The sequence below is a fragment of the Eretmochelys imbricata genome, chromosome 11, assembly GCF_965152235.1.
Source record: "Eretmochelys imbricata isolate rEreImb1 chromosome 11, rEreImb1.hap1, whole genome shotgun sequence".
NCBI classification, from domain to species: Eukaryota; Metazoa; Chordata; order Testudines; family Cheloniidae; genus Eretmochelys; species Eretmochelys imbricata.
Genome location: NC_135582.1, coordinates 4,142,493 through 4,205,761, shown reverse-complemented (window position 1 = coordinate 4,205,761; position 63,269 = coordinate 4,142,493). Strand labels below are relative to the sequence as shown.

Here is a 63,269-nt window from a genome sequence, read left to right as displayed (position 1 = left end):
TCCTGCTGTGTGGGGAGGGCAGGCCCTGCAGGGGCGCCCGCTGGGCCTGCTCGCTGCTGTGCAATGCTACCTTGGGACTAGTGTCCATGGGCCTTGGGACTAGTGTCCATGGGCCTGGGCGTGCGGCCCAGTTACAGCGCCACACCACCACCCCCCGGTGGCAGAGATTCAGTACTGCAGCCTCCCATCCCCATCGCGGAGGGGAAACGAACAACTCGGGCTGCTGTTTCTTCTTTGTGTCTGGCCATGTCTTGTTCTTGTCTGGCCACGCGTGGCTGCTGGAAGGGCTGCATTCTGCGGCCGCCGCGGCGACGCCCTTACAGCGAGCACACAGCACGAACAGGTGGCGCGGTTTGACCCCCCCCAGGGGCAATCCAGCCCGCGGGCCATAAATATGGTTTGCAGCCCACACCACCCCCAAAAGCTGTGTAAAGACCAGACTGTCACAGCAACCGCGTCCTTGGAAAGGCGTGATTATTCCCTGGATGTGTGCAGTGTGACGTAGTCTGTTTGAAATGGCACTTTCAGTAAGGACTCACCCTTTTGGATCTTTAGAATATGCTCTTGCTTGGGCGTCCTCCCTGAGCCGGGCTGCAGCTGCAAACCATGGGAGGAGGGGCTGGTCCTTTAGCCTGCACATATAGTCAGGGCATCGGGCTGGGGCTGCGGGGTGTGTGTGGGACGTCACAAAACTCTGCCTAACTCCGTGAGGCAAGGCTTTGCCTTATCTAAGCGGTCTGGCGGCAGTGCACAAGGACTTTAGTCCCTTCCGTGTGTGACCAGACACACTGACCTTCGGTGACACTGGCCTGATCCGATGCCATGTTTTTCATCCTGTTAGGATAAGGTGTCTCTCCTCTCAGCCTCATCACTGGAGTACGTTAAAACTGGCCTGGCCCAAGCACTGGAGCGGAGTACGATCCTGCACTCCCCTCAGTTCCCTTGGACTCGGCCACAGGCCCAGAACTCCTGGGATCTAAGCCCTGACACAGACTTTGGCTAGCTCCATTAGCCAGGCTGTGCCTGAGTTTCTCCTTTGGTAAACTGGGGCGCGTGATTCTGCCCATCCTCGCCAGAGGATTTGGTCGTTGCAGTTTGTGAAGGGCTGTGGAGACATAAAGGCTCAGGGGGCCTTATCAGGATGAGCAGAGATTGTTACGAGGAGCTGCCTAAGGGCCCAACGAATGCAAAGCCCCTCCCCACCCCTCCATGACGGAAGGTCAATATTCCCTGCCTACTTTACAAATGGGGAAGGCAGGGCACAGAGCCACCAAAGGTCAAATTGGCTGCTTAAAGTTAGGCAGCGGCCGACTTTCCACTTGGATGCCTCCCATGAGGACCCTAAGTTGGAACATTTTGGCCTGTGGGAGGCATCCAGCAAGCCGGTGGGAGAGTCAGGAATCGTGCACTGGTCACATGTGGGGTATCCAAACTAATCAGGGATCAGCATTGTGAGAGCTTTTAGCAACGTCCAGCGGTGTCGTAGGAATTGCCAGCATGGAGCAGACCCGAGGTACCCCGTGTCCTGTCTTTGACAGAAGCCACTAACAAAAGCTTCAGAGCAAGACACAGAAAACCTTGCAACTATGGAAGGAAGGGCCTGGCCTAACCCCTTAAATAGTTAGAATGGCTAAAGCCGGAAGCATGAAGCTTTTTAAGCTCCTCTCATCCTTTACCATAGTGACGCTGCTTCCAAAACATTGTCGCGAGCTCTGTTCATGCTCAGCCCCCCTCTCACATGCAGACATCCACCAGGGCGCAGACCCGCGCTAACTGAATGCATAACTTTATTAAATAAATGCTTTGCCATGAGAAAAGACAAAGATCAAAGAGTAACATAAATTATAAGTTGAATAAATAGCATACAGCAATCTTCACTTTTTAATAAAACGTGAGATTTGTTTTTAAAAGTACAAAACAGAGCATTAAGCTCCTCATCCGTTGTCAGTTTTTCACAAACTGCTTTTTTTTTCTTTTTTCCCCACCAGTACGATTATGTATATTTCTTCTTTACTGGAAAAACAATAACACACACACGAAAAAAAAAAAAAAACAAAAACAAACAACAAAACAAAACAGAGCTACTGTATGTATGTAAAGCTATAAAAAGCTACCGTAAAATGTGTAGTGAGTATTGCTTAAAGATTAAAAACCAGGCAGGGATCTCGGAATCTGGTGTGTTAACAGCGCTAGTACAATGGTAGATAACTGCACTGTGGACAGGCCGCACCGAGGCCGGCGGGGCGGGGGGTGGGGCAAAAGGCAGTGCCGTGCACTGGACTAGAAGCCAAGGGGCTCATCCGGGGAGGGCTGGACTCAAGGTGAACTGTTGCTTGTTGAAATCGACACACTCCGTTCGGGGAAAAAACAACCGTGCGAGAGAAGAGAGTGGAGAAATAGTGCAAAATGCTCTTGTACTAGTGGTTTTAAAATAAGACTGCCTGCCGCAGCACAGACACGGAATAACCCCGCCGGAGAGGAGCTATTTGCTCACCACCACGCCCTGGCCTTGCTTTCAATCTGAACCCCATTAGATCCTCCTTTGCCCCCCCACCCCCCGCCCCGCTTGTTTCATTGCCACAGACTCAGGCGAGAAGGACACCGAGAGGTGAAATGTGCCTCAGAGATCACCGGCACCTCCCCGGGGATTAAACCGTTACTGGAGGGAGTCTTCCCGTCTGGGTTTGCTGGATCCACCATTATAAAAATCCAAACCACTCCCCCAAAACAAACTCCTGTCCTGGGGCAAGGTGGGAGGGTCACATAGTCCTGGTGAGCCACTTCCCGGGACATGGCTCAATCCTGCTTAGCGAATCTTAGTGCAGTTTTCAAACAGTCACGGCCCTAGGGAGTATTGACAGCCCTTCTGTGCAGCCGGGCATCCGCCTCTCTCCGGGCTCAGCCCCGGGCTCCTCCGAAGGGGACCGTGCAGGGAGCAATGACGGCAGAGACCCACAGCTCTGTGTGGGCGAGGCACCTAAGGGGCTGTGTCTCCACTGGGTTCCCTTTCCCTGGGCTGGCCCACTCAGTCTCTCGTTGTCGGGCAAGGGACCCCTATGCTGATCCACAGGGGGGGAGGGGGGGAATGCACAGCCCCGCACCCCAATCACTGCGTGCTTGCTGGGGTCCCAGGAAGCAGAAGGCCTTGGGACAGCCTGAATCTGCACCAACCGCCGTCCCCTTTCCAGGCCTTCCATGAGTGACGGCAGGCCGATGGGCGGCTTTAATGCTTCAAGGGGGGGGGGGGGGGGATCCCACTGGCAGCCGTAACACGGGGCCACGGCTGGCTGTGCCTCCCCCCTGGGCTGAGCTCACAGGCACACAGGAGATCACTTCAGCAGGGGGGGAAACTGAGGCAGAAGAGCATTAGCTTTCGGCCGGCTGTAGCACCATCAGCTAGCGCCAACCTCTAGAGCCACTCAGGCTGGAGAAAAGAGGCCCACGGCAGCACGGGGTTGTTCCTCCCGGCAGAACTGCCTTGGCCACCCAGTACAAAGGGGGGGGGGGCGTCATTCGGGGTTGGGGCAGCAGCCAGTGAGATGGGGGCGACGCTCAGCTCTTTAACGTGGAGAGTCAGGGCTTTTTCTAGGCTGCTGACCCAGGCCCAGCATTTGTCTAGTGCCCCCCCCCCCCCCGCCCCGCGCCCCTGGTGTGTACCGTGCGGGGGATCCCACTGGAGCCACAGAGCCAGTCCTTTTCTCTCCCACTCCCCCCCATAAAAACCTCTGAGAGCAGAGAAGCGAGGACTAAGTTCTCCCCCCAGTAAAAGCAATGGGAGCCGTGCTACTGACCGCAATGGCTTGGGGCTTGACCCTGGGGTAGCCAAGAGTCAAATTTAGACTCATCTTTGCCCCATCAACTTTTCAATAAAAGGGCTCAGGGTGCAAGCTATAAGACACAGCTTGGAAGTGACCCTTCCCCCCACAGCCAGTAGTTGCCATCCCTAGCTGAGTGCAGACACGGTGAGACCCCAGCCCGGCCCCGGGGCACATCACCTGCCCAGCCAGGCTTTCGCAGCTTTCAAGTTTCGGGGACTAAAGCAACAGCAAAACAAATGAACAAGCAAGGGCGAAAAAGCACGAGAAGGGAAGACGATGGGTACTGGCCTAAAAGAATCAGGACTCGGGGTCACTTGGGGAGGGAGCGCGGCACAGGGACTGGCCAAGCCAGGCGGATGGGGGCACTGCCTCCCCAGGCGAGAGCTTTGCTAGCGCAGTCCGTCCCCCTTTGGGGTGTACATGGCCCCCGTGCTCTCTTCTCTGCCACCTACCCGATCTTCAAGGCTGTGGCTCCCCTATAATGCACCCAGTGACCTCCGAAGCCAGGTGGGATCACCCCGGGTCTGTCCCCTGGGAGCGGGGAGCAGAGCCGGACCAGGATATAGCTGTGACTTTGGCAAACGTCCCCTCTTCTTTCCATTTCCGGTGGACTGACCCAGCCCACCAACGTCAAACGTCTTTGAACTGTGCGGGCTCCCCGGCCGCAGCAGCGTGTGCTCACCTCTCCCTTCAAGTAGCCCAGAGCTTCCAGGACAAGTTGGAGAGATGCCCAGGGCTGCAGGGTGGCCCATTTTTCATGGTTCACGGGGTTAGAGTGGGCCGGGGGGGGGGGGGCAGGTCCCAATGGATGTGCTATCTGTGGACATGCATAGAATAAATGCCTCCTGTAACTCCACTGAGTACCTGGGGGTGACCCTGCGTCCCCCACACGCATTTGGCTGGCAGCCTGGAAGACGCGAGCGGGGCGAGGGAAAAGCGTCGCGAGCTTTCTGCACCTCCCTGCACCAAAGCTCGGGCTGGGTGTTTGTGTGTGGGCGGGGCGGGGTCCCTGGACCGGGGACACATCGCATATGGCGAGGCCCAGGGACCTGCACGGCCAGCCTTGCCCTGGGAAATGGCGCCACCTGGTGATGGGAGAAGGGCATTTGGGGCAGCTTCCCCTCTCAAATCACTGCCCGTCTCTGAGCCTAGGTCTCCGCTTCCCTCTCCAGGGCCTGTTCTGTGGGCCTGGTTCCCGGTTACACTGCGGCCCCTCTGCACAACGCTAGGCTCTGCGTCTCCGGCTGGCCGTGGGAGGAAGGGTGGCCAGAGCGCACTGCACTGGGGCCAGAGGGCAAGCCAGAGCAGCCCTGAGGCTGCCCTACTGACGCTGGGGGCTGCCCAGCCCTAGACTACAAGACGCCCTCTGCCCTGAGCAGGGGCCTGGGGAACGGAGAATCAGGCTCCGTGAGCACAGCACGCTCTGGTATTGGGAGGACAGCGTCATAGCACTGACAGGGGCTGCTGGCACACACAGACTCCCTACCCATCTCCCACGGGGCAAAACCCCCTGCTCCGCTCAGCAAAACCAGCGGGGCGACCACTCCCCCCCTGGCTGCCCAAAGCCCGGCGGGGGAGGGAGGCACTGCCCAGCCCCCGCAATGCCAGACCCATGCTCCTCTGGGAAGGTCGAGGAAGAAACCCCACAAGTCCCGGTCATGCAGTAGCCAGTCTAGCTTGGGGAGATTCCTTGGTTCCCTTTGATCTGCACTAGTGTGTTGCGGGTGTCGCTCTGGCTTTCCTGAGGATCAGCCCGCAGCAGGGCCCGTCCTGGCTGGTACGGGGAAGAAACCAGCACGCTCTTCGTGTCTCTAATTGGCACGCTGCCTGGGCGTGCTTGCAACGAGCTGCGCCAGTCGGAGCCTCTGCCAGGATGCGGGTGGGGGCTAGTTCTTTCGGTGGGCACGCCCGCACACTCAGCGACAAAGCAATGGACAGCAACAGCTTGAGCGCCGTTAGCTGGCCAAAGCAGGGAGTCAGCCAAACGCCCCGTCCTCTTTGCTGCGGAGTCTCGTTGGAAGCGACCTTAACAAAGACCCTTGTCGTGGTGAAAGTAGGGGGGAAAAAAACGGTCCCAAGAGTTAAAAAATACACAAGTCCAAAGGCTGCAGCGATCTGGCCACACCTGAAGATGCCGCTTGAGTTGGTCAGATCAGTGGCTTCCGTGTGTCAGTCACAACAGCCGACAAGCTGGCCAAACGGTCCTGGCCAAATTAGGGCACCGATCCCACAATAAGCTCTGCCAGGCCTAAGTGTCTATGGAGCTCATTGCAGGGGGAGAGACTTGACCATTGCAACAGAAGAAGAGAGAGGTTTGCATTTGTGGGTGGGTGTGTGCACACACCCCGGGCAAACGATTCTTATGATGGGCAAGGACAATATCATTCGTTTTCCCATCATGGCAGAGGGTGGTAAAGATTTTGGAGCCCGATCCCACAGCCATTTAAGCAAAGCTGTCTGTGGGACTGCACCCGTGAGTAAAGTTATACACATGCTAAATTGTTTGCAGGATTGTGTGTGTGTGTGTGTGTGGGGGGGGTCCTTCTGCCTGAATTTGGGCGCTGATTTTCCAAACACTTGACCTAGTGCAGGATTTTAAGCATGGGAAAAGGCCCGTTAATGTCTACAGGACACAAGAGCGGCCAGACTGGGTCAGACCAAAGGTCCATCTAGCCCAATATCCTGTCTGCCGTACAGAACATAAATTGCCACACACCGATGGCCAACAACATTTAAAATAATCTCACGCGACAGGAAATCAGATTCCTGACGCTGCTCACGGACAACGATCCCCGATGGAACTGAAAGGTGATTGGTTATCTTTTGGCTGGTTTGTGGTTTTTTTTAAAGGAACCATAACCATTTTTTGCTGGCAGGGGCTGGTATCCCCGGCCTCGTTTCCTAACGAAATGCAATCCCATTTACAACAATGTTCTAGACGCCGATTGCCCCGAAAGCTGTGCCCTATCTCCACAGAGATATCAATCAAAGGACTTTTGGTGCCAGTGGAGGGCACTGTTAGCTCTGGCAGAGCCAAGCAAGCCACTCAAACGCAAGGGCTGAGCGGTGGACGTGTACCCCGTCGCAGGGCTTTGTCTGGTTTCGCTGGAGACCGTTTAGAAAGTTGCTGGCTAGTCTAAAAACCAAAACAAACAAAAAAAGACACCCCCCTCCCATATCAACAAACCAAACCAAACCCACAATAGAAAAGCCCCCAAGTCGATTCCTACGTTGGCGCTGGCTGCGTCCCTGCATGGGGAGTCGAGAGCAGTTTGGGGGCATCTTGGGGGGGGTCTGTACTGGGAAGGCGGCGCCGGTTTGACTTCTGCTTTCCTCTTCTCCTTTAGTCGCCGTCGCCGAGCAGGCGAGGACGGGCTGCAGATTCCGAGGTCCTCAGTTTCTTCCGTTTTTCGAAATGAGATGAAAGGGTTCGGAGTCCCGGGGCGTGGGGAGGCGTGGGGGCGGGGGGCAGGGGACGGGGCAGGCCCTTCACTCGGTGACGCCGCTGTCGAAGCTGTGACATTGCAGGTCGCCGGCCACGTAATTGGTCCCCGGCAGCTTCAGTCCGTACTTGTCCACGCACCAGCACAGCCCGCGTTTCCGCCCCCGGGACGGCTTGCACTGGGGAAGCGAGGAGAGACGCAAAGGGAGCTCAGCGGCGGGCGCGTCACGGGGAAGTAACGGTGCCTGGAGCAGAGCCCAGGTCGCAGTGCCGCGTGGCTCCGAGCCGGGGACGAGACGCGGCCGCCAGGTCTAATGGGGCGCAACCTGGCACCAGCCCTCGACCTCGCCAAAGGCTAGCCCCAGGGCTCAGGTGCTGTGCAGGACTCAGGAGAGAACCGGGCTCAGTTCCTGGCTCCGTGCGACCTTGGACAAGTCAGCTCAACCTTCTGGGCCTCAGTTCCCACTCTGTGAAATGGGGTCAGTAATCCTCCCTTTCTCCCACCCTGTGCCCGGCTTCTCCAGGTGGACCGTGAGCTCCGTCTCTTGCTCCCGGTGTGCAGCATGCCTAGCACAGTGGACCCCAGGCCCCCGATTCCCAAGGCCAGGGCCTCCGGGTGCTTCTGCTCATAAATGATTCAGGGAAGATGCAGCTTCCTGCTAGCTGCTGCATGGGGTGCCTCATGCCACTTGACTTGGTCAACCCCCCAGGAGGGTGGGTAATAAGACCGCCCGCCACTAAGACGACCAGAGGAACCCTGCAGGGCATGTCTAGGGCAGAGCACTGTGGGAGAGAACCGGCGAACCGACGGCATGGTTTGCGCACACGACTGGTGAGCCCTGGAACCCACGCCCTGACTCGTGCCACTCCTGGTCGCAGTTTTACATCTCAGCTGAAAGAGGGCAGCCCCAGTGGCTTGACAGCAGTGTTGCCTAGCGGCTACCGGGGCTCTAGGTCAGTTTCTGTTCCTGGCTCTGTCGGTGAGCGTGGGCAGGTCGCGTCACTGCTCTACCCTCGTTTTACAGATGGGGAAACCGGGGCGCGATGCTTGGTGAAGCGCTTTGAGAGTTAAGGACAGGAAGTGCTGTGTAAGAGCTAGGGGTCATCATTAACGTCCCCTTGCACCATATTGGTTCAACACAGAGCTACGGGGGAGAGCGGCCCTGACAGAATCAGACCCTTGCCGTGGGGAGGGGCCATGCTGGTTTCCCGTGGGGGAGCTCACCTGTTTCCTCTTGTAGAATCCCTTCCGGTCGCAGTTGGGAAGGTGAACGGCTCGGGGAGTCATTCGTTCGCTGGTTTTGATCTCCTGCAGCGAAGCCTCCATCTGCCTGCGGCAAGGGCCCTGCCAGAGGAGCGAGAGGATCAGTGAGAGGCGCCGCGAGGAGGTGGTGCCCAGCAAGCCCTGGCCCCATCACCAACCGAGAGCCGGGAATCCCGCACACCCCACAAGTCAGTGACCCGCTGGGCTCCTGGAAGGGATGGATTTCCCCAGCGCGGGGCCAGGAGAGAGCAGGGCAAAGCCTCATCTCCTGCGTGGCAATATGGCCCCCCCGGGCAACCATGCCCATCTCTCTCAGCACCTGCTGCTGGGGGCACTAGGGGGCAGGCGGGAGAAAAGGGGCAGGCGAGGGGAACCCAGCACTCACCAGCTCGAACTCCTGCCTCAGCTCGGGGACGGCGACCCGGGGATGCGCCGTGTTCTCCGCCCCGCCGACGAACTTGGACAAGGTCAGCTTCTTCCTGCGATCCTTCTTCAGGGCCTCGGCCTTGAGCTCGGAGAGGCGTCCATGCTTGGGCCGGTACACCTTGGGCGAGTAGGTCTCCTCCGCCATCTCCGAGGTGGTCGGCTCCTCGTGCTCGCGGGATTCCCGCTCTGGAGGAGGAAGGGACAAAGCAGAGTGACTTCTCCGTGAGCAACCCGTGTAACCTGCGGGGCCAGCCCTATGTACGCCTCTTTCTGACTGCCTGGCACCTCTCCAGCAGGCATGGAGGAAGGGAGGGAGGGCTGAATAACCTAATGAGAGCCATGCCAAGTATCGCAGTGCCTTGGGCACCATCTCCCCATAAAGGAGAGACCTTTCCTTCCAGTGCCATTCCCCACGAGGGCACCCCTCTGCGACTCTCACAAGACTAAGTCGCACTGGGCCAAGGAGTGGCCCCCACAGACACAGACCACTGTGTATCGTTACATGGAGCCAAGAGAGGCGCAGGTATGTTACTGAATGCGCACACTTGGTCACACGCACGCCCAGATCGACGCTGGGACGCGCACGAGACCGGGTGTCTGTAGGGCAACGCCATGCCACGAACGGTTTCTGCACAGCGCCTCAATCGGCTCAGGCTGGGTGGAAAAACCGTCATCTCTTTGGGGTGTGGGGCTCAGAGGGCCAATCCCACTGCGGAGGAGATGGTGGTGGGGTGGCCTTCTTCTCTCCTGCTGGTTTTCATTTGCCCCCAGGGCAAAATCACCTCAGGGTTTGGCAGGCTTAGCTTGAGAGAGACCATGTCCCTGCAGGTCATGTCTGGGGGCAGCTGGCAGGGATATACAGGGCTCAGGAGGGGAATAGCAGGAGATGCTTTGCATCAGGATTTGGGAGCTTTGGCAGAGCTGCAAGGTTCCTTTTCGGTAGCTGAACGCAGGGTCCACATTAAAACCTCATGTGTCGCATTGCTGTGTCTCATTGCAAGAATGGGTGTCCCAGTCCACCAGGAGGGGAATGCATGTTTGTGGTGGCTAAGTCATCCCTGTACAGTATGTATCTAGTCTCTGCAGTGCTGGGGGGATCCTTCTGGATGAGTTATTATTGGTATGATCAGCCTCAAGCTCTGTGTGTGTCTGTGCCTAAGTCATCTGCTGTTTCATCCATTGTAGTTACCCCCATATATGCTGGGAGACCTTTTGAACACTTTGCTCCCAGCCAATATGATTTTAACAGCTGGGATGTCAGCAGGGCTCCCGAGTGCTTATATATAGGAGTGAGCCGGTGACAGCCTATACTTAGCTGACTTGTGACCTTTAATACAGCCACTGGCGTGAAAGAGGGTTATTTTCGGTTCTAGATGTGAATATAGCTCTCCCCTCCAGAGACAGTGGAGCCCTGGGCCATATTCCTACCAGGCCTCGTCTATTGTAGGGGCCCCTCTGGCAGAAGCAACAGAAAGAGATGGCAAATGCACAACACTGGGGAGGAGGAGAACAGGGGGAAGAGTGGAACGGAATCAGGAATACAAATACATCCACCTACTTATCCCCCCCCACGCCATCATGAGAGCACCTGACTCGAATTTGGTCACAATGAACCCAACATGTGCAAAGGATGATCCTCGGGCAAGGAATAAGCCTGCAGATGATCTTGGGGGAGATGGGACACCAGCCCCACAGAAGACGATTCTGTGACAAGCAGAGACATCCATCAATGTAAAGAAAATTATTTTCTGACCTAGCCCAGGTGTAGGCTAGGAAAAGGCCAACAAGGGATTTTCACCAGGACCTAATGCAGCCATCTCTGGGGTGGAACATTGTGTTTAACAGCACACGGAAACACTGCAACAGCATGTAGGATAGGAGGGGAAGTTTTACAGGAGGCAGAATTTAATGGAAGTTGTTATATTATCTTTTAGAGTGTCATTCACAGGCCCCCAGGAATGTGTCAAGCCAGACAGCTAAATAACAGTCCTGCAATCGCTGCCCCTGGGTACTTGCACTTACAGAAAGAAAGCATTTCACCTGTGGATCAGCAGGTGGCAGCACATGCCTTTAGTTCCCACTTAACACCAGGCAAAACACTGCGAAATCATCACAGGGGGTTTCATAAGGGCGGGAGGGTCTCAGAATTGGTGTGCTGGAGGGTGGAAGCTCAGGCCCTGTGGTCCCTACAGCTGTCAGTCCAGCCCCCCTCACCCAACCCCAATTCACAATTTCAATCAACGCCAAGTCGAACTTTTCCTCTCCCAGCCCTGAGAAAACCCAAATACGCTACTTGCCAAAGTCAAGTGTCCCAGCCTAGCAGCTACTCACGTGTATTATCCAAAGCCATGCAGTGAACCTGATCACTGCTAAACAAATCCTACTACAGCCTCTCAGGATCTTACTCAAACCCACTGGGTTCAACAGAGCCTGATGTACCTCACATCCTCACAACCTTTAAAGTATTTATTCTCACAACACCCAGGAGGCAGGACAGTGCTGTTACGCCCATTGTACAGATGGGGGAACTGAGGCACAGAAATCTACCCATGCTCAGACAGGAAGTCTCTGGCAGAACAGGGGATTGATGCAAAGTCTTCCAAGTCCCAGATTTGCACCCTAACCACTGAACCATCCTCCCTTTCTCTCATCTCATGAGGCCCCAGGCTTATCTGTGCACTCGGGTTTTCTCAGGTGCTGACGATGTGTGTTTTAGGGCTTTCTTTGTTTGCTGGAGGAAACAAATGTATTCATTAAATAAAACAGGAAAAGATCAGGCCTGGAAGAATGAACCAGTTGGGAATCAGGAGCCGGTCAGTCGCATGGTGTGTGTCTTGTCAGTTACAATGAGCAGCCAGCAGCCACCAGTCACTAGTGCAGGCCTTGGTGTTTGGAAGTGGCGCGGTTTTACCCTGAAATCTTCTCATTCACCAGATCGTTGAAATGAATCCCCTATTCTGCCAAGCTGTATTAACCAAACCTACACCCTGGGCATAAATGAGTGATGCCCCTTTTATATAAAGTGAACCCCTCGCCAGGCCAACTGAAAAGCCGGGCAGAAAAGCAGCATGTACCCCAGCATAACTCTCCCGTCTTCAACCTCACGCCACCCCCACTGACTGCATTAGGCGCTGGATCGGGCCCATAGACCACAGAACATCAGCCTTGGAAGGCAGGTAAGAAGCGAGGCGGTACAATGCCAGATCCACTTGGTGCAGCATCCTATCTCCGGCAGTGCCCAAGCCCTGATACTCCAGAGGACAGAAGGAAACCCCCACAATGCCCCTGGCTGAAGAGCATTATTGCCGTCACTGTTCTTGCTCTTCCAGCATCGTCAGCTTTAAAAACTTGGTTTGGACACTGGGCCCAGGCACTGGTGCTCAGCTCCTGCTGGAATAATGAGAGAGTGCCAAGATCCCATGCCCACTGAATCCTCAGCTCTAACAGTAAGGGGACAAGCTCTACGGGCGGAAGAGCCAGCTGAGCACTAACATCTCTCTCCTGGTCTAGCGGCTGGTTTTAGAATGAATAGTTTAGATTGAATTTTTCCTTTAAAAACATATAACCCTAATAAATAACCCTACAATAACAAACCAGGATGTGCAGCCCACTGCTCTTGTGTAACCCTACAATAACAAACAAGGGTATGCAGCCTGGCATTCCTGTGCGACCCTGCAATAGCAAACGAGAGCATGCAGCCTGGCATTCCTGTGCAACCCTACAATAACAAACCAGGATGTGCAGCCCAGCACTCAGGCCAGCCTCCCCTATTGTCTGTACAGTGTCGGCTACAGAGATTATCATGAACTGGAAGCCTGGGTCCTGGATCTTCTCAAACTCTGCTGTGTGTATTTTGTTTTTTGGGGGTCTGCTGGGCACTCAAGAAAATGGCCTGGTCCAGCTTGAATGCAGCAGTTCCTCTTTTCTGAAGGGGCCACCAGCGGCACAGGTATGGCCAGGGAGAAGGCATATAATAAGGATGCAAACAGAGCTCTTTGTTCCCGCTTGCTGTCATTTGTAATTTTGCAAACCTGGAATTTATCTGCGAGCCAGAATCATGAGTAGCGAGTGGATGGCCCAGTTCCGATCCCTTTCGGGAGGTAGGAGAGACAGAAAATGTGTGAGCAGACGCCCTGTAAAGTGAATGGATTTGAGGGGTGCGTGGCTAGGGGGCTGGTATTTCCCAAACTGATTTACACCTGTCTAGCTCCCGCTACCCCTAGAGTTGTTATTCCGTATTCGCCAGAGCATTATCTTGCTCCGATCAACACCCTGGCGCGTCCTCTGATCGCCACTGCACCCGAAGCTGGGTCTGAAGCGGTCACAGTGACAACAGCCTACTCCTCCATCGGCCTCGCCTTCCTATCCCCGCATCCTCCCACCATGTGAAATGAGGGATCAGGGGAAAACCGGACATGGTTTAGTTTGTGCAAAACCACAGCCCAGCTGACGAAGCTTTTACAAAAGACACCAGGTCTCACTTTAGCTGAGTCCTTGTCTGCCAGAGGGAGAGGGAGGGGGCTGGATGGGGAGAGCTGGTTGTGTTTTCAATCCACTGATCCACCTCTCAGGGCCTACGGCAGGGGGCTCCCCAGCTCCAGAAATCCAACCATGGTTCCCTTGCTCCTGCTTTCCTAGAGTTACTCATGAGGCTGGCGTCCCAGTTGGGAAGGGAGGGCCAAGCGGTGCCCAGGGTTGGGGGAGGGTGGCAAGGATAGCTGCCAGACCCCCCTCTCCTCTCCTCCCCAAACAGCAGCTCAGTGGGATCCTGCCAGGGATCATGTATTCCTTGGCTGGAACATTAGGGAGCAACTTGTATCCGGCGGCGTGCACACTCCCGGCCCAGGCCGCGTCACCGATACAGCCTCTCGCTGTCACCCAATCCCCCTCCTCGCTCCGGCAGAGAGAACCTGAGCCGGGCTTTGCAATCGGGTAAGACGCCCACGTCAGCGACACATTAACGCCTGCCGAAAGCCTCCGCCCCCCAAACCTGCTCCGTTAACCCCCAGACAGGCCAGGTCGGGGCTGCTGGGGCTGAACAAGACCCAGGGGGTTTGCAGAATACAGATGGGGGCGGGGGGGAACCTCCCGGGTCAGCATCTGCAGCTGGGCATGCAGGGCCCTAGTGGCTCAGGAAGGAGACTGAAGTTTGCCTCCTACTCCATCAGGATCCGCCCCACTCGCAGTGCAGCAGCCCGGGCGAACCTCTAAGCAGTTACAGTCGGATTGCCTTTCGCAGAAGTAGGAACCGCTAACCCTTTCCACCGTTTTACCCTTCGAGAAAGCCGTCGGGACCCAGGGGAGGAAGTCGCTGCTGGGGGCAAGGACTGGCCTCTTCGCTCCTCGTTGGGGCTCCTTGAGAGGTTGCCAGTGCAGGGTGGCAGCTTAATTAAACACAAACATTGTGGACTACTGCGGAGAGAGCCAACTCTTCTGAAATGTGGGCGGAGCTTGGGATGGTGGGTGGAGTTTGAGCAGGGCATCACCTACTATGCCCCATCTCCACTGGGCCCCTAATGCGCTCAGTGGGCCCCAGTCTTAGTTACTCCTTGGGGCAGGAAAGGTGGGGGGCAAAAGTTGCTTTAAGCAACCTTTGTGCAGCTTGAATTCTGGGGCTGTGTGGTGACTGACACAAGTTAGAACAGCCTCAGGGCTGCTCTAAACTGTGCTCTGCTTCCCTTAATCTCCCATGGGCCCTGGTAAGCAGAGAATAACCATGCGCCAGCCGTGCGCCAGCCTGCCCCCTATGCAGCGGGCTGAGAGCAGGACCAGTTTAACAACAGTAATAATCCCTAGCTCTCCTATAGTGCTTTGCATCAGTAGGTCTCAAAGCACTTTACAAAGGAGGTCAGCATCATTGTCCCCATTTTCCAGATGGGGAAACTGAGGCATGGGACGGGAAGTGACTTGCCCAAAATCACCGAGTAGGGCCGGAGGCAGTGCTGGGAATAGAACATGGTGTTGGGTGGGATCTCTTCATAAGAGAGTTTCTCGGGGGGGCCTTTTCCACACACCCCCCCACACGACCAATGTAAAGGAGCCTTGGAGTAGCTAAGAATCAAACCCAGTTTCTGGGGAGAAACAAATCATGCAAGTGAAAGTTACAGCAACCCTAACAAGATCTGCTGCCCTCTATAGCACCTACCACTACACATGCATCTTCCTAAGCACAGGGCAAAGCTCTCTTTTCATTGCTTCTGGGCAACTACAGCGATGCTGATTTTTGGGATGTGCATCAGGCCCCTACTGGAGTGTACTAGCTTCTGATAGTCTCCCTGCACTGGCCATCGTGAGTTTATTCCTGATCACGAGGCAGTTCTTTAACTTCTCTGACGGTCTCTTGCTTTCTGCTGGCTGGAGGCCAGGAAATAGGGGCTATAACATGCGACTGCATTGTTGTCGAGCCATAGAAACTCACTGTTTATGGTGTTTTGGAAAACTCAACAAGCCCTTTGCACCTAAAAAGTTGGATAAGACACAGTTCAGCTTGCGTAAACAGTAACACGTGCAATCCTCTCGTAAGTACTAACTAATAAGAATAAGGAATCCTTTGAGCTTCTCAGGTGAAAGGTGCTGGAGGAGGACAGACTGGTTTACTTGATTCAGCCTCCCAACCAGCTGGTCAGGCAGGGAAAAAGGTAAGGATCACCTTACCCAGCACTGAAAGGCAGCCACCTCTGGCGTGGAACATGGCAGCTGTTTACCAGCACACAGCAATCAGACATTACATTTTAGGGCTGGCAATGAAGTAGACTCATGTATCAAGCTGAAACCGATGTAGGAATTTTAAGGCAGGAACACGCAGTTTATTGTAACTGCATTGGTCCAGGACTGACTCAAAGGGATGAGCGCCACCTACTGGTTTCCAGCACCATTCCCTGCCGCCCCTTCAAAGCGTCTAAGCGTTCCCAGCTCGTGGGACGGGACCCTTGCTCGAGACAGCAAGGCTACAGTACCTGCCAGCTGGGACTGATTCCCCAGAACTGCCGGAGGCAGTGCTCACAAAACCACAATGTTTTCCAGGCTCTGTCGTGTTTTGCGACCCTTCTCATGGGGGACAAAATAGAGGCACTGGCTATGCCGGGCCCACAGTTCATGTCACTCTGGAATCATGGAATAAAGAGGCAGGGGAGCTGGGATTTTTCTACGCACAATAGGGGACCGGGACGGAGGCCCCTCAAGCACATGGGGTCTGATCCTGAGTGCTATGACCCACCCCCCGCGCCAGTGAATTCAGTGGGGCTGGAGGGTGGGCAGCACCCAGCTGGACTGGGCTAGCGACCAAAGCGGAGGCTTTGATTCTGCAGTGCCTCCAGACCCAGGACCGTTTCCCCCAGATCTGCCTGGGGCCAGCTCCTTCTTGCACTCCACCTGCTGGGCCCACCAGGGTGGCCCGTGCAATCGGGGCGTGTGTCTGGGCTGTTTGGTGCTGACCCGGCGAGGCGCTGAGCGCACCCGGGACTCAGTCGGAGTGAAGGGAGCTCAGCAGCGTGCAGGATCGTCCCCTTACTCTGCAAGCACCTGGGGGCAGGGATCCCGTCCTGTGCCCAGCACCCAGGATCGACGTACGCCTTACGGCGGCATGTAAACGATTTCCTGTCATTATACACGGGCCAAACCTGGCCTTGAACCCAAACCCCTTCAGATTCCAGCCCTCCTGGGCTCCTCTGTACTAGTAACTCCCAAGCGCAGGGCAGCTGCACAGTCTCCCCTCAGGCAGCCCCACGGTGGCCTCCCGCTCCCCCCTGCTGGCCTGTGTTTGAGGTGCGCACTCTTCCACGGAGCACAGCCCAGACAGGAGGATAGACTAACTGCCGAGACCGGGTTTGCTTCGATCCTGCCCTGACTTCAGCCCTACTGTCTCCCCGACTAACAATGACTATTGGCTGTGTCTCATCCAGTGTATTGGGACCTCTGCTGACCCTTCCCTGGGGGAGGAGGGGCTCCCACCCTCCTCTGTATTTACTACTTTTGTGGGTCCTGCTTGGCCAGGTACATGGCTTAGCTGCAGTGGATGGTGGTAAACAGCCCATTCACCCCCACCCAGAGCAATGCAGCTGTGACTTTAATAGCTACCTGTCACAGCTGACAAACTTTCTGTCGCTTCCAACCCAGGCTGGATTTGAACCCGTGCTCATGATTGGGGGGGGGGGGGGAGAGGAAGGCTCTGCAGCCCATCACCACATCCCTGAGCCATTTGGTCTAACCCAGCTGCAGGAACTGACCCTGTGTTTGAGGTACAGGGGCACGAGGCCCTATCTCAGTATAACACTGACAGACTCCGGTCGGCGGCAGGCGGGATCAAACCTGGGACCTCTGGAGCTAAAAGCATGGACCTCTACTACATGAGCTAAAAGCCACATGGCCCTTAGCAGAGGCTGTAGCAGACTCATTAATCTCTAAGTGGTCTCGGTGCCCCCAGAGGGGGCAGAACACCACACCCAGGAGGCGTGCGGGTTACATATTGATCCAACCGCCTGGCAGGGTTTTTCCCTTTTGCTGTGAAAGCGAAGGGCGTGAGGGACTGCACAGAGCCTGCTGGAATCTGGTTCGAGAGAGGGAACTTTTACACCCAGATCATAACGCCTCAACAATAACGGGCTGCTTAGGAAAACCCTGGCAGGAGGGACAGGCCCTCTAATGCCAGCAGTTGTGTGAACAAATGACCCCGTTCATCAGGAAGCTGCAGGAGAGAGGCAGGCAGGTGGCAGACAGGGAGGCTGGTCAGCATGAGGCCTCGTGCCTTAGGGTTCCCGCTCAGATCCAACGCCCCGATGAGGTCAGCTGGTGATCTCAGTTCCCCAGCACCCCCCTACAGATCTCCAGCCAGGCACACTGAGCTCAGCTTCAGCATCCTTTGGCACAAGCAGGCGGGGAAGCGGCCAGGGCCTGAGCTCAAGCCAGCTTTCAGGGACCTCGTCCTTCTAAGCAAGAGTGATGGCTCCAGTCGGACATGATCAGCTGCCACGCGCTTTGGGCTTGGTAAAAGTTAGTGGCAGAGTTCTGGGCTGTAGGGGGCACTTGGGGGGACTGCCAAGGGTCGGGGCAGGATCCGCCGCACTGCGTGTAGAACACATGGGTGATGTTCGTTTGCAGATGAGACTAAATTGGGAGGAGTCGCACGCAGCGATGCAGACGGAATCCCCCCCAAAAGGGGTGTGGGGGGGGAACGGATTAGAAACGGGCAGATTCAGCTGGAACTACTGACGCAAAGCAACCTAGGGAATACAGTCTGAAACATAAGTCCCTGCTGGGAGGGAGCAAGCTGAGAAACAGTGATGCTGAATGTGGCCCAGGGTGCGAGCGGTGCACACATCCGATGAAAGTTTGCAACGGGACATGTGGCTGCAGAAAAGGCTAATTCAATTTTAGGCTGCGCATCCTGGAGCAGGAAGACGACGGTCCCTTCCCCCGGCGATGTTTTGCTTTGTTTGGCACATCCCCTTAAGAGAAGGATATCGCTCAGCAGGGCGATGCTCAGAGAAGAGCAGCAAAAGTGGTCAGGGGACTGGAAGGACTGAACTATTGGACTGATTTAGTTGGGAATTGGTCCTGCTTTGAGCAGGGGGTTGGACTAGGTGACCTCTCGAGGTCCCTTCCAACCCTGATATTCTATGACTCATTGAACTATGGGCCAACGTTTTGCCTACTTTAGCCAAGTGGTGAATCAACAGTACACACCGTAGCAGCCTACAAATATCCGCAGCGTAAACAGCTGAAGGATGATTTCAGGTGGCTCTCGGGGGTCTAAGTAGGTGTGATGAAGAGGTAATATTTAGGCTAGATATCACAGATACTTCTCGGACAGTGTGATGTGTGACCTCGTCTCCCAAGTCATCATTTCGGACTATTAGAACTAGACTAGAGTCACGCACTGGAGCAGGTACTGTAGGGAATGACCCTGCGATGGTTTGGAGAAAGGCTGGAGGATCTACTAGCTCTTCTCCATCTCTCAGTCCGATGAGCCCACAAGCTGAGAATTGGGCACCAACATTCTAGCACACTGCACCCAGCTGGGGAAAACCAGGCTGAGCCATCTGTCAAGTCTAGCTGGATGAAGCGGTGACTCAAAAGGCTTCCCCTTCCCGAGGAGCTATTTGGGCCAGTGGCGCACTGGGGCCTTCTCACCGGATCCGCGTCTCCTCTGCACCAACACGCAGGAGAAGACTCTGCTGAGTCAGCTGCTGCTTGCCTGTAGGGAGTGACTATTTGGGACAAGGAACAGGAAGGTGTTTTACACCACCTGGGCAGTTCTAAAACAAGTGGCACTGATTTGAAATGCAGGCCTGGGAGTGCGTTAACCCAATGACCTTGTTGCACCTGGGCTGAGCTGGAGAAGAAAAAAAGCTTAGTTTAGTGCCTGGGAAAAGCGCACCCAGGGGAATGACTTCATTTAGACCTGCATTTTTCAGCCTGCACAACAAGTGCAGGCCTGATCGGTGTGGGCACAGGGTCAGATCGCTAGCTTAGCATGATCTGTCTGTGATGCTGATGTGTTTCCGTCACCGGGAGAGGTAAAACAGTCCCTGCAATATACTTTTGCTATAGGAGGCGTAGGGATGCAGTGGTAGAGAGTGCTGTAATTCCCTTTATTTAATCACACAACTACTTAAACTGCCTGTAATAACTTAGAAGTCCCACAAATGCTTATGCAGGTGAAAAATCCGTGCACTTACTCAAACAGTCCCACTGACTTCATGAGTAAGTGTTTGCAGTATTGGCCACCGAATGCTCCTAAAGCTGTCACAGGTGCTAGTCCTCAGTGAGGCCAACAAAATAAAAACCCATGTGGCGTCCCTAGTGCAAGCCATTTTTGAGCTAGGGTGAGCCACAAATATCAAACAAATAAAACAATTAGGAAACTTTCCAAGGAATGAAAACTCCGAGGGCAAGAATTCCCTCTGCTGTAATGTGATGAAGGTCCATTGACTTCAGTCACACTGTGCAGATTTACACTGGCTGAGGATCTGGCCTCTAATGCAAATAATCCTCTCTCTGAATTGCCTTGGTTCATTCGCATGGGTTTCTAAAAGCAATTTGACTCAGGCACCAGACCACACAAGGGAACGGCAGGTGGGTTGGATTGGATTTGGTGAGGCTACAGTGGGCTGTGGGGGAGGAGCTGTTTCAAAATCAGGCTTACAATGGGAAGCTGCAGTAGCTTCAGTCTTGATGATGGAGAGATTAGCATTTCTCCAGATGGTGGGGATTTCTCCATGACCTCTGGAACTACAGAAGATGCAGAGGGATGAACAAAGGGAGAGTAGAGAGGCAGCTCAATTCAATATTGTCAGGACCCGTATTTTTGTTGCCATGATCAGAGGTTACAATGGTTAAAACTCTCTGCACCCCCTTCCACCAGACACAGACCACAGGTGGAGAAAGTAACAAGTCCTTCCCTTACCCATCCTCCAAGGAATTCCAAGCAGCAAAGAGGGAGATGGGGAAAGAGAGAGAAACACCCTTCTAGAAAATGATTTGTAAACAGCCCCATGAATTGCTTGGTGGTAACGGGGCGCCAGAAGGCCTGAATCAGAGGTGCCAACATCTCGTCATGGCCGTGTTTACTGGTAACAAAAAAGTTGCAAAACTTTATGTGACAAATGGGAACATGAGACTCTTTTCCCTGAGATGTCCTGGCACTCCAGGCCCTGAGCTGCCAGAGGTCTGGCCCCAGGAGATAACCCCAAAGCGGAAATGAGCTCCCCTAAGAAATCTCAGCTGCATTGCTATGAAGGAGGTACGGCAGGTTGGAACAGGACCCTAACGAATATCACACAGCAAGGGTCAGAAATCATTCCTCAGGCCCTGGTGCCAGATGACTCAATAGGAGAGGCACAGGGAGGAGCTGTCAATTTGGGACAGTTAGTAACTTTGCTCTCTCTGGCTAGCAGGAGCCTTCCCTAAAGCTCAGCTGGAACCCGGCTCAGTTTGCTGCAGCCTGCAAGAAACGTGCATGTATGTTCTGCCGAAATGACAGCACTGTTAGAACATAAATCAGAGTTAACTAAACAAAACCTAGCCAGGCCTGACGGAGCATAACAAGGACAGGCCTGGAAGCTAAGGGGAAAATACAATGGTATTTTCTGGTAAAGGTCTGGTAAATACAATAGTATTCAGGAGTGAGGAGATTCCAGGGGTGAGATTAGAGTAATTTTGGCTATTGTTGTAGAATAGGGAAGTGTTTTTGCTTCAGGGCAATGTTCAGATAAAGGGGAGATCTTTCTTATTTTCCAAGTGGTTAGAGCAGGGGACTCTAGAGGAGAGGATCTGCCCCATTACAGATGCTAAGCTCCCTTTTAAAGACAGCAGCATGAGAGGTAGCCACAAAAGTCTAGAACAGTGGTTCTCAAATGGTTTTAATGGGGTCACCAGGGCTGGCGTTAGACTTGCCGGGGGCCGGGGCCGAAGCCCCAGCCCTGGGCAGCAGGACTCAGGCTTTGGCTTCAGTTCTGGGCAATGGGGCTCAGATTGCAGGCCCCCCCCCGCCTGGGGCTGAAGCCCTGGGGCTTTGACTTTGGGTCCCCCGACCGGGGGTGGCAGGGCTCGGACGGGTTCAGGCTTTGGTCCCCCGCTCCTGAGGGCACGTAGAAATTTTTGTTGTTGGAAGGGGGTCGCGGAGCAATGAAGTTTGAGAACCCCTGGTCTAGAAAAAGCTCTGGGGATTGGTAACAGGATAGGGAGCCTTTCACCACCAGGACACTGGTTTGACTTCAAGGCAGGCAAGTAGTGAGTGAAAGCTGTTATAATCTGACAGCTGTTTAGTGGCCTAGTAGAAATGAGCAGGGGAGGTGGAGGAGGGGGTGGGTGGGGAATCACCAGCCTGTTCCTGGTGGACAGGTCTCTACATCACAAAATCCACCATTTCTAATACATTGGGGCCCTTGTAGCCAGCCTAAGCAGAGAAGCCAAGCACTCAATGGGCCATGGAGACTGAACTTTTGTGTCATCCCTAAAGGGGTGAGGTGGGGACTGCGTGGAGGAGTCTTCATAGAATCATAGAATATCAGGGTTGGAAGGGACCTCAGGAGGTCATCTAGTCCAACCCCCGGCTCAAAGCAGGACCAATCCCCAATTTTTGCCCCAGTTCCCTAAATGGCCCCCTCAAGGATTGAACTCACAACCCTGGGTTTAGCAGGCCAAAGCTCAAACCGCTGAGCTATCCCTCCCCTCTTGTGCTGGTTTGGGGACAAATACAGGGAGGATTTCAGTCTTTCGCACTGTCAATCTGTCACCTTTCGCCAGCACTATCAAGAAAAAGGGAAAACAGAAGAGAGAGCAAAATCGTTATCAACCCACAGAAGAAACACGCAGTTGCATGCGCTGGAAGAGACAAAGTAAAACCCAACAGGAAACTTAACCTAGTGACTTGTGCCTTCAGCATCTAAATCACACATCTAAACCACTCAACTCTAGGACAGGGAGGGACAGCTCAGTGGTTTGAGCATTAGTCTGCTAAACCCAGGGTTGTGAGCTCAATCCTTGAGGGGGCCATTTAGGGATCTGGGGCAAAAATTGGGGATTGGCCTTGCTTTGAGCAAGGGGTTGGACTAGATGACCTCCTGAGGTCCCTTCCCACCCTGATCTTCTATGACTCCAGCCTGATTCTTAAGGATGTCCCTGGAGTCGGGTGGAAAAGATCTGTTGGATCATCTAATCCTGTCTCTGCACTAGTGTGAGATTGTTTCCTACAACACAGTGTGCGGCTCAGCATTAAACGTTGCAAGCAATCGGTTTTCTGCCACTTCCTTTGAGAAACGATTCTACTCTCTAATAGATCTCATCAGCAGGAAATCGATCAGCCAATTTAATCCTTTCACTACTCACTATGCTCCTGGCTGCCAAACTAGGCAATTCCTCTCCCAGCTTGATGCTTCCCCCCTTCCTGCATGGCAGACTGAAACCCCTGCTTCCCAAGCTGGATTTGAACCTGCACCCCCAATCCTTCCTAGCACTTTCCCTCTCTGTGCTACAACCCCCCAAAACGTAAGAGACATGGATTCAATCCCTTCCTCTGACAAAGACTCCCTGTGTGACCTTGGCATGTCACTTACCCTCTCCATCGTTCCGTTCCCCCGTGACAACAGCACGGGCCTCCCTTCCAGGGGTGTTGTGAGGATGAATACAGAGATAGAGTCTAAAGCCAGATGGGACCACTGTGACCATCTAGTCTGACCTCCTGCATAGCACAGGCCATAGGACTTCCCCAAAATACCTCCTGTTTGAACTAGAGCAGGTCTTCTAGAAAAACAGCCAACCTTGATTAAAAACTGCCAGGGATGGAGACTTCCCTGGGAGATCAAAGATTGCGAGTGGCTCCCATGCTGTGGCAAAATGCATTCCCCTTACTATGCCGGGCACTGGCCAATCCATAAAGTACTGCTGTGGGCTCCTGGCTAGTGAACCCACACAGAAAGGGCCATAATTTGCCCTTAAGCACACGCAGTCATCTGTTACACCAGGTAGGAAAATGTCTCAGTAGGCTACCGCTGTGTAACAAGACACATTGTTTGGCCAATTAGAACAAAGGAGAAGCAATACTAGCTGAGATTTTTGGTCCATCAGGTCAGCTGCCTGCCTCCAGTAGTGACTCATGTCTGATACTTTGCAGCAATGCAACCCCTGTCCCCCCTAAACCCCAGCACCCCAACAATCCATAATGCACTTAGCTGTCTGTACCAGGCTGTATAGTAAGAAACAGAACTCTTTTTTGAAGTCCAGAGGAGAGCATCTTATACCCTGAAGCCTGAGAACGGAAATATATTATTACCAGGCCCTAATTGGTCATAAAATTATCCAACAGAATGATTGGAAAGGACATTTTTTTTCTATACTGCTCCTCCAGAAAAATCTGCATAAATTCTTGGAATTAGCAAAGTGTTTTATGTTCAAACTGTGTCTCTTTGTATGACCTTAGAGGCCACGAACCAGTTTGTATGATTGCATCTGTGCTACACAATTGTGTACAAAGAGCTTATCCACGTGCACTGTCTCTAAAGGAGATCGAAAATCATATGACAATAACAGATTTTACCAGCAACACCTAAATTTGTTAAAACCATTTTTAGAAAATTTAAAACAAAATTTTTTTCACTAAGATTCATTTTTTAAGCCCCACAAAATGCAAAAAGTAAACAAGAAAACCAACTAGTCAGTTTCACTTTTGCTTCTAGACATTTTCAGTTTCACTGTCTGGTTCTCATGTCCTAAGGCAAGGCAAAAGGCCCTGGTGTTTGGGTTATTAAGAGTGAGCAGAAGGATTGTTTAAAAAAAACAAAACAGATTCCACTTGAATTAAACAAACAAATGATAAAAAACAAAAGGAAACATTTGTGCTGGTTTTATAAAATTAATTTTTTGGACCAAATTTGACCAAAAAGTGCCCTGTAAGCTCAATCTAGGATACTAGCTCAGCAATTACTGCATTAAATACCTATCAGACTGGCTTTCTCCACCTTAAATAACACCCAGACTGGTCATCCCCATCAGCAAAGCTAAAGCAATCACACAGTGCACAGTTCTCTTGGGATAGAAGTTTCACCCCTCACCGGGTGTTGTAAGCCTTAATTAATGTTTGAACCGCCAGTTGAAATCCTTGGAAGAACAAAAGTGTTAGGGAAAAGCTAAGTATCATTATTAGAGTATTGTTTGCAAATAGGGTTGATCCTTTAAGCCCTCTGCATGTGGAATTCCCACTGACTTCCCCAGGAGTCACCTAGAGGGGGCACCAAAGGAAGGGAATTAAGTTTTGAACGTTATCTACTGGCATCCAGCCATTAAAGGGCTCTATTTTCCAAGAGGGCCCCTACCTTTAAAAATGTTATGGCTGTGCCTGTTTGCATATAGATTCATAGATTCCAAGCATAGGTGCTGGAACTAGGGGAGCTCCCGCCCCCCCTGGCTTGAAGCAGTTTCCATTATATACAGGATTTACAGTTTGGTTCAATGGCTCTCCGCACCTGCGCTATACAAATTGTTCCAGGGCCCCTGATTCCAAGACCAGAACTGACCTGCTGCATAACACAGCCCAGAGAACTTTCTCAGACTAATTCCTAGGGCAGATCTTTCAGGAACACACCCAGGGTCAATTTAATAAATTGCCGACCTCTGTGTCTGTGTGCACAGAGCAGGGATTTGCACGAACAAACAGGTAGGCCTGCAAATTCTACCTATGCAAATTTTGGAGGCCAAGCAGTGAACTTAACCCGTCACGGGCAGCATCTGTCACCTGACGGCCAGATTCTTGCAATACGTGCAGCTGAGGTTCAAAGTTCGCTATTTGCTTCACCTTGAGTCTGTAGAGCTGTCTCAGCAGGAAGCTGGTGACTGCGTAACCGGCGGAACTAGTCTGTAGCAGGCACTGATGAAAACATAAAGCGACAACGAACTCAGAGACATTTTCTGAAAGATCAGTCTCTCTACAGGTGAATTTGACCATGCAGAACTCTAGAGGGCCCTGGATTTCAGCGAGCATATTATCCTGCACCTGCAGGAACAAATTACAAGCGGCTGAACTGAAATAAACACCAGCGCCCCCTTAGATCACTAGCATTGAAGAGCCACCTAAAAAGTAACATTGGCTGAGATTTGCCCTGGCCACTGATGCCTGCTGAAGGTCTACGGCCCCGGATGGTTCCAAGCCTCGGTGCACTTCACCTCCATGTCGCTGCAGGGAAGGAAGGCCATGATGAGAGAGACTGAAAATCCTTTCCATCTCCTAGCCAATGTTCAATGAGCTTGGTGGTCTCAAAGGACCGGTATTGACATCAGCTGCCCCCCCTTGCTGGCACTCGAGCTCAGAGGCCTGGGATTAGACCCTCCCCGTCTCCTAGCTAGACGTGGTCTCCGTAGCTGAGGGGGCAGCAGATGCCTGCTTTGTTGCTGCCCGCACAGGACCTGACCCGAGGCTAAAGAGACAATTTCAGTCTCTCGGTGACATCTTTTACCGGCATTACGTTCCCTCGCAGATTATTACTGCGTATCCAGCCGCAGATTATTCTGGCTGGCAAATGTATAATTGGTTCCTCCGGGCCACCTTCACTTCTTCCTCCTCAGCATCTCTAAACTCTCTGTTCTCACGGCTAAAAGCCCCATCCCGGCCCTCAGCATTTCCTGCCCCGACGCTGACATCCTCCTCCTCAGCACCCCCATCGCTGCCCTCTGGCCCGTATACAAATGCATCTGCTCCAGTCGTGCAATCCCTCGGCTGGCTTCCCCATGCCGAGTTCAAGCTCCGTGGCTTCACTTCCTAGCCCAACAGCCTTCCCTTCCCTTCCTTCCCCGCACTTGTCTTTTGCTGCAGCACCCGGCCCCCTCAGCTCCCCGACTGAGGTCAAGATTCCCTCACCACAGCTGTCTCCATGTTTTCTGCCTGCCACCCCTTCTGGGCGGAACAACTTCCCCGGAGAGACACCTGCACTCATTTCCACGAATCCCTCTCCTCGGCCTACCCCCTTCCTGTCAGACCTCCAACCTCGCAGTGGCTAGCGAGAGAGGCCAACAGGGGATCAGTGCTATTTATTTAGCTAAGGAAAAAATCTGACATGATTTCAGCTCCATCCAGTTGTGCACACAGCTTGAGGACATCACCACAAGGTCTTTGCTGCTGTTGCCGCCTTTAGCCCCTCTCCCCCTGCCCTTCTGTTGCTCGTTGCCCTCCGTTGTGTCTTGCCTTGAACTAGACTGGAAGCACTTTGGGCTGGGAGTGCTTCTTCCTATGCATTTGCACAGCACCTGGCGCTTAGCACAACAGGGCCCCAATTCAACAGGGGCTTCTGGGGGCTGTACATGTATTAAATGTTAATAGTAATGCACACAGTGCTTCTCTATTTACCTCTTATTGCATATATGAGTAAGTGTATATTATAGTATATTATATAGTCCCATATATATCTGAGTAGCTATACATACGTGGGGGCATGTCAACACACATTTTACGTATGTAATAATCTAATAAGACATAGGTAGACACATACGTATGTGAGCATTCTGGGTGAATTCTGGCTTCCTTTACACCTCTGTAGCTGCCTGTTGACTTCAACAGGGCTGTAAGGTGTTTGGTAAGCGAGGGCCGAATCTGGCATTTTTATCGGCTGTGCTGTGCAGGTGGGTACCCTCAGGCAACGAGGCACTGCAGCTCACCAGTTGTCCTGCTCAGCAAAAGCAGAAATGACCGTCAGGCTCTCGTGACTCCTTTCTTCCTCTTTACTCCCTAACAGAACAGGGAGCCTCGGAAATCCTACTTAAGAACATAGGAACTGCCGCCCCAGAATGGGCCTCTTCACCTGCTCTTCTGCCCCTGACAGAGACCCTCGAGGAAAATGGGAAGCCCCACAAATACACCCCGTCGCTGCCGTCAGGCAAAACGTTCGTAAGGAGAAACCAGAATGCTGAGTATTGTGAGACAGATGCCTGGCTTCCATGGAGCAGATTAGGCCATCTTGGGGCTTCTTTTCTCTTTATCAGTGCAGACGGGGGATGTATATCTATAGCCAAACTAAATCTACAATATACTTAGGAAAGGTTCAGAAGGGAGCCTATCCTAAGTCAGCAAAGAACCTACAACAGTGTCTATTCCCCCTTCTTCCGGTCCCCATGTATGTTTTCTTGTGCCTTGATCCTACAAACACTTAAAGCATATAACTGACTTTATTCACATGATTGATATGACAGTAAGACTACGCATGTGGTTAAAGTCTGCGTGTGCTTAAGTCTTTGCATGACCAGGGCCCTTGACTTTCCTCTAGATTCCCTCAAACTTGCTTAGGCTCACTTATATAGGGTCAGATTCTGCTCTCAGTTACAGTCGCATAAATCTGGAGTAACTCCATTGCCGTCAGTGGAGTTATACCAGATTAACGGTGGTGCAAGACAGATCAGAATTTGGCCCTACATAATACACACACAGCCACGCATCTTTTCACTGGTGGGATTAGGCAGACATTTATTTTGGATCAACTACTCAATAAACTTGTTCCTGCTCTAAAAACAAGGCTGTGGCAGAATCTGCCCGTCAAGAGGCCCCCAGCCCTTCCTGTTTGATCCATACCACAAAAACCAACTTTCTTGCTTGCACCTGATGGATTTCACCATTTTTTTAAACTTTAGCTCAAAAAGAAAAATGGAGTTTTTCCTGTTTCTGCTCCGAGAGCCTGTTGCTACTAGCTTTAGCTTTCAGATCTCAAGGGTTTTAATGGTCTCAGCTTCACACAAAGAACTCACCACTCAGCACAGATCACTATGCCGGTTTTCCCCTGGACAGCACATGTTCATAACTGTAGTGTGTACATAGTTCCCTGCTCCCATGACCCTTGCCCTAACCCTGACCCTTAGATCTAACCCCAGTTCACCCCAGCTCTCCAGTCTATAGAGGCACACCTGCCCATCTTATATCCCAGTCACTCATTTACAGCTGTTGTGTGTCTGTTAAACCCAGCCGCATGGTAAAGCGCACTTAAACTGAGAGCATGGAAGAGGGAGAGGAAAATCTGCCAAGGGAATGATAAAGAATTAAACCTGGTACTAGCTGCAGGGAATTTAGGTACACCCACTGCTTCTCCTGTCTTGTTTAAGCTGACACAGCAATAAGCATTTTCTTAAAGCTAGCTCTGGATTTCTCCCTCGCAGCTACAGTTATCATTGGCTCAGAGTTTCATAAGGAAACTTGCCAGAGATTATTTTTTCTTTCTTGAAAGAAAGAAGGAATGAGAGAGAGAAATTTTTGGCCACATTTGTTTTTCCATGAACTTTTTCAAGTCAGTAGACTTGTATTTGGCCAGTAAACTCCACTCTGGTTCTTGTCTCCGACCTCTCTGTCTCTGAGGTCAACAGGCGGTGGTGTGATGTGGCAAACTGTGAAAGAAAAACGGAAAGAGCAGGCACATTTTAAAAACCGAGCTACACAAACGATGCTGCTTGTGTTTTTACAGTCCTGTAAATTTCACTGGGGTAAGTTACAGCTTTGAAGGTAAGGACACGATCCCGCTGATAACAGAGTATTTTTACCGGGTACTCATCACACGGCTATCTAAGCACTAGTAATATTAATAACGAACACCATAATATTCCTTTGCAATTCTGTGGCGGCTTTCATTCAAGACACTTAAGAGTTCTCTATAAACATTAATGAATGTAGCCTGTACATAGGTAGATTAATTTCTCAATGTCATTATTCCCAATTTACAGTTGGAGAAACTGAGGCACAGAGAGAGCCAGTGAACCTACCCCCCTAGTAAAACAGCAGGTCTATAGCAGACCTGGCATTAGAACTCCAGGTCCCTTGCCTTCCAGTCCTATGCTACAATCTGCATCGCATTAGCTGTCTATCCACCATAACAACGAGGAGGAAAAAAATATTTCTGAGAAGTGGATTTAAACAGACCTGCTGCAAGAGCATGAATAAATAAATACGCAGCTGAATCCATCCCTCTCGACTGTCACTTAGTTATACACGGTTGATTCTTTCGCAGCAGTTCTCAGCTCAGGGCCAAGTTTGGACATCCAGAGACTGTAACCCAGGCCAGCTTCCCTGACATATTGTCCCTGGATTTCTGGCCAAGCTGGCAGAGGCCAGCAAGTTCAAGTCAAACTTCATTTTCTTTCCTCCCCAGTTGCTTAGTAACATGCCTATGAAAATATACTTCGCTGTTCTCACCCTCTACCACTCAAAAGCCACGAGGAGTTTTTTGTTTTGTTTTGTTTCTCCTTGTCCTCAGAAATTCCTGATTTTTACAACCTCGCAAGTCTAAAGCTAACTCTGCTGCTCCCTTCCAATACAATCCAGACATTTCTTGGCTCAAGAAGGTTGTTTTATTCTAAATTTCAGTTCAGACGTTCAGAATTGTTCACTTAATCTGAGAAACCAACAGAGCTCCCGATGGGCCCACCTGCAAGATTTGAGTGGAAGGCCAGTAGGGGACCAGTAAAACAACTCCTCAACCCAACCTCTCTCACCCCATTCATCCGCTGGATTTCTAACTGAGCCAGAAAGTGCCTTACAGGACAAAAAACCAAGCCGATTAAAGGAAGCCTGGCCAAGTGCTTCTTCATATCTATGCACCTGCTATAGGACTGGATTCCTTGGAAAGGGTAGAGAGAGAAAGAGAATAATCAGCCTCGCTGAGAAATAAGTGGAAAGCCGAAGTGTGGCTGGTGCCATCTGTCTGCAAGGGGCACTGTTGTTACACTGAACTGCAGGTAGGGAGCCGAGCTCAGCGCGTTGTCTGTTGCATTTTAGCCACATTACTTGTTGCCCTGACCACACCACCTGCCTCTTGCGCTGGGCGTACACACACACAGAGTAAATAATGCTATGGGTGACATGCGTGGCGCACGGGGACGTTTCACGTGGTTTCAGTGTTACCGGATTATTACTCAGTTTATTGGGTTCCAAGACAGGAAATCAGCTCTTCTTTTACCATCTTCCACTTTAACAGACCCAATCCACATTTCTGCACGATCCAGAAAGTGGCCTGTGCCTTTAAACTGCTCCAAAGAGAGCCTGACTGTTTTGTTTTTTTTGCCAATACATATATTTGGCTTTGCTATGAAGGAAGACATAAAAAGCAGCACACGCTTGCAGCAGCAGAAGGGGGGAAAAATAATAAAAGTGGCAAGATTTATTGGGCGTTAGAAGGGATAAGGAGCAAATCGCCGATGCACGGATGCAAGAGCGGCTTGGCAAAAAAAAAAAAAAAAAGGATTTTTTTTTCTTTTGCATACGCAGTTTGGGGTTTTTATAAGGGTCTCCTCCCACCCTCCCCTTCCCTTTGGTGGTTGAAGGTGAACAAACGGGACAAATAGAACAACAGGATCCTACTGGATCTTAGACAGGGATAATGGAAATAAGGGAAAACCCTATGAACTGTAAGGGACAATGCTTTATGTAAAGGGACATTTTAGGGAAATAGTGTTCCCCTTAGCATATCATGTATTTTTTCTATCAGGTGTACATTGCGACTGCCCTCACGTATACAGTGTAATTATCATAAGCTCCAGTGTCACCTTTAAAACGGTTCTCATGATCAGTTTTGATACATTTCAATACATCTTAAAACAAGGGATGGGTTGTCACCCTAAGGGAGAAATCAATGAACTAAGGGCCAGGTGGTCACTCTAAAGAGGATCCCAAAGTTGGAGATAATGAAAGGAAATGTAGCTCCCTTTTTGCCTTTGCAAACTGCAGTGTACAAAGGCGAAACCACCTTGGCTTTCTTTTAATTTTTTTTTTTGCATTCATTTTGCATCTGGGTTTTCCTTTCCCCGATGCACCTGCTCCCGCTCCTTGCCCAGCAAAGACCTCCAGTAGCCAAGCTGGAAAAGCTGGTCTTGAAGTGGCGGGGGCGGAGGGGTATGTGTTGCAGGGGCGTTGGGGGCTGAACTGAAGGGTTGGATGGGTGGGGATTTGGCATGGAAGGCTCTGGCTTGTATTGCTTCACTTCCAAAGCGCAAGTTAGCAACCAAGCCAAGGGAGAGGGGTTGGGGAGGTAGGTAGATACGAAAAGGGGAGAAGGGCGCAGGAGCGGAGGGCTCGGGGAGGATGGACGGAGGGGCCAGGGAACCAGCAGCTTTCAGGGGATGGGTTGAGGTGGAAGGTCAGGGGAGAGGGGCCGACGGCAGGATTCCCTGGGGGAGAAGCCAAGCTGGGTAGGGGGTACAATAGGAGGGGAAGAGGGTGCAGCAAGATGAGCAGGAGGAGAGGAACAGAGAGGGGATAAGGGAGGATCCCTCGTGGGGGGGAGGAAGGGGAGATGTTGCAGGGGGCTGGGGAGGCGACGCCCTACAGCAGGGGAGCACGGAGAGGGGTGTGTGTGAGCGCGGCTGGAGCGTGGGGTGGGAGAGTAGGGGGAAAGGTGCAATGCCATGGGGGAGTGGGGGACACAGCAGAGGCTGCAGCAGGAGGGGTGTGAGCCCGGCTGGAGCTGGGGGGGAGGCCAGGGGGAAAGTGTCATGCTATGGGGGGCGGGACACAGCAGAGGCTGCAGAAGGGGAGCACAGGAGGGGGTGTGAGCGCAGCTGGAGCAGAGGAGAGTCAAGGCTGGGGGGGGGGAAGGTGCAATGCCATAAGGGGGTGGGGGGATACAGCAAGGGCTGCAGGAGGAAGGGGTGTGAGTGCGGCGGGAGCAGTGGGAAAGATGCAATGCCCTAAAGGGGGACGGGACACAGCAGGGGAGCACAGGAGGGGGTGTGAGCCCGGCTGGGGCAGGGGGAAAGATGCAATGCCCTAAGGGGGGGGGGAGTGAGCCTGGCTGGAGCAGAGGGGGGAAGCAAAGGGGGAAAGGTGCAATGCCATGGGGGGGGGAACGACACGGCAGAGGCTACAGCAGGAGGGGTGTGAGCCCGGCTGGAGCTGGGGGGAGGCCAGGGGGAAAGGTGTAATGCCATGGGGGGAGAGACACGGCAGAGGCTGCAGCAGGGGAGCACAGGAGGGGGTGTGAGTGCGGCTGGAGCAGGGGGAGTCAAGGGGGGGGAAGATGCAATGCCATAAGGGGGTGGGGGGATACAGCAAGGGCTGCAGGAGGAGGGAGTGTGAGTGCGGCGGGAGCAGTGGGAAAGGTGCAATGCCCTAAGGGGTGGGGGGGTGAGCCCGGCTGGAGCCGGGGGTGGGGAGGAAGCAATGAGGGAAAGGTGCAATGCCATAGGGGGTGGGGGTGAGCCAGGGCGGGAAGCAAAGGGGGAAAGGTGCAATGCCATGGGGCGGGGGTGAGCCGGGGGGCAAGCAAAGGGGGAAAGGTGCAATGCCATGGGCGGCGGGGGTGAGCCGGGGGGGGGAAGGTGCAATGCCATGGGGGGTGGGAGTGAGCCGGGGGGCAAGCAAAGGGGGAAAGGTGCAATGCCATGGGGCGGGGGTGAGCCGGGGGACAAGCAAAGGGGGAAAGGTGCAATGCCATGGGGGGTGGGGGTGAGCCGGGGGACAAGCAAAGGGGGAAAGGTGCAATGCCATGGGGGGTGGGGGTGAGCCGGGGGACAAGCAAAGGGGGAAAGGTGCAATGCCATGGGGGGCGGAGGTGAGCCGGGGGGGAAGGTGCAATGCCATAGGGGGTGGGGGTGAGCCGGGGGGGGAAGCAAAGGGGGAAAGGTGCAATGCCATGGGGCGGGGGTGAGCCGGGGGGGGGAAGGTGCAATGCCATGGGGAGGGGTTAACCGTGGGGGAAAGGTGCAATGCCATGGGGAGGGGTGAGCCGGGGGGGAAGCAAAGGGGGAAAGGTGCAATGCCATGGGGCGGGGGTGAGCCGGGGGGGAAGGTGCAATGCCATGGGGGGGGTGAGCCGGGGGGGAAGCAAAGGGGGAAAGGTGCAATGCCATGGGGAGGGGTTAACCGTGGGGGAAAGGTGCAATGCCATGGGGGGGGTGAGCCGGGGGGGAAGCAAAGGGGGAAAGGTGCAATGCCATGGGGAGGGGTTAACCGTGGGGGAAAGGTGCAATGCCATGGGGGGGGTGAGCCGGGGGGGAAGCAAAGGGGGAAAGGTGCAATGCCATGGGGGGGGTGAGCCGGGGGGGAAGCAAAGGGGGAAAGGTGCAATGCCATGGGGAGGGGTTAACCGTGGGGGAAAGGTGCAATGCCATGGGGGGGGTGAGCCGGGGGGGAAGCAAAGGGGGAAAGGTGCAATGCCATGGGGCGGGGGTGAGCCGGGGGGGGGAAGGTGCAATGCCATGGGGGGGTGAGCCGGGGGGCAAGCAAAGGAGGAAAGGTGCAATGCCATGGGGGGCGGGCGTAAGCCGGGGGGGGGGGGAAGGTGCAATGCCCTACGGTGCAATGCCCCCCCCGCAGGGGCTGCAGCAGGACTGGGGGGGGTCCGTCGCAGCCACTCACCCAGCTTGGCTTGCTCCCGGTAGCTCTTCTCGTTGCGGCAGAGGCCCCGGCCGTGGAGCAGGGCGTGCAGCGGCTTCTCCTCGCCCTGGCGGGGCAGGCAGCGCAGCCCCTGGGCGCAGCGCTCGGTGTACACCCCGCAGGGCTGCCCCTCGGCCAGGGCGCAGGTCAGGCAGCACCCGCAGCCCGGCTCCTTCACCAGCTCGCAGCCCGCCGGGCTGGGCGGGCACATGGACAGGGCTTTCTCGTCGCACGGCTCGCAGTGCACGAAGGAGCCCAGGCCCTGGGAGCAGCCGAGGCACGTGCCCAGCAGCAGGCAGAGGGTCAGGAGCATCTTCCAGGCAGGAGCGAGGATGCAAAGTTGGCTTTTAAAGAGGGGGAGGAGTGGGAGGGGAAAAAAAAAAATTCCCCCTCTAAATTCCAAAAAAAGTCCCGGGAATGATGATGATGATGATGATTTTGGCCTCAAAATAACCAGCGTGCACAGCCTGGCTGCAACAGGTTGGGGGGGGGGGGTTAAATAAATCACAAGCCAGCAAAGAGCTGGGTTGTGAAGGCTCCCTAAACCGGCAGCAAATATCCCACCCCCGCCTTGCCCCCAGCAGGTTTCCAACGCTTGGCGAGGAGGGCAAGTGGGGAGCAAAGTTATTTGCGGAAGGGGCTCCTGGCAGGAGGGCTGCAAAGAATCAGGAAACCCAGCAGAGCAGGGAGTGCTAGGCGGCTGGAGAGGCTGGTTGAAAGCACATTGTGTTTTGATTGGGTCGCTTTGCCTCCCCCCTCCTCTTCCAGCGCTGTCAAGAAAAGTTTTCTGCAAAAGTTTGGATTTGTGTGTGTGTGTGTGGGTGCAAAGGCTGCAGGAGAAGAGTTAAAAAAAGAAAAAGAAAATTGAAGGGGGGGGGGAAAAAGGAGGAAAAAAATTCCACTTTGTAGATCTCTCCACACTTTCCCCCCGGAGAAGTTTCTAAAGAGACTGAATACTGCCGAGCAGGCTTGTCTTTTAAATAGACTGCCCTGGCTGCCTGCCAGCCCTTAGCTGCAATTTGAGATCCCAATGACACCTCAGCTTGGAGGGGTGCCAGAACTACAGCAATGTCAGTGCACACTCAGAGTGAGTGGGGGTGGGAGCTGCAGCTTTTGACTTCTAGGTTTCAAACCCCGGGCAACGATCAAGGATAATATATGATTGGGGGTGGGGAAGAAGGGAGGGTCTTGAAAACAAATTGCTCCGATTTTCCCAATAACACTGGACAGTTAGGAGGGCAGCTCTGGCTAGGCTTGAGAGAGAGACACAGAGAGGATTTGTCTGGGAAGCTCTGTGAGCACAGTTGCCAACTTTCACGTGGTAAATAAGCACCCCGACTTTCACAATGAGCCAAAAATCTAGCTAATCCCATTTCAGAACAAGAACCCCAACGCTCTATGTGACTAGATCCCCCCAGCATGCAGCCTGGGACTGTGGTGGGTCCCCTGTGCACCCCTGACTCTCTTCCCCCCCCTTATCCCCACTTGCCTCCCCCTTTGCTGGGAGCCGATCACAAAAAAGAAGCTACAAGCCAAACAAGCTACAAAAACTACCCAACAAGCAACTCACAAGTCAATTAAGCCAAAACCAAGCCCAACTTCTGTGTTTTTTTCGCGGGTTTGGCATGTCTGTCTGTGAGATATCGCAGAGTGCTCTGTCGTTTTGATTTCCCACTGAAGTTCTAATGACTTTTTAAATCACGCAGGGCTCAATCCTGCAAACATTGGCTATCAGGCATAGTACTTAGCACTCAGACGTCATGAACACCCCCTCCCCCCCCGGATTAGGCCCTAAATGAGGGAGATAATGTGCATAGGAACCCATCAGTTGTAAGTATGACATGTATGTACCACGTGTTAACGCAGTCACTTATTCAGGACTGTAGCTACAGAATGAGCAGAGAACATTCCTAACTCTGCATTGGTGCAGTAAACCGCTGTACGCCTGATAATACGTTCTCCTTTGCATGCACACCTGTGCCGCTGACACAAGTTCCTTGCACGGAAAACACACAGAGTTAATAAAACTGAAGGATGAGCATGACATAAGGCAGGGATAGGCCGACTGCAAGAACTGTGTTAGATTCCTCTCTGGAAAAGTGAGCTGTGCCTTGCAGGATGCCAGAAAGCAAGGGGAATTTTGCCACGCGAAGCACAATTTGTATATTTTATCTCAATCCTGTTCTACCCCATAAATTCCCCGGCCCACCCCCTCATTGAAAAGAGCCAGACTTCTGGTAGGGACACAGCATTCCTAAACACAAATGGTCAGGCCACATCCCTTCACACTAGCATACAACAAAGTCCTTCATGCTTATTAATTATTTGTAAAGATTAACTTTTGTAGCACTAAATCTCCACTAATAAATACGTCACCCAATCCCCTGACACTCCAGAACTGCTGTTAGCAGACACAGTACACCTTGAGCAACAATGGCAACAAAAAGCAGGTTTGGGGGGCTTGGTTGTGTGTTCTCTAAGTCAACTAAGTGATGCTGCCTTCAGGCAAAGGAAGAAATAGAAAGGGATCGACCATTTCTTCATGAGATTTAAATTAAATATCAGAGCACCCCCTTGCCCCTCCTAGTTCCATATTTCTTAGGTTGCTTCTCAGCTCACGAAGAATGTGACTGCCTGCATTGCATGGATTTTGCCACTAGAATGCACCCTTATCTATGATAAGACATTGGGTCTGCTGCTTAAAAAGGTTAACTCTTTTTCTGCCAACATTGCCTAGCCTTAAGCCTGCCTTAGTCATCTCTGGGGTTCATTGTTTTAATGCATTGCTCATGTTTTCACCATATACATGGATTTTGTATTAAATGTGAGATTCCCTTTTTTTTTTCTGAACAATGATGCCAAAGTTTACAATGTTGACGATTGTTTTTCTACAAGGAGGGTTTTCATAGGTTTTCTTGTAAACTATCTGTTTAGATCACACTTAGTTATTTCCAAGTGGCTGTCCCTTTGGTAGCTGATAGGTAGATAGATAGATAGATAGATAGATAGGGTTAAGACGACATATTTAAATATAAATTCTACATTGGACACTGCTAGTTTTTATGGAATATTAGTCATATCCTGCTTTTAGATGGACAAGGTGGGGGAGGTAATTTCTTTTATTGGACCAACTTCTGCTGGTGAAAGGGACAAGCTTTTTTAGCTACACAGAGCTCTCCTTCAGGTCAGCTCATCCACCTTGTCTCTGTAATGTCCTAGGACCAACGAGTCTACACCAACACTGCAAATATTCTGCCGTTGATTTTCATGATACTCTCCCATTGATTTTAAGGGGTGTTTTGCATGTCATAACAGCAATGCTGTGTGATTATATAGCACTTGGCACCTGAAGATCTTCAAGTACTTTGCAGGAGTGATTAAGGTGGTTGATCATTCCTCCCCCCTCATGGTTAAAGCCAGGGAAACCGAGGCATAGAGAAGTTAAATGGCTTGTAGACAGCAAGACATGGGCAGAAACAGCCATACAATACAGGAGTGAGATTTCACCCCACTCCAGCCCCTGCACAATGTATAAAAATGGCCAGTGTGATGAATAAAGCCCCAGTTCCACTCATGGGAGGACTCCCTTAATGCGAGCATTGTGGAAGACAGGTGTAAGGCCTGCCTTCAGAGGACGCTTCCGCAAGCCTGGCCACAGGGGGCCGGAGCCGGACCGGGAGTGGGTGGTGTGTATGAGGGTGGAGGTTCCCAACAGTACTGTGGAGAGGCTGGGGAGGCTGCCCTAATTTAGACAGTTCCCTAGAGCTAAGTTACACTGGGGGATCAGGGGCGAGAGCAAAGCTGTCTTAAAGATACCCTACATTCCTTCCTACTGGGCTGCAAGTTCTATGCTGTGCCCCCCCTCCAAGACCTAGCACACTCTCCTTATTCTCAGCTGTGTCCTCTAACCACAAGACCATGGCAAGAGGCAGTCTGAAGTCTTAAGCCAGTAGGCCTTAAACCTTTAGCCATAAGCTGATCCTGTCTGTAGCCTCTCGACTGAGGACTCTTCAAAATGATAAGAGCAGCCTCTGTCCTGTATGCTACAGTGCAAGAGTGGGTATTAAACAGTCCCCTTGTCTGTAGTCTTGACAGAGTTGCCAGTGAATGGAGTCTGAACTCCTCTCCAAGGCTGTCAATCGGGCATCTTTCACCAGCCAGAAAGAAACCATTTCACTTTAAAAGAATGGAAAAAAAGAAACCAGCCAGTTAGCAGCATAAGAGAACCTGTGACTAGCAAAGATCATATCTCTCCATTCCTGTACATTGCAAGGGGGTAGCAGGAGAATATTTGAAATTTATATAAACCTGTTTCTTATTTGGGGAGTGAACAGAAAGCATCCATGTTTCTGTTAGCCTCTTCTAATATACTTTAATTCTATACACTGCACATTTTATACATGGCTCTTTGCTACAAAAGATCTCTTTGGAAAATGGTTACTGTTCTTTACTTTTCAGCTATGTTACACTTCATTATAATCCTCTCTGTAATGTGTAAAAGCCCTGGCTTTCAAGGATGTGATAAAAGAGATGGAGCGTATGCTTTAGTCTGGCCTCATCAGTGTATTTTGGTGCCACTTGGAATATCCAGCAAGTTCAGAGGTGACTCACAAATATGGATGTTTTGTTTTTTTTTTTCCTCAGGGAACACTGTCAAATTAGTTTCAGCCCAAAATGTAGGCTTTGTGAAGGAGAATACAGTTTTATAAACATGAAAAGACATGTTCTCATGCAATTAAAGAAAAGCCAGTGACAACAGCTATGTTGGAATCTGAGCATCTCTTCACAGGGTTCAAGAGCATGATGCTAGGGCACAAGAACCAGAGACAGAAAACTGACCAATAACAAGTGAAGTCAGAGAGAAGTGCAAAAAATAAACAGGCAACAAAAGGGGATTTTGATTTCCAAGTTATTTTCCAATTGACTGTAAGGTATTTTTTGTATCTTGTGTAAAACATTCTTTTTTTTTTCTTTCCAAATACGTTATTTTTCTCTCGACAGTGTCCCTTTAAACAGCATTCTGATTTGTAATCATAACAATAATTTAAGAAACCACTGCAGTTCTGTGCACGGAGCAACTTTAAAACCAGCTGTATACCAATACACAAAACACAATGGCAGAGCATTCTTGGAGTGGTGAGTGTAATAGCAGTTGTGAGGACTAGGTGGCATAGTGGATACATTGGATGTTTACCTCCAGGGACATCCTTTCACACACAGTTTGGGCAATGATGAATGAAATGATCTCTTTGCAAGAAGTTTTCTCTCTCACTAAAAAAACCTAAATACTCAGTGCTTTAAGTGAAGACAGCATCAGTGTTTTGGTTCCTAACATGATTCTTGGGAGTATTAATTTTAAACCACACCAGCTCAAGGCATTGGTCGTTGGAGGCGCTACGCTGCCTGAGTTTTGTATTATGTAAGATCTTTGGCTCAGATTTTCAAGTGCCTGGCGGTTATGGGTGCCTCGGTTTTAGTAAAAAGGAATGATTTTCAGAAAATGCCAAGTACCCAGCCTCTGAAAATCAGGCCCATGTAAGCAGTCTCTAATGGGGCACCCCAAAAAACAGAGGCATCCAAAATCACTAGCCACTTGAAAATCTTGCCCAAATTTAAGTCTAACAAGGGTGCTTAAATTCCATGGGCAGAAACCGCTAAGGGGCAACATTCCACAATCTAAGTTGATTGGTGACCAGAGAACTTGGCCCAAGTTTCTTGGATTGACAGACAGTTATTTCATAATTAAAGGGCTATAGAGATTTTTCTTTCCTTTGCTTAGTGCATGGGACTGAGAAGCAGGAGCCAATTCTCTCTTGGTAGGATATGAGGCAACACCCCATCAGACCCGAGTGGGTGTCACGTGGTGGAGAACAAGACCACGGGTTACCTGCTCTTCCCAGAACTCGCTGTACGACTTTGGCCATGTCATCTCACTGCTCCGGGTATCAGTTTCCTTATCGGCAAAACAGGGCTAACGAAACTGACCTACATCATAGGGAGCTGTGAGGCTTAACTAACGAACATCTTCGAAAGTGCTCGGAGTGCCTCAAACAGTGTGCTCAGGGAATTTAAATTTTTTTTTTTTTTTATATTCTCTCTCTTCTCCCTCTCCCTCCCTCCCTGCAGGCCAGCTTTTCACTGCGGTTCGTTTTAGATTCAAACAATGCCTCTTTGGCCCCAGCCAGAGGCACGGACTGTCTCTCTCCTGAAGTTTAATGGTGAAAAGGTGGGGGTGCAAGCATCTGCTGAGGCAGCAAAAAGAAAAAAAAATAGATCGGTTGCTCTCTCAGTATCACATTCAAAAGGTGACCAAGACGCAAACGCAAGGCTGGAGTTGGCTGCAAAGTGAAAGTGCTCCCAGCTGAAGTGTAGAAAACACCTGTGTCTAATAAAAACAAAGAGAAACATCATCAACATCCAGCAAAGAGTATAAATAAAAGGAGTATAAATTCAAGCTGTCTCTGGGAAACTTGAACAGATGCCCCAGCCTGCTGCATTCTATAGGTGTTATGCAATTATTTACCTTGTGGAGCAATGAAATACAGAGGGTTTGTCATGCCAACTGTTACAAAGCATGGTGCCTTTGCAGCTTCTAGATACCATGGCGATGGGTGCACCAGAAATACGCCGGATAGTTACAGTAGATGGAATCAGAGAGAAGCTTCTGGATAAGCAAGCTTCCTTAAAGGATCTTGGCACCTTCTGGGTTTTCCTTACCATTCCTATACATTTTTACAGATTCTGAGATGTGTCGTAGTAATGTAAGCAAGAGAGGGCACATTAGGAGTCAAGAGAGAAGAAGAGTGCTGATCTCCTGAATCCAGGGAATACACCTGCACCGTACTGAGTCTCCCTTGTCTCACTAATAAGCATTCAGCTCTCTCTCTAAGTGATGGCTCCTTTTTATGTCCATTTGCTGATTTTGGCCATGAATTTCATATACCATCGCATATGCCAGACTGTTGTGCAATGTCATTTCATAACCCCTGAGAAGTTTGAAAATAATTTCTCTTCCCTTACTGATTTGGTCATTTACCATTTAACAAACATGGATCCTTCCTCTGCCATCTTGGTTATCATGGCGTATCAGCTGACATGGCTTTGCCTGCTTTACTTCCTTGTTGCTTGTAGCATGATTGGGGTGGACTGGCTTTGTGTGAGTGGGGTGCGGAGAGCATTCCCATTGGTCATGTCAAAGACCTGGCTGGGCACAACTTTGAAGTATCAACTCTACCACCAACCTCCACTCTCCGGAGCATATCGGAGCAGTACTTCAGGTCACTGAGAATAGAGATCTCCCCACAGAAGAAAGGTGCGTGGGTTTCTGTGTGCACCGAGGAGAGGCATGAATAAGTAGGTTGCACTGAGTAGGAGACATGTCCATTGAGGTATGTGACTGCAGAAGAGCAACCTTGCTTGAAATCGAGCCAGTCAATTTTTTAGCATGGCTGCTGAAGTTCTCAGAGATGTCAGCATAATTCTGGGGCCAGGTTTTGCTAGTTAATTTGTGCTTCCTTTGATAGCCACCTGCCTGGCTGTGTAGCACCGGTGCCTAAATACTGTGGGTCCATGGTAACCAGTGGTCAATCTGCTTTGAAATATTCTGCAACAGCGTGACAGTGGATTTGACTTTTTAAAATAAAAATGTCCATTAGGAGAAACATTAAGTTAGGTTACAATTTTGTCCTGCAAGCAAATATGCTTATTTCCTTTCTTTCTTATCTATTGCTCTATTTAATCACTTTCCCTTAGAGTTTTCTATAGGATCTAAGTGCTGCTTCATAGCATCTCTTAATCCTTCCTTTATTAAGTGTAAAAGAGGAGGAGTGCTGTCTAGTGGTTAAAGCACATGAGTGGAAATCAGGAAAGCAGGGTTCTGTTCCAGCCTGTGTCATGGATCCACTTTGTGACCCTCAGTTTCCCTGTCTCTAAAGTGGGAATAATGTTTCCCCACCTCAAAAAGCAGCTGTGAGGCTTAATTATTTGTAGAGCACTTTGTGATTCGAAATGAATGTTGCCATGGTGAATGACATGGCTTGAAAGCCCGAAAGGGAAAAGTCCTTTGTACAAGTACAGAATACCTTCACCGTGTTGGTCCCAAGATATTAGCGAGACAATGTGGGTGTGGTAATATCTTTTATTGGACCAACGTCTGTTGGTGAAAGAGACAAGGGTTTTGAGCGACACAGAGCTTCACGTCCTGAAGAAGAGCCTTGTGTAATTTCAAAAGCTCGTTTCTTTTACCAACAGACGTTGGTCCAATAAAAAATATTACCTCACCCATCTTGTCTCTTAAGTACAACATTGGCAGTGGGCATGGAATGTCCACCTACGTTTACCAACAAAGAGAAAGAACGGTGGCCCATTAGTTAGTCCTCATGGCCCATTCAGATCCTGGCCGGTCTGCTGAGACTGTCATCACGGGTCCAGTTAGCACCAACCTTAATGCTGGCTTCTGTGATGTGGACACATGCCCACTTGGAACTAGATTGAGACCTACCAACTCATTCCAAATGGGACATGGAGCAACTGTCAGATACTAACTCCTTTCAGTCCCTACTAACACAGGCTGGGTGCGGGCCCTTTAGCTATTTCCCAGAAACCTCCACGCCCCACATCTCTAACATTCATCACAATTATTTTCTAACGACAATCCTGCCACTTATTTTCTTTCTTGTTTCCTTCCTCTCCCGAGTAATGAAAATATGACTATGGTATTTTTCCAAGAGCCGTTGTTAAGCAATTACCCCACGCCCCTTCTTTCCCCCTCCTCATTTGAAGCATTTCAAGCTCTGCTGGATTTCTGGCCAGCGTTTTCACTGAGTTACCTTTCTTGGTTGCCAAAAAAGCTAAACCAAAAAAAAAAAGTTATAATTTTCCAAGATTACTATGAATTAAATTTATAATAGTCACAGTTTTCCAGCCAGCTGGGAGGTTGACAATTTGGAGGGTTCACCCATGACTAGAAATCTGCCTTTTGTAGCTCTGCTTTTCCTTTGTTTCAAAGATTAAAATCTCAGAACACACAGTTGACACTACACTTGGGAGGGGTTGCTACCATTTCTCCATCTGCTTCTGCAGCCTTGCTGGAATCAATAATGCAGATGTCCCGGGGCGGGAGAATGTTATCACCTAATATGCATCATGACTAGGAAGTACAGATAGGCCCTAGCTATATACTCTAAACTATGCATTTTCTTTTCCTCGTCCGTTACACATGGTGCCACATTTCATTAACCTGTTCATGACACCCTCACCTGACTGGGTTAAAGCAAATGCTATTTAGATGTACCCATGTAGCAGCGGTCCACCCCTAACATGACCACTTGTGTGTGTCTGCATCTTCCACACTGCTTGACGGTATTTGTCACACTGCATTCTGGGCTGTTATCCTATAGTGCTTCAGCAAGGGAATACAGTGCCTGGAGAATATTCAAAAAGAGCACCAGCAATGTATTCTGGGATGTCCAGGGAGCTGGATGGAACGAGGACAGGCCAAAAACGTTCCACAGGCATAGGCGGGAAGATTTCCCACGCTACAAAAAAACAGTGGTTTGAGCATTGGCCTGCTAAACCCAGGGCTGTGAGTTCAATCCTTGAGGGGGCCATTTAGGGATCTGGGGCAAAAATTGGGGATTGGTCCTGCTTTGAGCAGGGGGTTGGACTAGATGACCTCCTGAGGTCCCTTCCTACCCTGATATTCTATGATTCTATGAACAACAACAAAAAAACAGAGTGCTGAATGGGTGACAGGAAAACACTCTGTCATAGTTACTGGGTTAGCTTTCCCTTTGAACCCTCTCAGATTTCTCTCAAGTGCATCGTTTCAGGTGACAGGCCCCATGCCTTCATTTCTACCTTGGTGGAATCCCACAATTCACCCTACTGTTAGACTGGGCCTGCAGCACCCCAGTGTTTCGACTGTGATTGCTCCTCACGCCTGACGGTGTTTGGCCATCTGCACGGATTCTGTGTGGAAGCAGTGACCTGCCCGTGATACGGTGACTCTGAATGGCTTCTTCCAAACAAAGTAGTGTTTATTTAACCATAGGAACATGTCATTCAGAGAAAAGGTGTCAAACAATAAATCGCCTACATGCATACATCCTACTGAACATTTAGCATTTCCCTCAAAGCCTAGGCAGGGACAGCTATTTAAGATCCAGTTTTCAGAGTCTGTCTCTGTGCGTTAGTCTTCTCTCCTCCTTGAGCAGGTCCCTGACAACCTACTCTCTCTGCCCGGGCTCAAGACCCAGGTTTTTATCTCCTTTAGGGTTCTTTGTTTCATGTTTCCCTTCTGAAGGCCTCCTCCCCTGTCCCAAGCCAGGGGCTTTGGGCCCAGCATGGTCAGAAGCAACATTTCGAAGGCGTTGACACGTGCGTTGTCAGTTTTGTACTGGTGACTGGGATATCTAAAGCCATCGTCTGCCTTCCTGTGGTTGTGAGGTGAGCTCCTGCAGGAGTTAACCCTTTGCAACCAGGTAGCAAACAGCATAACAACAAATAAACAGAGGCACACATAATATTAACGAAAATAATGCAAATAGCTCTCAGGTTCTTCACACGCCCAGGCTGGTGTTAGGCATGACATAGCTGGCTGCCATGGTGAGTATTAATTGCATTGTATGTAGGCACAAGCCAACTTTAGAGCCTATCAGTGTCTTGCTAACTGGTTACAAACTCAGTTAAAAGTTGCAACACAGCCAGGGTCTTAGTGAGGGAGGATTTGTGTGACCCTATGGCAGGTTCAACGTTTGATTTTTATGCTGTGCTTGCTCGGTTTGACCCTGCATTGCATTGTGGGTTCATATAGGCCTTGGGAAGATTAAATAAGGAGTCAGAAACTTGTCTTATCAACCTGTTGCAAAACCTTTTACAGTCACAATTTTTCTTTACTGTAAGCCTACCACGAGGTCTCTGCCATCCGGCCATAACTTCTGCCACAGCTGGATCCTTTTGCAAGTTAATACATATGTCCGAGGTCTTGCGCTTCTCAAGGAGTCTGTGGATTTGACATTCAGGTGAGCAAAGGGACATGATTGAAATGACGGAATGATGTCTGGAAGGGTGGACAGGGTTCAGGGGAAACCATGATCTCCAGACTGGGCAAGCTCAGGGGACTCAACCGTTGGGATGAGATGAGGTAGGTGTGTGCGTGGGAGGGTGCTAGTAGGATCAGAGGAGTGACCTGCATCAAACCCCTGTTTTACACCCTGTACAATCCCACTGACTTCAATGACAATTTCATGGGGGTGTTAAGTCAGGACAGAATTTGGCCCTTTCTCCAGGTACAGTAAGTGTGCAGAATGTGTGTGTGGGGTGGGGGGGGGGGAGCAGGAGGCAGGACTCATTCGTGGAGCTGAATAAGTCATTGTTTCACCTGTGCTACCCCATGTACACAGAATTCTCCGCTTCCTCCCCAGGGACTTGCCTGCTCTCGCTGTGAAGTCTCCCTTCTCTCCTTAGCTTGAGCCTGGTCCCTCTCTGAAGCCATGTACGGTGGTGTGTAGGAGGAGTGCTCCAACAGCACACTGTGGTGGGCTGCATTGTTCATCGGGGCACCGGCTAATGCCTTGCAGCTTCCGCAGCACTGAGACTATAGAGACCCTGATCCAAGCAAGCCCCGGAGTGCACCAGTCTGGAAAAAAATTGAGATTGGCCCCTAAAATATCTCATTGCTTCATTTGATAAAATAAAATAAAACCAAATACGCGCCCCCTTCCTGGAGAAGTAATGAACTGAAAGGCAATCCAAGAGGCAGGGAGGGAAGAAGGAGCCTGTGCCAAGCACCGAAACAGTGGGGCATTAAACATACAATCGTCTCTAAGCTTCCAAGACTCAGAGCGCACATCAAAGGCCCGAATTGGGTCCAAGCCATGGTTTTTTGTTTGTTTTTTTCCCTAGGCCCATGAGAAAAGTTTCACAACCTGGGGGCAGGCGCTTTGCTCTCTCTCAACTTTTCTCCTTTGCTTTCAGAGCCATGATGGGCCCTGAGAGAGAAACTCATGGTGAGGGAGGGGGACAAGTTGATGCCTGGTGTTAACAGTACTGACTTTGCTGAAGCCACCGGTGGGGTGAAGGGAGCACATGGTGCTTTCAGGCAAGGCCGTCAGCTTTGTGCAGTTGCATCAAGAGACCACTGCAATTCTTGCGATGTTGTGTCCCTGAGCTGGGCCAGTGCAGGGCAGCTTTGCATCCTCATGGCACTGTGCATGTAGGGATGCAATATACCAACAGCTGAAATTAATTCAGGATTCTTTACCTTCCCACCAAGCTGGTCCTGCAGGATGCCAGAGAGACTGAGAGCACTTCAGTACAGGCCGTGACGGTATTTTCAGGGGACGGTTCACAAAGGGTGCATTTCCCAAGGAGGCAGTGTTGCTTAGAGGCTAGTGCACTAGACTGGAACTCTGGAGCACTAGGTTCTTTAACAGGTTCCCCCACGTGCCTGCTAGGTGACCTTGGGCAAGTCATGTCCCCTCTCTGTGCCTCAGTTTCCCCATCTGTAAAATAGGGATAATGATATTGACTTCCTTTGTAAAGCACTTTAACAGCTACTCAAGAAAACTGCTCTGCCAGAGTTATTATTGTATTGTTATTACTAAGTGACCCCAAAAGGTTTGACAAAAATGGAGTTCTCACTTCTGTTGACACAAAACTTTTATGAAGCCTGCTACTGTGGAGATTTCTCCCGCAGCACATAACAAAAGTGATGCCACAACATAAAGACATTGCATGAGCATCCCAATACGATGCAACATTACAATGCTGGGAAGAAAGCAGAGGTGTTTTCCTCCCTAGACGAACTAAATTAACCATGTATTTGTTTTTATGCCCAGCAAAATAGCCTTGCAGCATTCACAGTCTACCCATGAAAAGTGAGTCTCACCCCAAGAAGATCAGGGCAGGTGGCCATCCCAGATTTGTGATTCACAGCATTTGGGGAAAAATTAACTGTGAGTTTGCTCAACTGGTAAGGGAGGTCTGTGTCTTTGGAGGTCTCTCTTTGACTGATTTGATCAGAGAAGAGAAGGGATGACTAGGGTTTACGACATTAAACCCTTCTCCAGGAAAGGGATTTCAAGAGAGCTTCTCTAGAGCAATGGTTCTCATACACTGACCCCTGGTCACCAGGAATCCTTAGAATGAAATACACTGAGAACCAGGCAGTGCAAGATTTCAGTGCTGGGAGGGGAAGCATGTTCATGAGATGATCTTTTTCTTTCAAAATGGCTTGTGGAAGGAGAAAGCTGGGCCCTACTCTGTAGTGAAACTGCACTTTGGGAACATTGCAGACTGAGCAAGTACCCCAGGAGATCTTCAGGACTATGCTGCTTTCCTGTAATTTATATAATTGAGAATGAAGCTTTCTTGCTGATCATAAGGCCGTACGCAATTTTAGGCAAAGAGCACGTTCATACACCCCAATCTGCCTTCATTTCTATGGTTCATTTTAATTCCCCCTTCCTGATTTTTCACCAGCCCCCCTTCACTCCTCCTTCTACAGAAATCCCTCAAGCCATCCTGATCTAATTTATATTCTGTTTCAACTGGCTTCCAAGGTAACAGGTTCCTGTCTGTACTCTCTATGATATAGGTCTGCCCGCAGTTTCCATTTACTGCTAGCATCTCAGTTTTTAAATGATGCCCCTTAGTTTGTGGCCCGTTCAATGATAACAACACTTCTGTTCACTTATTCCATTTCTTGCCTTAATCTGAAAAGTCTTGACAAGTCTCATCTTTTCGAACGATAAGCAAAACCTTCTGAACATCACAGAACATAGATTCTTCAGACCTGGTATTGTGTATTTTGCTCTCCAGGGAACCTTTTACAAATCAGAAACGTCCTTCTTGTGGGATTGCACCTAGAAGTCCAGACAGTGCCCAACAAGTGCCTTGTACTGTAAAGTCACAACATCTCATCTTTTGTTCTGAATTCAGCCCCTCTTCCAACACAACCTGGTACCTTGTTTGCCTTATTTTACTGAAGGTGTGCACTGAGCGAAGGTTTCAGTGATTTCTTCCCTATCTCACCCATTTTCTTTCTTTGGGCAGTATCACTGGATGGCGATCATTTCTTTCATCACATGCTCCTGAGCTAGGATCCTTCCTCTCAGATTAATTAAATCACATACCAATATGTCTACATGTTTCATCTGCTCATCCAGTCATCTAGATGATCCCTGAGTTCCTCCAGTGCTTCAGGGGAATGCGTGCCTCTGCTGAGTAAAATGTTTTAGACTTGCTCATGGAAATATTAGTTCCCTCTAGTAGGAGACTCAGAAATAAAGCAGGCAGGGGAATGCTTTTTCTGTCTTGGGAAAATTTTCAAGATTGCAAAACGTTTTCCAGTCCTGAAGAACTGGGACAAAAAGTCAAAATCTCAAAATATTTTCCAAATCAAAAATCCTAAAAATAATGCAGCTGAGGTCAGTCAAAACATTTTGTTTAGATAATTTTGAAATGTTTTGTTTGTGACCTCTTAAAATTAAAAAATACTGTCAATTACATTTTGAAATGTAAAGGCACTTTGAACGGAGAAATGGAACTTTGTTTCAACAATTTTGACCTTTTTCCCCAAAACTTTTTCAAAATGGGAAAGTCACCCAAACGACCCTTTCCTGTAAAAAGATTCAGTTTCGACAAATCAGCATTTTTGATGGAATAACGTTTGGTTGAAAAATCCCCGATCGGCTGTAGTAAGAAAGATTTCTTCGTTAGCCCCGGGGGTAGCTGGGCTGTGGTTTTGGTGACTCATGACTCATTAGCTATATTCCCGAGGCTGCCTGCACGTGGTTTAGAAACACAAGGTGTATGAGGTAATATATTTTATTGGACCAACTTCTGCTGGTGACAGAGACAAAACTTTATGTGGTTTAAGATATTCACCGCACATCCGGCTGCAGAGTTAAAATTCATAGCTTCTTTCTCCTCCAGCAGGAGCAATTTCCATGAGCACACTGAGGCTAACTGAGAACCTCATTTAAGGAAATAGACGAGTTAAGAGATCAAACAGCTCACACATACTGATTCCCCAGAGGCCTGACCCCTTCCAAAGAAACTCCACATAACGGCACAAACTATTAAAAGAATAAAATTCCAATGTGCACCACGACGTGAAATACAATAGAAGTGGGACCAGATGTGAGAGGAAGGGGTTCACACTCTACTCTTAGTTCTGTGAGTGCAGTTCCACTGAAGTCAATGGGATTGTATCAGTGGAACTGAGAGCGGGCCTTAGATCTGTTTAACGAAGACATTTCCAGAATACCAGTGTAACACAGACAGATCCCAGTCGTTGGTAGGCAGGATCAAACTTGGGACCTCAGTGCATGAGCCTCTACCAGATGAGATAAAAGCCAACTGGCTGCTAGCTAAGGCTGTAGAGCAAACTCATTAATCTCTCTCTCTCTCTAAGTGGTCTTAGTGCCACTAGATGGGACAGAACACCACATCCAGAAGCTATATGGGTTACATACTTCCCCTAGCTGAGGAAGAACATCTCAAGCTTCAGAGATATAAGAATGGCCCTACTGGGTCAGACCTAGGGTCTATCTAGCCCAGTATCCTGTCTTCTGACAGTCGCCAGTGCCAGGTGCTTCAGAGGGAATGAACAGAACAGGTAATCATAGAATATCAGGGTTGGAAGGGACCTTAGGAGGTCATCTAGTCCCACCCCCTGCTCAAAGAAGGACCAATCCCCAATTTTTGCCCCAGATCCGTAAATGGCCCCCTCAAGGATTGAACTCACAACCCTGGGTTTAGCAGGCCAATGCTCAAACCAATGAACTATCCCTTCCCCCCTCAAGTGATCATCCATCCCCTGTCGCTCATTCCCAGCTTCTGGCAAACAGAGGCTAGACTTCCCAGTTGAAATCTCGGATGAGCCCCTACTTGTAACACCGACAGACCCCGGTTATCGGCCTCTCTTTCTCTCCCCGCACACACACACACACACTCAGGAAGTGTGTGGGTTACACTGGGTCATATGGCAGAGTTCTCCAAAACAACTCCCGTGAAAGGATAAGAGGTCAGGACACTGAGATTATTTCTTTAACAGGCTTCTGCTGTTTTACAGAACGTGGCTCCTTGGACTCTGGCGAGAACAGCCCTACTGATCATTTTGCTTCCTTTGGTTTATTATTTAAAAGGTTGGTGAGAACCAAAATGGGATCTCCTTCTTGTTTGCTCTAACAGAAGCATTTGCATGGTTGGTCTCTTTCTTTTGTGTGTGATATTTTGCCCCCCAAACCAAAAGCTTCATTCTCTTTTTTTCTAAATAAACTAAATCCACCCACCCAAACACACACATAAATATTAGCAGCTCAGCAAACTCCAGTCCAACAACAAACCATTATGTATGTATCCGAGTGCCCATGAATATCCTGTACGAGTCAGCACACAAAACCCACCATTTACAAACAATGCTACAGTGTCTCACTAGAAAGAGCTACTTAGTGCTAATAAGAAACCCTACAATAATAATTCATTCTGTTCAGACCTGCATTCATGAGCAACCTTCTAATAAATAAAAAGAAAAGGAGGACTTGTGGCACCTTAGAGACTAACAATTTATTTGAGCATAAGCTGTAGCTCACGAAAGCTTATGATCAAATAAATTGGTTAGTCTCTAAGGTGCCACAAGTCCTCCTTTTCTTTTTGCGAATACAGACTAACATGGCTGCTACTCTGAAACTTCTAATAAATGACTGCAAAGACCTCACCATCCATGAACAACTTTGCAACAACCGACCAGTGCATGCAGCCCAGTGCTCATGAGCGACCCTACCAAAATAAACCAAAATACATACCTGGACAGAGTGGTTGTTTTTCTGATAGATATGGTTTAGTACAAGCATAGCTACTGGACCTGAAGCAGGAATTAATATAGATAAATCCTGTGGTCTGTGTTATGCAGGAGCTCAGACTAGGTGATCACAGTGGTACCGTATGGCCTTAAAATCTATGTCTCTAGATAGTGAGAAAAATATTTTGCAAACATGTAAAGCAGTTTCTAAACAGAATCTTGCTTTGATCATGTTCGCAGCCATTTGTATTTCCTTCTCCTGAAAAACCGTGCGAGTGGGGGTGTTGTTTGTGGAAGGAATCTCATGCCCAGAAGCGAGAGTGATATAATCACTGCATGGAATTAATTTAGAGGGGAGGTGGAGATCATTCTAGAAAGGTCGGGTCACCCAGTTGGAGGCAGAAGCAGGAGCCAGGAACTCAGGTGAGTGATGACAGCTCACATAGCAAATACTGAATAGTGGCTACTCGAGGATGACTCAGCGGAAACACCTGAGCGTAACGTCGGCTGAGAAGTCGGTCTATGAAACAGCCGTTGAACCATTTGGAAGGATGAACAAATCAGTAAGAATTGCAGGCTGTACCCAGACAGGGAACCAATAGGGAGGCTGTACCCTTTCAAATCGGAAAAACTGCCAGGTGTGGGGTTTTTTTTCACTTTCTCTTTCGGGCTGGAGAGAGGGGAAGGCAGCAACAAGCTGAAAACTTTAAGCCAGGTTTGGGAAATCATCAGCATCATACCTAGAAACTCCTCATTTGGAACCCCAGATTTGTAAGTAGCACAGGAAAAGTTCAGACAGATGCGATTAGGAACTCTTTTGGTTGTTTTGGTTTGTGGATTCCTCTGTGCTAACCCCAGGTGCTTTTGTTTTGCTTGTAAGCTTTAAGCTGAACCCCAATAAAGTTATTTTTGGTGTTTAATCCCTAAAGCCTGAGTTCTCAGACGTGTTTCTTTCTTTTTAAATAAAATTTACTTTTCTTTTAAAGAATCCTTTGATTCCAAAGTCCTTAGACAAGGGGTTGGTCTGTGCTCACATTGCTAAGGCAACCGGTTGGTAATTTATTCTCAAGCCTCCCCAGGAAAGGGGGTGAAGAGGTTTGGGGGGATATTTTGGAGGGATAGGGATTCCAAGTGACCCTTCCCTGAATATTTGTGAAAACCTCTTAGTGGTGGCAGGAATATCTGTCCAAGGCAGAAGACTGTGCCTTGGAAGACTTTTACCCTAAGCTGGTAGAAGATAAGCTTAGGGGGTCCTTCATGTGGGTCCCCACATCTGTACCCCAGAGTTCAGGTTTGGGCGGATGTACCCTGACAGATGCTATAACCAACTGCCAAGCGCTGCTCCTTCAGACCCCTCGCTGCTGCCTTCCTGGACTTCTTCCTACCCTAGCCCGCCAGCAGACCCCTCCCATAGCCTGTCTATGTCCACCCTTCTCTCAGGGCCTGCCCTGGAACCAGAAATCCTATACCAAATCTATAGACTTCAACAACCTTCTGCTTTCGTTGGGTTTGACCTTCCATCTCTCCCAGAGCTCTCTCCCTGTACAGCCAGATCCTGCCCCTCTATCAGGGTTCACCACCAGCACCTGTTCCAACCCCAGTGGTTGCTCTGTGTTTCCCCTGGCCTCCTGCCAGACTTCTCCACCCACAAGGGCCAACTCTTTGCCTAGGCTTCTTCCTGGTGTCTCCACTCTCTGTTCCCAGCAGCCTTCTAATGTGCGCTCCCTTTCTCTAGAAGCCTTCTAATGTGCATTTCCCTTCCCCTGCTGGGCTTCATTTTTAATTAAGTCTGGCCCACCCTCCAGGTAACAGCAGCCAAGTAACATAACCGACCTCTCGGGTCTACCTTAACCCTTCCATTGCCTGCGTGGAGTAACTTCTCCCCCCAGTGCAGCCATGAGCATCCCTAAAATGACAACCAATGCACAGGACCCACTTCTCACAAGCATCCCTGTAATAACAACAAACTAGCTGTGTACACACAATGGAGATGACAACTTTGGTAATTAAGTAGATTTCAGTCTCGTGAGTCCCAGGTGGCTGTTATGAACAACAGTGAGAAGAAATTAAAAAAAAAAATCCAATAAGAACTATTGTAAGTTGCATTTTGACCACGTCCATCTTAAAGCTCCACCAAAGTTTTAGCCTGGAAACTATTCTGTTTCACCTGGGTCTTGAGCCGTGAGTTGAAATGTATTTTAAAATGAGAGGACACTGTGCAGTTTAGCCAGGGTGAGTACAAAGAACGAGCAGACAAGAGGATCCTGGTTCTAATCTCTCCAGAGCCGACTCATTCTAGGATCTTGGACAAGTCACTTGACTCACCTGAGCTCTGCAGAGCTGGAGATTTGGGGAAATAAATAGGATCCTTACCAAAACCCCAGAAGCTGAGTTTTCCTGGGTAAACAAATTACCAAAAAGAGGGAATGCCCCTCCCCTCTCCCAAACCTCTCTCTCTCTTCTTTGCGTCTCATAGTTTAAACTAGCGAGGGCTAGTTTAAATAGTGAAAATGTTCAAAGTAAAAAGCTTGACCTGGCAGCGGTCTCTGAATGACCTTGCTTTGGCTGTGAAATCTGCCTGAGCTTTGCAGGAACAGGTTTTTAGGGCCTTTTCTGGTCAGAGAACAAAGATATATTGTGATGGTGTACTCCATATGCTTTATGAAAATATGCTTATGAATATGATGTAACTGGAATATGCTTTATGCAAAAGGCCTCTTGTAAGGTATCGTTACAAAGCTTATAATCTACTGAGTGTGTTCATCTGATTTGTTTGCATGTGTTATTTCCAGGTCCGGAGTTAGGAGAATAAGATATAAACTCGTATTACTGATGTGAACATATTAAGTGGAAGCCATTAAGGGTGCTTCAGAGTCAATGACCTGTCAATGGCTCTGTTAACTTGCAAACCTTCCTGGGTACTAGTGGACCAACTGGGGAAGAATGGAGGCTGGGGTCTCACAGGACATGTGATCAGGTCACCTGATACTGGAATCCATCTTCAATCTGGTACTTTTCCATTTAGAAGGAAAAGTGGGGACTCAGAAAGACAAAAGATTCCTGCCTTGTTCCAAAGCTATAAAAGGGGGTGGAGCAGGACAAATGGGTCCCAGCCATGAGAAAACCCCTGCTTACCACCTAAGATGTCTGCTGGAGCTATAAGGACTGTACCAGGGGAAAGGATTGGGCCCAGACTAGGAAGGAGTCTAGTCTGTGAAAGAAGCTTATTGGAACATCTCTGAGGGTGAGATATTACCTGTAATCAGTTTCTTAATGTATTAGGCTTAGACTTGTGTGTTTTGTTTTATCTTGCTTGGTGACTTACTTTGTTCTGGCTGTTATTACTTGAAACCACTTAAATTCCACTTTTTACACTTAATAACTTTACCTTTGTTTATTAGTAAACCCAGAGTAAGTGATTAATACCTGGGGGATCAAACAGCTGTACATATCTCTCTATCAGTGTTATAGAGGGCGGACAATTTATGAATTTACTCTGTATAAGCTTTATACAGAGTAAAACGGATTTATTTGGGGTTTGGATCCCATTGGGGGGCTGGATGTCAGGGTGCAGGAGACAGGTAAGCTGCTGAGCTGTTTTCACTTAAAGCCTGCAGCTCTGGGGGCATGGTCCAGACCCTGGGTCTATGTTGCAGCAGGCTAGCATGTCTGGCTCAACAAGACAGGGTTCTGGAAGTCCCAGGCTGGCAGGGAAAATGGGCTCAGAGGTAATTTGAGCACATCAGGTGACAGTCCCAAGAGGGGCTCTGTGACAGAACCCGTTACATATATATTTATTTTAAAAGGAAACTTTATACGGACTTTGCATTATACTTTCTTCTGAGACCTGACATCAAGCCAGTAGCCTTTCCTCTCCCTCCACCACTCACTTTATATCATCCAAAAAAATAAAATAACATCCCAACCTCTCTTCCTCTCTCTGAGAAGTGATGGAAAGTTGGGTGTTTGTAAGTCCTGTTTTCTGTGCAGTTTAGTGCCAAAGTTACAGCTGCACAGAGAGACAATGCAACAAATCTGTGGCTACAAATGGACACAGGCGGCAGAGTCCTACTCTCCATGGGAGGAATTAGTTAGGACTAGCAACCCAAAACATATGAGCTAAAGTACATTCACTGCTAGCTGCTGCAAGTGCTAAGGCTTTTATCATTTTGTCTTTGGCTAGAGGGCCACACAATCACAAATGGTTGTGCTATGCTGGTAAAACACATGGCAAATACACCCATTAGCTGATACATTACACCACACACAGTGCAGGCCTCTAGCTTTTCACTGAAAGACAGTGGGAATGGCAGAACATCAGGCCTGACAGGGGACATCTGCCAAACTTTCTGCCAGTGCAGTTCTGTAGCTTTGACAGCTTTCCCCAGGGTCACCAGCAGCCCACTGTTGTATATCCTGGGGGAGGGCTCTGGTATTAGTGCACGAAGACTCATTTTTAAGGTAAAGAACCAGCAGCTTGGATTGGACACGTTGAACTCAGTGAACTGACTCCTCCCAAAGTGTGCTGTCCCGGGAGGTCTTTGTGTGGGAATTGGGATGAGTCGTCTGCAATGGTTGCTCCAAAGTGCCAGAGAGGATATTCAGTTGGTCTACCTGCAGAAAAGGGCATTGGAAATCTCATTAGGAGTCTTCACTCTAGATTAGGGCGACCACCTGTCAAGGAAATAAATATCAACTGTCTAAAAAAAAAATCTACGGCAAAGCTTGCTTTTAAGGGACATCAGCCCACTGTGTTTTCTTCAGAATAGAAAATCAGTATCTGGTCATTTGCATGTTTACTGCTTGAAAGCAGCCTCTTGATCCCATCAGTAGGGAATTAGAGAACATTAGGCACCAAATAAGGGACATTTCTTACCTGCAGCACGGTTTTCTGTCCCCTGGAACAGAAGAAAGAAAGAGGTGTGGCTGGGAAATGCCAGAGTTCTAATCTCATCTCTGTTCTTGGGCAAGTCACGTGAGCCTCTTGACCTTGGTGACCCCATCTGTAAAATGGGGAGAATTAACTCTCCCCCTACTGCACTGGGAGTTGTGAGGATTAATGAGCTAATAAGTATAATACTAAGGACCAGCTGCGGCAAACAGGCATAACTCCACTGAAGTCAACAGTGCGACTTCAGTTTACACCAACTAAGGGTCTTGGCCTCAGTCTTATTTACTCTTCTCCTTTTTCACTTTTTCCCCCCAAGGAAACCTTTGCGGACCTCTTAGAGGCAACATTAGACACCTCTAGCTGTTAATGCATATGGCTGGAATGAGGCAAGGAGAAGCAATTTAGAAGCTTGAGTCTGATCAGCTGTGTTGCTCTGTGTTTGAATAAGAGGACTCATCAGACCTCAGTCTACACTGGGTTACCGTCATTTTTTCCCTGTTATGTTGCTCCTTGATAATGACAAAAAAAATATCTATGGAGAAAATGCGCAGGATGCTCTCCCGCCGAGATATTTACAGGATCAGCGGAAGACACTAAATGCACTCGCTCCTGATTGGCATGAGTTTCCCCTCTGCCGAGGTCAGACATGCTAGTGCAGGCTATTGCAATTAGACAATTCCTTTTCCCTGCAAGCAACCGCTGTGCTCGGAATGCTCACCACTGGGCCACATGCACCGAGTTCGTGGCACCAGAGGTCATTGTTCCGACACGTAGCCGTAAGGGGATGTCCCAGCGAGAACAGACAGCAGTCTTTGTACAGCAGTGACTTCTGTAAGGTTACGGGGTGGTGGCTGCCTCAGGCAGGGGTTTGGTTTGTCTGTGAGTGGCCCAGGAGGATAAGGAAAGCAGCACCACAGCCATCTTAGACTTCCCAGGAGCCAGACTCTTAATCCAGCCACGGAGATTACTTTCAGGGTGGTGATCGGGGGGAGGGATAGCTCAGTGGTTTGAGCATTGGCCTGCTAAACCCAGGGTTGTGAGTTCAATCCTTGAGGGGGCCATTTAGGGATCAGGACAAAAATTGGGGATTGGTCCTGCTTTCAGCAGGGGGTTGGACTAGCTGACCTCCTGAGGTCCCTTTCAACCCTGATATTCTATGATCCATACTCTGTTAAAGGATATCCCCAGCAACTTCTTTCCTGCCAGGCTGAGGAGTTTTTGAGATGTAGTTCCTTGATTAAGTGGAGGATCTACATGCCTGGTGAAACCTGGCAGAACCTGAGCTTGTCATCTTTCCTCTGAGGTCCTCCTCCCTTTCGCCTTTCTCTATTGTGTTAGACAGTAGCCCACTCGTCCCACTCAGCCAGACTTGTAGCCTCAGTGGCATTTTGGACTCCTCTCCCTCTTCACCCCAAATATAGAGGCCCATCACTAAACCCTGCCAATTGTTCCTCCATAACATCTCAAGACTCCATCCTGTCTTTCGTTAGGTACTGCCACAACTACCTTCCATTCCCATCTCATTCTGCTCCAGTCTATCTGGACCAGTGCCTAATTTGTAATGAAAGAGGTGCCGGGGATGAGCCCCAGCACCAATGAAGCACTGATCTTGACTGAAGTGGCTAAAATCCACCTCCTCATCTGCTACTTGGGCCAAGTCACTCTCCATTTTGACTAGCTCCACTGGTTTCTTCTCATTCACTTCTTCAGGGCCCTACACAGCTCCATTCCTGTCTATATCTCTGCTCTATCATCCCTCCTAAACCATATCTCTCCAGCAACCAGATTTGCTTCACTGCTTCCTTTATATCTTTCTTTTCCCATCCTCATCTCCATTCCTTCTTCCATGCTGTCCTCTGTGGCCCGGCTTGACTTCCCAATCCCAGTGTCCTCACTCTCTCCTTGTTTAAATCCCTCCTATCGACCTAACTTCTTTTGCAGAGCTCACAAACCTTAACCCCCACCCCAACAATGCATATTGTCACTGACACCATATATGCATTGGATCCAGTTCTTCTCGGTGTAACTCCACTGAGTTCAGGGGAGTGACTCCTGATTTACACTGGTGTGTGCAGTAGGACAGAGACCGTCGTCTCTCCATATCCAGTTCTGATTCTTGTTATCTGCCCATTGAGATGGGAGGTACCTTTGGAGCGGGACTGTTTGCTCTGCACATTCTGTGCACCAAGCACATGATCGATGCTCAACCAATCATACACAATAAATAATATAATTTGCATTGGTGGAACACCATAGGCTCTTTAGTACCTGCACTGCTGCAGAACTTGTTCTAGATCACACCTTACTGAGTAATTCAATACATTTTTAAGGAGTTGTGAAAAAAGCAACCTTCATCCAGGGTGTCCCCTGGCAGCAGGCTGCGGCATGACAGGGACACCTGCCTCAGTGTCCCCCTTTGTCTGCCCATGAAAGGAAGATAGTCTCTTAATGTCCCATCTCTAAGCATAATTTATTCACACCCACCATTGCAGTAACTTCCCCAAAACCTTGTAATAAAACCATTTTCCTGTTTCCACAATAAATGCAACGACAACAGCATTTCCCTTCTCTACTTTAGGGACAACCCCTCCAGGACTCCCAGTAGCACTGGGTTTCCATTTCCATTCCCCCCCCATTCCAGGCCTCACTCTCCACATCTTCCACCTGTGAATGGCCAGGACCAGTGGTGAGCTGGAGCTGGTTCGCACCAGTTTGCGCAAACCGGTTGTTAAATTTTGAACCAGTTTTAGAACCGGTTGTTAACCTGCTTCCCTGCAGGGGGCGCTGATGCTTTGATGGGCTCCGGCCGGGCAGTGATGTAATTCCTCCTCCGGGCGCTGCGGTGCGGGAGCCATGTGGGCTGCTGCCTGGCCCTGGGGCTCCCGCTGCTGCCTGGTGGGTCCCCGGCTGCTCTGCTCGGGCTGCGTCCTGCTGCTCTCCCTGCCCTGCCACCCCCTGCCCTGCCTCCAGCCACCCTCGCACACCCTGCCCACAGCCAGCCCCTGCCTCCAGCCACCCCCGCACCCCCTGCCAGCCCTTGCCGCACGCATCCCCTGCCCTGCCTGCAGCCAGCCCGTCTCCAGCCACCCCCTGCCCTGCCTCCAGCCACCCCCGCACTCCTTGCCCCGTCTCCAGCCTCTGCCACACGCACCCCCTACCCTGCCCGCAGCCAGCCTCTGCCACACGCACCCCCTACCCTGCCCGCAGCCAGCCTCTGCCACACGCACCCCCTACCCTGCCCGCAGCCAGCCTCTGCCACACGCACCCCCTACCCTGCCCGCAGCCAGCCTGTCTCCAGCCACCCCCGCACACCCTGCCCTCAGCCAGCCCATCTACAGCCACCCCTGCCAGCCCTTGCCGCACACACCCCCTGCCCTGCCCGCAGCCAGCCCGTCTCCAGCCACCCCCGCACCCCTTGCCCCGTCTCCAGCCCCTGCCGCACCCCCTGCCCTGCCCGCAGCCAGCCTGTCTCCAGCCACCCCCGCACCCCTTGCCCTGTCTCCAGCCTCTGCCGCACCCTCTGCCCTGCCCGCAGCCAGCCCGTCTCCAGCCAGCCCTGCGCCATACTGTGGCACATCCCTTACATCAGAACTCTTAATAGGGAACCAGTTGTTAAGATTTTGGCAGCTCATCACTGGCCAGAGTCTCCTGACTCTTATCTCAGCTCCCAAGTGGGGAGCATTCTTGCGGGAGCCCTTAGAGTGGTCCACTCCCCCGGCCTCCCTGCCTATGAGTCTACAGCTGCTCAGGGCAGGTCCCACCAGGATCCAACCTCTTGCTTCTGGGCTTAGCTTCCTCTGACCAAGCAGGATCTTCCACTTTTCCCGGAGGTTGCTGCCCAAGCCTTCCATTCATCAGACCAGTCTCCCCAGCTGCTGTTTATTCACAGATTCCAAGGCCGGAAGGGCTCATTTTGATCATCTAGTCTGACGTCCTGTATGACACAGGTCAGAGAACTGCCCCCATAACTTTCCTCCTAGCTCCTCACTGGCAACTCACATTTACTTCCGAACTCCTTCCAAACTCAGCTCATGCCCAAGCAACACCTGCCAGCTCCCCCCTGCCTCTCTCGCTCTCTCAGAGTCCTCTCAGGGTCTGACTCTCCAGGTCTCTGCCTCTCCTGGTTTCAGACAGCACCTGCCAATCTCCTCCCTCTTGAGCCCTCTTTTAAGCGGAAGTGAAGGTCAGCTGACCAGTCACATGAGCCCTGGCCTCTGCCTTCATAAAGGGCCAGTGCTGCCCTGGGACAGGCATTGATTGCCCAACACTTAAGGGCCACACAATAACAGTGCAAAACACCAAAATAAAAAAATCCAGAGCAAGCAGCTGAGCCCTCACCAAATACATGGGAGCAATCCCCAATTAATGCCAGTAATGAGGATGCCTGTGTTTGTGTTACAACGCTGCTGGGTATGAAGCAAGTGAGTGAGAGGAGTGTCTGCTAATGTCAATCTCTTTTGAAATATAGCACAAATACTGTGCCCAGTGCAACAGAAAGGACCAAGCCAGCCTGCACCAAAAATACAATGCAGATAGTCAGTCTTGTACAGACACAACTTGGGTTTCCCACTACACCAATAGCTACAAGTGGATAAAGGCAGCATTTGATTAATCAAGTTTAACTGGCAGGCAGAGCAGAAACAGTGGGAGTATGAATGCTACCACGATCCTGGAAGAGCTTATGGGAATGCTTGCCAGACTCAAATGGTAGCGATCAGAGCTGAAAAAGCAGCCATGCTTGTATATGAAGCAAGGAAATCATCTATTGGTAGGTATTGCACTGGATGTGCTAAAAAGAAAGCTTTTAAACATTCAGGGAACACTTCCCATTCAAACCCTGGTCCTTTCCCTTTTACTCACTCAATGTGCTCTTCCCAAGGAGCTGATGGTTGAAGGGCCTCAGGATTTTCTAGGCCTCTCAGCCAGTCTTGGGCTGAAGGGAAGGGCAGTGGCCTTTCATTGCAGAGTTAGTCTGTGCAGTGCAATATGGCTACATTTCCATTTCTCTTTGACAGCGTCCTGAGTGTGTATCCCCCGTCATATGGCGTAGGCAGAGTTTTGGGTCATTCAGTTTTGCGATCAAGGACATGCATTGAATGATTGATTGTCAGTCAGGGGCCAGAAGAAGACCCTACCTTAGTGTGTGATGTGCCTTTCTCAAGCTGGGCAATGGGAAGAAGTAACAGATGAATACATAACCATTGTACTATAGTCTGTTTACAATCATTCCGTCAGTTATCAGTCCTTGTCAATACATCTCCAAACGGAATTGAATCAATCTGGTAAACTGGGAGCAAGCACACAATATGCATTACAATACAGCTAAATCGTAAATGTATGTATCTAGGAACAAAGGATGCAGGCCACACTTCCACCATGGGGACTCTATTCTGGGAAGCAGTGACTCTGAAAAAGATTCGGGGGTTGTGGTGGATAATCAGCTGAACATGAGCTCCCAGGGTGACTGTGCGTCCAAACAAGCGAATGGCATGCTGGGAGGCATAAACAGGGGAATCTCGAGTAGGAGCAGCGAGGTTATTTTACGTCTGTATTTGGCACTGGTGTAACCACTGCTGGAATCCTGTGTCCAGTTCTGGTGCCCACAATTCAAACCGGACGTTGATAAACTGAACAGGGTTCAGAGAAAAGCCATGAGAATGATTAAAGGATTAGAAAACCTGCCTTATAGTGACAGACTCCAGGAGCTCAATCTATTTAGCTTAACCAAGAGAAGGTTAAGGGGTAACTTGATTATAATCTATAAGTATCTACATGGGGAAAATATTTAATAATGGTCTCTTCAATGTGGCAGAGAAAGATATGACATGATCCAATGGCTGGAAAGTGAAGCTAGACAAATCCAGACTGGAAATAAGGCATAATTTTTAACAGGTAGGGTAATTAATAATCGAAGAATTTACTAAGGGTGGTGGTGGATTCTCCATCACTGACAATTTTTAAATCAAGATTGGATGTTTTTCTAAAAGATCAGCTCTAGGAATTATTTGGGGATAGTTCTCTGGCCTGTGTTATATAGAACTAAATCGGGGTCAGCAACCTTTGGCACGCGGCCCATCAGGGTAATCTGTTGGCGGGCTGCGAGACATTTTGTTTATGTTGACCGTCCGCAGGCATGGCCCCTCCAAGCTCTTAGTGGCTGTGGTTCGCTGTTCCCGGCCAAAGGGAGCTGCGGAAAGTGGTGACCAGCATATCCCTGCAGCCCATGCCACTTCCCGCAGCTTCCAGTGGCCGCAGTTCACCGTTCCTGGCCAATGGGAGCTGTGAGGGGACGTGCCTGCAGACAGTCAATGTAAACAAAATGTCTCGTGGCCCACCAACGGATTACCCTGATGGGCCACATGCCGAAGGTTGCCGACCCCTGAAGTAAATGATTACAATGGTACCTTCTGGCCTTGGAATCTATGAATTTTCATATGAGACATAGCATCATATGCTTTATTATAATCAGAACCTGCTACAACTACTTTCCCTTCATCCACTTATTTTGACATGATGTAATAATTAATAATAACACCTCCATCCCCCTGAGGGTCTCAGTGCAGTTTACGGACATTAATCAATGGCATTGTAACAATGCAACACAGGAGACTTTGGCTCTAAGGGACGCTAGTCAAATAACTAGACTACAAACACTCCCAAATTTTGGAAAAAACTAGGAGATTATAAATGACATTGTTACATGTGAAATGGGGAAATCTGAGTCAGTATTGTACCAAAGACCCAGCACTGTAACAAGGAACACTGTAGCTGGAGATACTGAATTTCAGAAATTCCAAATGAAGGTCCTAACCACTCATGGTTATTAAGATGCCTTGATCAGAGGTTTGGGGTAATGGTCATTTTGCCAGAGCAGGGGCGTGAGTCTTAGTCCTCTGGCCAAATTCCAATTAAGATATCACCATCCTGCCTACCATAAATTTATTGCATAGATTCAATTGGATGTGGGATGTATTTTTTGCATTTCACTTCATGTGAGGTATTCTTGTGTGATGTTTACCAGCTACGAATGTCACCTCAGAGGTGGCCGCATTTAAATTAACCTCTAGGTATAATTGTATGCCACTTTGCAAAGTGTTCAGGAGGAAAGAAACTATTTGAAGAGAAGATATTAGTTAGTACTACCAGATGCCTAAGCACTTTGGAGGGCTTAGGAATTGTGAGACAGGTTATTAAGAGCAGCAAAATTTTGCTGACTAGCCATTGTCCATTCTAGTCATAGAATCATAAAATCATAGAATATTAGGGTTGGAAGGGACCTCAGGAGGTCATCTAGTCCAACCCCCTGCTCAAAGCAGGACCAACACCAACTAAATCATCCCAGCCAGGGCTTTGTCAAGCCGGGCCTTAAAAACCTCTTAGGATGGAGATTCCACCACCTCCCTAGGTAACCCATTCCAGTGCTTCACCACCTTCCTTGTGAAATAGTTTTTCCTAATATCCAACCTAGACCTCCCCCACTGCAACTTGAGACCTTTGCTCCTGGCTCTGTCATCTGCTACGACTGAGAATAGCTGAGCTCCATCCTCTTTGGAACCCCCATTCAGGTCGTTGAAGGCTGCTATCAACCCCCCCTTCACTCTTCTCTTCTGCAGACTAAATAAGCCCAGTTCCCTCAACCTCTCCTCATAAGTCATGTGCCTCAGTCCCCTAATCATTTTCGTTGCCCTCCGCTGGGCTCTCTCCAATTTGTCCACATCCTTTCTGTAGTGGAGGGACCAAAACTGGACGCAGTACTCCAGGTGTGGCCTCACCAGTGCCGAATAGAGGGGAA

The 63,269-nt window shown here is 50.1% G+C and overlaps 1 protein-coding gene across 1 annotated transcript; it reads right to left on the bottom strand.

Moving 5' to 3' along the window:
* Positions 1-7,307: 7,307 nt before the first annotated feature.
* On the bottom strand, positions 7,308-34,092 carry IGFBP5 (insulin like growth factor binding protein 5). The gene is made up of 4 exons (XM_077830187.1): positions 33,762-34,092; positions 8,910-9,136; positions 8,486-8,605; positions 7,308-7,439 (listed from the first exon to the last, which is right to left on the bottom strand). Exons 1-4 carry the CDS (start codon positions 34,090-34,092, stop codon positions 7,308-7,310), a joined length of 810 nt encoding a protein of 269 aa, XP_077686313.1.
* Between the last annotated feature and the right edge of the window lie 29,177 nt (positions 34,093-63,269).

Excerpts from the sequence above, each read along its gene's own strand:
- IGFBP5 (XM_077830187.1), bottom strand. The coding sequence starts at position 34,092 with ATGCTCCTGACCCTCTGCCTGCTGCTGGGCACGTGCCTCGGCTGCTCC. Across the intron at positions 8,606-8,909 it reads TGAGGCAGGAGTTCGAGCTG|GGCCCTTGCCGCAGGCAGAT; the intron begins GTGAGTGCTGGG and ends CTCCTCTGGCAG. Across the intron at positions 7,440-8,485 it reads GATTCTACAAGAGGAAACAG|TGCAAGCCGTCCCGGGGGCG; the intron begins GTGAGCTCCCCC and ends TCGCTTCCCCAG.